This window comes from Cupressus sempervirens, chromosome 5 (genome assembly GCF_028749045.1).
Source record: "Cupressus sempervirens isolate cs-2001-9-10 chromosome 5, ASM2874904v1, whole genome shotgun sequence".
Classification (NCBI taxonomy): Eukaryota; Viridiplantae; Streptophyta; class Pinopsida; order Cupressales; family Cupressaceae; genus Cupressus; species Cupressus sempervirens.
In genome coordinates, this window is record NC_143122.1 from 939,496,366 (window position 1) to 939,568,454 (window position 72,089).

Consider the following 72,089-nt stretch of genomic DNA (forward strand, 5'->3'; position numbering starts at 1 on the left):
GGAAAGAGTCGTTTGATTGTGCATCTCACTCTCTCTACCGGGATGTTAGGCTTTTTATAGACTAGCACGATGGCTCTTTGCATGAAAGATTGGATTAACTTCGTCTGTGATTAAGTAATCGTGTTGATCTTCAACATTCAGACATTGATCTGAATGTTGAAGATTAAAAAGCATGAAGCTTTGACAGAATGCATTATTTTCAAGAATCTCGTCGAGGAGAGAAATAATGGCCTAGTCATTGGCCTTGCGCATTATAAAGGTTGATTGTTCCAGGAAACATTGATAGGACAGAAGAAATCAAAGAGGGCGTCGGTTTCTTCTATCAATAGAAAGAATCATCTATTTTTATAAGACCTTGTTCTATAAGGTAGTACTTACTATAAAAATAGTATAATAATAGATTAAAAATAAATAAAAATGTTATTAGTTCTTGTCAAAGGCAGGAAAGTATTGTATTAAATTCAATTTTTCAATTAATTGACCAATCAACTCATAAGATTTAAAAGATTAAAAGAAACTTCAAATGTTTATATCTTTTTCTACTTTTTATTATTTTATAAATCACATTTTTCATTCATTTTATTGGACCATACTATTTTTGGCAGGGAAAAAATTCAATTTTCTCCAACAAAAATACAAATATTTTCTAACAAGTGTATCATTCATTAATGAATGCATTAATTACAACTTTATCTTTTCCACATTTATGACAAATGGATTAAATTTTCAAAAAAATAATCATTTTTCACTTCCACCTTCCACCTCACAAATGAATGTCTAATCAATATTAATTATCACTGTGTATATAGGAGTTAAATGTTTTATATTTCTTATTTTAAATATATTTATTAGCTTTACATTGATGTTTAATTTTGTCATTTGTAAGAAAATACAAATATTTTCTAATAAGTCTATCATGCAGTAATGAATGCATTAATTACTACTTTATCTTTTTCACATTTGTGACAAGTGGATTAATTTATTTTTTTTTAAATCATTTTTATCTTCCACTACGAAAATAAATTTCTAATCAATATTAATTATTACTATCTATTTTTCTTACCAAGTTCAAATAAAAGTTAAATGTTTTATATTTATTATTTTTAATATATTTTTAATTTTACATTGATGTTTATTTTTGTGATTTGTGAAATGTTATTTTTTTAAGTTTACACTATATTTTACTAGCTACTATTTTACAATCTTACTCTAATTTTTTTATACCATTTTACAAATTGTAAAACTAATACTACCTCTCAAACTAATTAAATATTTTGGTAATTTGAATTATGTAATCAACAATTTATTTATTTTAATCAAATATTTCAACTTATAACTCAATTGGTAGAAATAACTAGTTCATTCATATAATATAATTTCTATTGTTATTTATATATTTTTTAAAATAATATAATTATTAATTTTTTTTAATTCCCTTCAACTCTCTCTATCATTTGACTTTTTTATGTCCTTATAATAACATATCATTCTCTTTTTTAACTCTATCTTCGTATCATTCGTTCCTACCGGTAAATCTCCGTTTCCTTTCTTTTCCAATTATCAACAAGAACTTTGATTGTGTCTCTCGTTAATTTCAGAAACTTAAAAAATTCAAGGATAAACATAAGAACAAATATAAATTTCTTATTATGTTTTTACTTTAATCAAGAATTTAATACAGATATAATAATATAATAATAATAAAACAGTTGTACTAAAGTCGCTTTCCACAAAGAGATTTGATGTGAATCCTTTAAAATTAGAAATAGAATATAGTAAAATAAAATAATAAAACCATATCTTAATTATTATTTAATATTAATTATAATATTGTAATAATTTAGCAATAATTATAATATTGTAATAATTTAGTATTAATTATAATATAATATTATTATTATTTTGTTTAAATAATGAATAAATATGATTTTTTTGGCAGAAATGTTTTCCCGCGCATGATAAATAAAAATTCACGTGTTTCAGCCTACTTTCTCTCCTTTCGTCTCTCGTGTTATTTTTTCTCTACGACGTAATATACACCTAACCAATCCATGCTCGTGTGTTACAATGTGCATTATAAACTAGAATTTTAGAATTTGGAAGACAAACACCATGTTCAAGAAATCTTGCAAATTGAACACCTAGGCTTTCGCTATCAGAGAAGAAATAGTTTGTTTCAAATTCTTGATTACATTTCTATCCAGAATTTGCTTTGAGACGCGAGTCTTTTCAGTCATTCTAGACGCTTTAGTTTGTGATGATGATTGTGATGCTTTCATTCAGACATTTTCCATTTTTATGGAAATGAAAAAAAAACGTAAATTCAAAATAAAGTTTAATAATCTTTTAATACACTCTTGCCTTTAACAGCTATGTTACCTTTTTTTTTTTTCTCAAATGTTCATTTTGTACCGACGTGAATAAATCTGAGAGTTTCGAATTCGTGCGTACAACCTTGATGACCTCTATATTTGCAAAGATCTGCATACATCTTTTTGGAATGGCATAGATATAAAGAGGATTGAACTACAGAAGGTCACAAGCACTTAGCTTGGTCAATAAAATTTAAATAAAAGTACTCGCAGAAGAGCTGGGACACCTTTTTAGATTTAAAAAAGAGTTCTTGTATTTGCTTTTCAGACCCTTTCCATAAAAATGAAGCGAACAAGGTTTACAGCACAGGGACAGCTTTATTCGTACTAGTGCCAATGCCACCTCTTATGCTCCAGTCAATACATGTAAGTTGCATTTCTTATTCAAAACCTTCGTAATAAGCAATAGTGCTTATGAGAGCAGAAAATTGACATTTATCCAGCATCCGTATGAAAATTGGGCATATTTAATTGTTAGGCATGCCAACGCCTTGAAGAAAAAATAATTTCTGTCCCCAGTGATATTTGAGCGTTTGAAAAACATACCTTCATGATTTACATGGTACTCGAATAATTCATGTTATGCATTTCTTAGACATTGTTTGAAGATCAAAAAAGAGATATGCTTCTCACCGATGACAATTGAAAAGGTAGGCATTCATGCTTCTTGCAATGGAAAGCAGCCTTTATAAGAAACTAACAATCCAATCAGAAATTTGCCACTTCTAAATCTCATTATTTTCTTTATGGTCAAATTCTTAAAGACCTTTGTCATCAATTCTGTGTGCCCACTAGAGATCTAACTCGCACAAATCAAATCTGCAAAAAACCCGTACAGCATTGTGGAGAGCTCTAACACCCCAAGATGTCTGCACTCCAAAGAATGGATCTAACTAAAACCTTGTGATACACAGGACCTGCATGGAAAAGCCCTCCTGCTGACCATTAAAATATTCCTGTTAGAGAACAAAAGTTGGGAAACCCACTGGTTGAAAAAAATATTCCAATGCTATATCACAAAAGTTTGCTAGTGCGACGCCTCGAAGAACCTCCTGGAAAAAGCTTCATTATCCATCCCAATACTCTTTCAACCACCTGTTAGCAAAATACCATAGAATTTCAATAGACCAACATTTTCCAAAAGTAGAGCAAGCATATCCATTAGACCATATGCATGCATAAAACAGAGTATATATGAACACATTAATATAAAGCTTTCACTTGGACTTCAAATGACTGCAGAAGATTGTAGAAATTTCAAAATAAAAAGCATCGGCTGTTTAACCAGATAAATTTCAATATCATTTTTTCCATATTCCTCTATGTTAAGTCAGTATTATTTTATATTGAGTGGCAGTGACAGCAAGAGTTGGGACATCAAATGGATAGAGAAAGTATGATATGGCCAATTTTAATTTTAAAGCCTAATATATGCAGTGAAGTAATGACTTTCTAGGTGCAACACCTAAACATGCCAACAATCTTTTAGACCAAACATTCCACAGGGACTTGTTCCCGGGGTCCAGATGATGTCCTGACTACCCAATAACGTGGGAACTTTGAGGTGATATCTCCCTTTTCAGAATTGGACAGGTTGCTCCATTTGAGTTCTTTAACTAAAGCAAATACTAGAGCCTCCTGAAAATGTAGAAGGGGAAGGATTGTCATAGCAAATTCCACATATAACATGTACTCCTTAAAATTGTAGAAATTTATTTTGTATAAATTATTTATTTAGCTATACCTTGCCATCCCAAGATTCAGATTAATTTTTGCAACTTTTGAAACCACATTCCAACATCCTGGTAACTTGGAGAAACCCTGCTTTCAGCCCCTTGTTTATTTACCCATCCATGATGAGTTCAATGCCCTGAAGACTGACTGTCTTGGAGGTGGTGAACCACCATGGAAGGGGTTTGGGCAAGTTTCACACTAGTTTTGGTGAAGAATGATGACTGCTAGCCAAGCCTTGCCTTATCTGACTTAGGCTCACAGAAATTAATAAAATATGTAATATATGTATTAGAAAGCAATTCAGAGGAACCCACTAGAATGGATAAACTACTCGTTCAACCCTGAAAACACCTGTGAACTACTGAATTGCCCATAACACTAAATAAAAGAGATGGCTGGGCCATGCCAAAAGGCAAATGAATGCTGCCGTAGAATAGGGCATGTTTACTCGACGCTTTTCATCATAAAGGGTTTTTGGCACTCAACATGGGTTTGATCCCTATGGTAAGTTTGTAGACTGACAAAGAATGGCTCCTAGAAGAAAATGCCTCCAATGGATGATTATCATGTTCTATTACAAAATATTCACTGTAAACTGCTAGGCACAGGACTGCATGGTTTGCATTTGCCAAAGAGATACTCTCTGGACTGCTATCATCATGGAGTATAAACAATAAACTTGAGAAACACTTAGGAATATAAGATTGCTGAGACATACCTCATCACCTTCATCCACGTACTCTAACTCATCCTGCATATTGACAATATTCCTAGGTCCCAATGCACTACTGCCATGGGCCATGTTCTGAGAAATTAGAAGCTCTAGTCTCTGAGTCTGTGACTCCAACTTCTGAGATAACTCCTGGTTTGAACCCTGGAAAATTTAAACAAGAATCATGAAAAAGTGGCAACATTTGTTTGGCATAAGAAACCTATTCCATGAACTAGCAATAAATTGCAGAAAAACATTGACCATTTTCTGTGACCATAACATAATTTATCTTCACAGTTCAACTAATAAAGAGCTCAAAATAGTAAAAACCTTTTTTGTTTTAAAACATTTACCTTAAAAATCCTTGTGTTCTAAATAGACTAAACCTTCCTACATAACACACTTATCAAAATAAATAATTTGTGCTGCCACTCACTTTTAGCTTCGCATTCACCTTTAAAAATCCTTGTGTTCTAAATAGACTAACCTTCCTACATTACACACTTATCAAAATAAATAATTTGTGCTGCCACTCACTTTTAGCTTCGTTACTTCTGATGATTCAGTTCTTAGAGCCAATGCAAGAGATTCTTTTTCCACTGCCAACTGCATCAAATTAACCATTGATTAGTATGAATTTTCAAAGGTTCAATAACTAGCTTTCAAGAGTTAATCAAATCAGTAACTTTGATATAGCTTGAATCCACATAACAATGTCCAAAAATTCAGGGGCATGACAATTGATTACTTAGTAGCTAAGCATTGAGAAAATAATTAAACTTCTGACATGTTTTTCGCTTGCTAAATATTAAATGTTACTTTTCAAACAAGGTCAGATTTTATTGAACAGTTAGTAACATAGTTGCTGCATATTTTGTTTCTTACAAAGCCAAATTATTCTATATACCTAAAATATCTGGGTTCACAGGTACACCCAATTTGCAGTCAGATCATGGGAAGCAACAAAACTATTACCTCTTCAATCAAAAAGTTGATGTTATCAACCATTCTTTGCTGATCACTTGGGATTGCAACAGGAAGGTCTAGCATATGATGTCTTTGGCTTGAATTCGAACTGCTTGCAGTGTTGGTGAAAGATGACAAACTCAAATTTGTAGAAGATACAATTCCTGCAGATTGAGGATCCAATGCTTGATGAACATCAGCAGTTGATAACAATGATTGAGACATAGGTGTAATGGCAGTGACACCATCCTGTCTACCCAAAAATAGGCCATCGCCACCTGGAAAATTAAATAATTCAATGCCTACAACCAGAATTATCAAATTCAAGTCAGCTAAGGAAAGAATTATCACGTTCTCATAACAATGCACGGTAAATACATAAAGACAAATGAAAGACAAATCATATAATACTATAAACAGGAATTCACATGAAAAAAGGGCTTATGAAGCAAAAGCCTACCAATATCCTCTGTTGAAGTAGATGCTTCTTTTACATTTCTCGAAGGTTTTGCAGACAAAGGTGAATCAAAACTACCATTGGCAGCTGCCTTGCGAAGCTTAGATTGCAATAATTTTTTCTCTGATGTAACAAGTGGGTAAGAAATAAAGTAAGTACACTGTATGAACTTGAAGGAATCATATATGTTTTTTATGGTAGCAATACAAAGCATATTCAAAACTATATTCAGGCCAGTAGTAGATTAACACTATTTTAAATTTAAATGTAGATGGCTTAAATATTGTGTGGCCTCAATCTACCTTCCTGCAATGCATCAATAGTAGACCGTAAATCTAAACGCTCCTTCTCCAAACTAGAAATATGTCTTCTGAGGAAAAAGTAGATATAACATCAATTAGATAAAAATATCTTATTACTCTCAATCAGATCTTAGTCTAAGCAATCAAAGAGAAACAATAACTACTAGGAAATATAATGTATTTCCTTCTTCATATGCTCAATGAATTCAAGCAGAATTTGATATGAGTTCCATCACTGTCCTATTAAAGGATGCCCGACATTTTTCTGCATATTACCATACAAGGTTATCTTTGGCACTTCTCTGAAATTAATGATATCAGATTTCCACAATCCCTCAGGATTATTCTAAGATTTTTTCCTGGGTAGATTGCGTAAGAAGTTTTTTCATCAACGTTTCGGATAACTCCATGATCCAAAACGTTGATGAAAAAACTTCTTACACAATCTACCCAGAAAAAAATCTTAGAATAATCCCCTCAAAGTTCTACAGCATAGTGATATCATAGGTGCAACCACAGTGGAAACCAAAAAAAGATGGCACACTTCAACAACCATTGTAGTCACAGTCAAAGATGCTGGCAGGGTAGTGATTTGTTGTAATATTTATAGCACAGAACCATGCTTGTGTCTCAAACTGTATATAATGCGTCTAGAACAAGCTGTATTGCAGTCATGCACCATTATATGTTTGGTAAAATAGTAATTATGACATATTGAGAATCCAATAAGTCATATAGAAGCTAAATGAAAGACTATCAAAAACTAATGAACACAGACAATGGATATTCTATGTACAACATATCAAAGACATGATTCTGAATTCTCAACTTCAGTGCATCATAGCAATTCAGTTCTCCACTGGAAAGAAGCTTCACAAAAGCTGATCTAGGATCAAATTTGAGCACAATACTACTCTGTAGTAAAGAAACATTTATTGAATCAAGAAACAATAAATTAAATAGAATACCTATTGGAAGCAACTTCATCATTTACTGTCTCCAGTTGTCTCTCCAACTTCAACTCATTTGATCTTAATTTGAGTGCCTGCCATTAACTCTTCCACAATAAGCCATTGCTAATGCCCAAAAAATCAGTAAATGAAAACAAAAGGTACAATAAAACTTGTGTTCCTTGCAAACTATAAAAAAACATACAGCAAAAGAAGAAGAAACCATTCCAGTAGAATATAAAGAGAAACTAATTTCCAAAAATATTGCCTACAAGCAGCAACTCACATAAGGATGTCATTTAACACCATCAGCCAGCCAATAGAGATCATGTGCAATCAACACAAAACTATAATAGTAGTGGTAGTGTGTCATCTGTACTACTTAATAAAGAGCAGTTTGAAGACCACCAATCTGTGATATCTTCCGCCAGACATCATTGTGAGCCTGTAGGTCAATCACATTGAGTTGAAAAATGCTCTTGAAACTTTCTCTGAGGCAATGTAAACCATCTGACCAAAAGCCTGTTATTGGAAAGGACATTATAATGTCCCTATAGCCAGGGAGAAAGTAGGTCACTAGGACAATAACTTTTTCACCAAAAGCGTACTTGAAACTTCAGTGTGGTAACACATGGTTGTTGAAAACTCTTGTCTGCATGTTCATACAATCTGTGAAGAAGTGATATCGAGAAAAGAACCATTTGCTGATTGTGTGCCAGTGGTGAAAATTTTGAGCATGAAAAAAAAAATTGACACGAGAAATATGGTAACCAGGAATGTGGGTCAGCCAACAAACTTTAAAAAAAAAATTGTACTGTAGTACATACATAACAAATGCTGCACTAACACACCAATCAAAGATGCTATTGTGTATCTGTACAAAACATCTTCTATTATGGTGAAAAGTCATCTAAATGACTTTTTATTAATTTGATTTTAAGACAAAAGAGCATGTGTGTGCTATGCCCCTAGCCCTATAGGTTGGTTATGACTAGTGAGTAGTCAGCTTGTGGCTACCTTAATTAAGTTATATGATCATTAATATATAGTCTTATATGTTAAGTTTCAAATTATTTGTATAATTTTTATTTTTATTTTCAATACTTAAAAGGAAGACTCATTCATCCTTCATATATTAAGTTTCAGATTATTATTATGATTTTATTGTTTTTATTCAATACTTGAGAGGAAGACTCGTTCTTCCTTCATATATGTGGGTGGTGCCCTGTCACCAAGGGGCACCACTTTATTATATTATATAATATATAATCTCATATAATATAATAATTATATTTTCAATTTAATATAATAAATAATATATAATATAATTATATGTTCAATTTAATATAACATAATGTCTTACATAATTCTTTGTATGACTTGAGACATCATTGTGAATCAGATATGTAAGGCTCATGAAGCTAACTTCAACACTCCCTCTTAGCTAAGGAGGCTTCCATTTAGGTTTAAGTCATAATGAATGCATCATTACAATTCACCTTAAACATCAAAATGAATTATAGATATCTCATTATGGCATGTCCTCAAATAGCCCCTCATGTAATATCCACCATTATGGATTTAGATATCTATCACATGGCATGTCCTCAAATATCACTTCATGCAATATCTGCCATTGTGGAATTGGCATGTCTTCAAATACCACCTCATGTGATATCTACCATATTGGATTTTAAGATATCTACCATTATGGCACATTTTCAGTTACCAACTCATGCAATATCCACCAAATTGGACTTTAGATATCTACCACATGGCATGTCCTAAGATATCAGCTCAGGCAATATCCACCATTGTGCATTTCAAAAGTTACAATTATGGCATGTCCTGAGACACCACCTCATTGAATATCCACCATTGTGGATTTAGAAAGTTACCATTATGGAATGTCCTTAGATACCACCTCATGCAATATCCACCATTATGGATTTTAAGATAATACATATGCAATGCGATCCATTACTACATGAGATACCAACCATCATTTTGAGATCATCACCTCACAAAGTAAAATGCACTAGTGTTTTATCATTGTGAGATTGTCACCTCACAAATAAATTTATCATACAACTACAAGAAAATCACCACAGATTCTCTCATGTGCTGTTGTCATGGCATCACACACATGAAATCCACCATGAAACACATATCAAAGGGTGGTAATAAGGGCTTATACCTCAAGTCACTCAAAGAGAAATGCATTAACAAGGAGTTACACCTTGGACTTCTTCCTCACGGAGAAGAACTCATTATAGCACTCTCAAGATATCATAGATACTGAGACTCTCTCTCAGGTAGGGCTTCGTTCTCCACAATATCAAATCTGTCTAGAAAATGGAAAAATTTCACTCTAACAAGTAGCTTAGTGTGAATATCATTCGTTTGGTCCTCAATGCTTATGAACTTCAAATGGATAGCATTCCTTGCACCATATCCCTATTATAATGATGCGCACATTGTTTTGCCATGAACATTGGGTTGGATTCTACATCACTCTTGGTGAATCCCAAGCTCTCCAAGTATCCACCATGAACCATATCAAAGCGTGGTAATGCAAAAACTTCGCTCTAGCAAGTAGCTTGGTATGAATATCAATCGTTTAGTCCTTAATGCTTATGTACTTCAAATGGAGAGCATTCCTTGCACCATATCCCTATTAAGATGATAAGTGCATTTTTTGTCATGAACATTGGGTTGGAATCTACATCACTCTTGGTGAATCCCAACCTCGCCAAGTATCCACCATAAACCATATCAAAGGGTGATAATAAGGGCTTATACCCCAACTCTCTCTCAAAGAAAAAATGCATTAACAAGGAGTTGCACCTTGGACTTCTCTCTCGCGTAGAAGAATTCATTATAGTACATCTCAAGGAATCATTAATACTGAGACTCCCTCTCAAATAATGCTTCGTTCTCCACAATATCAAGCCTCTTGAAAATGCACAAACTTCACTCTAGCAAGTAGCTTTGTGAGAATATCAATCATTTAGTCTTCAATGCTTATCTACTTCAAATGGATAGCATTCCTTGCACTATATATCTATTATAAGAATGCGTGCATTGCTTTGTCATGAACATAAGGTTGGATTCTACATCACTTTTGGTGAATCCCAAGCACCAAGTATCCATCTAAGAATATCATGAACTAGGAGTCTACATTAGACGAAGGCAGCCATAAGACTCCTTCCAATAAATTATAGTCCTCTGAGTGATCACTAGAGAAGCCATCGTGACATGGTACAATCCCTTTAAACCTATGTTCCCCGAGGACGCGTACTCGGCCTAAAACCTAGCATTTCGAGGATGGGGACGTCCCGGGGACAGGGGAACGGGTAGGGAACGTCCCCCAGCCGTCCCCAAAAAGTGAAAAAATGCAGGGGACATCTCGAAAACTTGGGGACACCAGAGGGAAAAAGGGGGACGGCCAACCGTACCCAATACGAAAAAAGGACTTCTGGACGTCCCTTTTCCGTACCGGGTACAGCTGGTCGTCCCCCTTTTTTGTTTGCATAAAATTAAAAAAGTTTAACATAAAAAAATATTTTAAAACCTCCAACTTGGTCGGCCAAGTTGGCCCCACCCCTCCAAATGCCCTAATAAAGCAGTAGAGGCAGAATAGGAGCAGCAGGCTGCTTCATTTTTCTATGTTTTGTTTTTTATGTTGAACATGAACATGATTATGATACATTGATACTTATTACTTTATGGCAGCCCTCTACCCTTTGGGCCTATAGCTTTGGGCATATTTTGATTTTGATTTTCAGATTTATCATGTTTATAACTTTATCATTATGACATTATGATATTGACAATTGTTAATGTTCATTGTTCAGTGTTCATTGATATTGATATGCATTTTGACAATTGGGTACTAAAATCGGATATTATTTCCTAGATGGCATTCAAATGTTGTATGTTATGGTTCTATAACTAACATGCTCATATGAATGACATGTATATTTGCAAATTTCAATGTATATTTTAAAATTTCCCTAAATATATATAGTCATCCCCGTTTGCCGTCCCGAAAACCCATCCCACCATCTCCTGCCATCCCCGTACCAGAAACTCGGGGGAACATAGCTTTAAACCTATATGAACAAGATCTTTGGATTTCAATTGAAGCGGACACTCTAGTTGCTCCCTCTAAACCTCAAGTTCTTGCATCAGCCTCTTGATCTCCTCGTCCAAGGCTTTCTAATAGATGTCAAACTCCCTATGAATCTGCTATCGCCTTTCTAACCTCCTTGGATGACAATTGAAGTAGATCCTCTGGTTGCTCCCTCTAACATGGAAGCATAGCTTTCTCATATGTGCGATATCTTGCACTAAGAGACTCTCATCATTTGCAATGATCCATATACAACTGAAAGTACTAGATCCAAGACCACCTTGGACCTATTGACATAAAATCCAGTTCTAGACTAAAAAAATATATGACTATCATGAGATTAGAATAAAAATCCCCTCACAATCTGCTTGCTCTCACTGGAAGGAACCTCTTCTCTTGTTAATGATGGATACCACCATTACCTGCATAAATGCCTCAGCAACTTTCCCAAAGCATCATTCTTCTTTTCCTTGCAAAAGAAAATCTTTTGGGACCAAGGAAAAGAATAAGAGCATCATAAAGCAAATAACTCTTATATTACATGTAGGGATATAGTTAAGAGAATGACTACAAAAGGCAAATAAAAGTAGTATTCGAGAGATAATAACCAAACATAATTATCTCAAAATGCTCATTAACATCCTTCCTAATGCAATCTTCTTCTTTCTTCCTTGTCGCTTGTAACATACTCCTAAAGCATTCCTCGTTGTCCTTTAGAAGCTAGAAAGGGATCACCCATTTCCCGACACAAGCACTAACAAGTTGATGTTATGTTCAATATAACAGGAATACCATTATATATATAGAATCACTCCAATATCACTAACACCACTTTTACTTTGTTATTTTGCCAATGTGAGTAAGCCACTCCACAACTCTGTCCGAAATAAACTACTAATAGAATACAATTGCTCTTAGCAATAGTAATCACTCTTGTCTTGATTATTAGATTATGACTGATCAGGTATTCATTATCATTAGAGATTCCCTTAAATGTGGATATCCATGCCCAGAAAAAAAAATTAGTCACCAAGAATACCTAGTTTCAATAATGACTACAAGCATAACTTGGATTGACTCTTGATTGACTTAACACTGCACGATGAAATTTGTATCTCTAAATAACCTGCAAGAATATCTCTAACTGGATACAGGGACCTTCAAATATAAGGAGTGGTTGTGATCTGTGTTTGCTAAGGTTGTACAATCGTCATCCTTGAGTGTCCTCGTTCACTTAGGAAACCAAGCGATTTGACAAACTAATAGAGAGACGAACGATTTGTGCCAATCTGTACGCTCACCGAACATGATGGCTCTACCCACAGTTTTTTTTAAATATCCAAGAAAAGCACAAGGGAAACTCTTATCAATTTCGATATTTTGTGGTCCGTATGACATTATCATTGTTGTGTCACAATCAAGCCTTCCAACTGTGCATTGTGTACTTTCTTTTATCTTCCACCATTCACTACATAAAACAATTACTATCAGTTGCCCTCAATCTCAAATGCGAGAATCAGCCCGAGATTGAATGGATTGTTTCAAAATTTTAAGTAAAACGGTGGAGCCCACACAGGGTACCCAATACACTCAACCAATCCTTTCATTCTATAACTTTAAGGAGTAGGCACCATCCACTTTTTGTTTTCACGTTGTCTATTCCCATGTAGTCCTTTGACAACCCCCTTCTATTGTCTCAAATTTATTTAACAAACGCAACTTCATTTCAAAAAACTAAAAGAGATAATTCACAAGGCTTAAACAAGTCCATCCTATTTCAAATAACATTTATGTGTAGTACCCTGACCTTCATTTATAGGTCCATCCTATGCTAGCGATCTTCTACGGCAATTCCTCCTTCATCCACTTTTGAACAATTTCATTTTCTAACATTGATCATATAGAATATATTTGTGTATTTAGGCATCTGCAATGTACTGAGAATATTATCGAAATGCAGAAGAATCACAAAATGATGTGAATGCTTACTTTGTTGATCAACAGTCAAATACTTGCTCTAGCAAATGATAACGCGAATTGGGTAAACACGTTGGAGAAGACTTGGCTCTTTCCTTCATCAGCTTACATATCAGTGGTAGCGTTCATTTCTAGCTGCTCCTTCACTGAAGTGTAATCAGATTGAATTAGAATGAGAAGGTAGACATCTCAAGGTTGGATATCTTGAGGATCACAGTGTCATCAGCAATTGTATATTCACAAAATTGCAACGAGCCCACAAATGGTGCTCAACATTATATTATTACCAAAGTTAAACGATATACCAAGTCCATCATCAATACACCTAGCATCAACATTCACATATTTAGGTTGTAATAGGCTTAACAATGTTGTAATTCGCTGTTTCCTCAACATTAGTGCAAATTAACTGAACATTTGTCCAGTCTAATATCATAACTTTGCACAAGTGAAAAACTTACACCAGAAATGCCACTCAAACCTCACAGGCAGGTATGGAACTTGCTCTAACGCCATGTTAAGTTTTAGATTATTTGTATAATTTTTATTTTTTATTCAACTCATTCTTCCTCCATATATGTGGGTGGTGCCCTATCACCAATAGACACCACTTTCCCATGGTGCAAAATGTTTTATTATAAGTGGTATTAGAGAAAACTTCTACCACTTAAAAGGGCAAGAATCAAGGCAAATAAAATTAAATTAAATTCAAGATATCAAATTGGAAACACCTCTCAAATTCATGAATTTGTTCCTGATTTTTAAAAGTTTTCAAATCCATATTTGAGGTCATTTGGACCAAGTTTGGATGAGTTACTGAGAAATTAGGGTTTCCATAATATTTCGTCCCAAAGCTGCAATATAATCATTTTATATTTTCTGATTTTGGAGGGCTGATCAAGGATATATTGAAGCTGTTACAATCCAAAATTGACGTCATAATGAGGAGATTTGATAAAGTATTTGTGAAATTCGAATTTCTGCCAAATTTGCTCTCAATGCTGCAAATCAACAAATTTCTTGGAGATTTTTTCAAAACAAATGAGATCTAGGCCCTACTACCTTATACCAGACTTTTCTGCTTAGTTACAGTGAAAACTATTTTGTCATCAAGAGGAGGCATAGGGCAAAGCTTTAGTGAGAGCAAAGGAAGAAATCTGAAAACTAATGAAAAGACCTGTACATATTGAAGAGAGGGATGCCAAATAATATTGAAAATTACAAGGGAAGAAACCAAACAAGATGAAGGACAAAATTTTGTCCAATGAAGGCAAGGCAAACACGGGGTAGCTACGATAAGTAATATTAAGGAAATGGTTGAACACGTAATGTCTTACCAAGGTTCTAAAGGTTTCCAACTCCAAGTAACTGCATGGATGGCATCCAAATCTAAGGCACAAGATGAAATTTTGAATAATAATGGTGGATCATCCAAACAAGCCACTACTGATCCAAATGCTAGTTCATGTGGGATTCTGAAACTTGTTGCAATCTATGTTCCATATGTTTCAAGGATGGGGACGTCAGGGGATGCGTTTTTGGGCCATTTCCTAAAGGGTCAATAATAGGGGACAGCAGTATACAAATATTTTAAAATATATACATATAAGAATTTATTGAAATATATTAAGATATTATATATATGTATATGATAATTATATACTTATTAATATTAAATAAATAAATTTGACAAGGGCTAATATAATAGAATTGTACAGAAACGGACTGGTGCGCGATGGAGAGCCACAGATGGCGCTGCGTGTGTTCCCACTGAGCGCTAGGATAGCTGTGTGTTGGGGCCTGCGTTTTTTGCATGCCCTAGCCCAATCTCTTGTTCCTCCCCGCAGCTTAGGCCTACATCCACTGCATGCACGGGGTCTCTTTGGCGCTGTGTAGTGTTTTAACGAATAGGCGGGTCCATTTGTATGGTGGGGGGTGCAAGCTTTCTGCATTTTGTTTTGTCTACAATATTATTGATCGGGTTTGGTCTGGGATTGGAGACTGTGGGTTTCCTATCCCAATTTTTACTAGTGGGATTGTTGAGCTTGCCCCATGGTGGATCGGGGTTTAGGGTTTTCTCAGATTGCCTCTGAAGATATGGAGATGGCTGACCCGTTGTCTTCAGCACATGCTAATGGTGGAAATCAGATGAGTAAACCTACAATGGGAGATGGGGGCTCATCCTCAAATGGGATGCCTCGAATTAAAAAAGTAAATGGATGTTTGGAAAGATGTGAGGACCGGTGTGTTCTGGTTATTCAACCTAAGCAGATTTCAGAGGATGTTGAATAATGGCAGAATCATGCCCTTATCTACAAATTTTTGGGCCTTCGTCTCTCCTTACCTGTGTTGGATTCCTGGGCTCGTCGGGTTTGGAACCCCGAAGGCGATATGGAGCTCATTTTGGCAACAAATAATTACTTTTTGGTTATCTTCTCTTGCATGGCAGATAGGAATAGGGCATTTGAAGGAGGCCCTTACTTCTTTAACCAGGTAGGGCTTTTCATCAAGCCTTGGCACATGGGCTTCAATTCAGCCGAAGAGATTCCATCACGGGTCCCTGTGTGGGTTCGTTTGCCGAGGCTTCCGCTGGAGTTTTGGAGGGATGATATTCTTCATTCAATCTCACTATTTCTTGGAAAACCTATGGGAGCGGTTACACAAACTCAAGATCGTAAGGTAATTTCTTATGCTCGTATTTGTGTTGAGGTTGATTTAACTAATCCATTACCAGATTCTATGGAAATACGCTTGGGATCCTCTTCCTGGATCCAACAATTGGATTATCAAACTCTCCCTTTTAGATGTCGAATTTGCCATGAATATGGTCACTTGCTCCGCAAATGCCCTAGATTCAAGCCTACTACTTTGGATGCTTCCAGACCTCTTAAGGGGGACACGGGGAAGGCTCCTGCATCTACTGGAATTACGGATAATGAGGGCTTTACTCAAGTTAAAACTCGGAACAAAGGCAAGGGTAAGAAAAGAACCTGGCAGGAGAGACACAATGATGGTACTTTTAACAGATTTGATGTTCTTGAAGACCTAGTACAGGAGGAAGGTATTTCGGTTGAGCGTTCTTCTGGGGATAAGGGTCTGCATGAAGTTCAGGAAGAAGAGGCAAAGGGGGAGGATCAGTTACTATCGCCAGAGGATCCTCAAAGTTTACAGATTGATATGGATCTTCCTCCTCAAGTTCAGGATACCAGGGAGCCCCAAGGATCACAGGTTCTGATGAGTCCAATTGTGGTGGTTCCAGATCCCCCTGCTCCTAAGGGGTCATTAGATTTGGCCAAGGGCAGCAAAGCCCATGCTACTTTAGGTTTACAGCAAAAATCCTTTAAAAAGGGGTCTCTAGAGAAACCGTCAAGGAGCAGCAAAAAGACTGATCAAGAGAGGGTCAAGATTATGGGGGACACTTTGGTTGAGTCTGGGTCTATGAAACCCATTGATTCCCATTTCACCCACCCCCATAAATGATTGTTTTATATGGAATGTACGGGGGTTGAACAACATCCCTAAACAAAAGGTTGTTCGTAGATTAATTGATTCTCAGTTACCTGATGTGGTTTTTATTCAGGAAACTAAGCTTACAGTGGATGGTTTGGCCAGTTGTGCTTCACATATCTAGCCCCAGGGCAATTGGCAAGGGGTGGGAGCTCGGAACAGTTCAAGAGGGGTTGCTTGCTTCTGGAACCCAAGAAAAGTTCTTCCCTTATCGTGGATTTCTAGTCGATCCTCTATCTCTTTGGTTGCATCTTGTTTGGTGACTAGGGAAAGGTGCCTTCTGTCTAATATTTATGCTCCTACTGATATTTCAGGAAAGTCAAATCTTTGGGCTCATATTAGCTACATTTGGGCCCTGGACCCATTTCTCCCATGGATCTTGGCTGGTGATTTTAACTCTGTTACCAGCTTAGATGAAAAACGAGGAGTTGCTAGGTTGGACCCCTCTGCAAATCTTTTCAGGGATATGATAGACTCCTTGAATCTCATTGATGTGAAGCCAACTAATGGTGTCTTTACATGGAATAATAGGAGGTGTGGTGCTAAGGCTATCTCAGAAAGGCTAGATAGATTTTTGGTTTCCTATTATTGGATGAACAGCAAGTTGATCACTAATTCAGAAATTCTTGATTGGAGAGGCTCTAATCATTGGCCTATCAAGCTCTCAATTATTACTTATGGAGTCACCAAGAACCCCTCTTTTAAATTTCAGTTAATGTGGTTAAGAGATCAGTCTTTGCAGGATCTTATGATGGATTGGTGGTATGAGGGGATGCCTACCCATGGGACAGCAATGTTTACTTTCTATAAGAGGCTTCAACATGTTAAGTACAGGCTTAAGAAGTGGAATAAACAATGTTTTGGGAACCTACAGGCTCAAAGGATAGCCGCTTAGGCCAAGTTAGACAACATCACTCGGTTGATTCAGGATCAAGGGAGGACCTTTATTCTAAGTGAAGCGGAGTCCTCAGCTCTTAAAGGCTTAGAAGAGTGGGAGCTTCGGGAGGAGATCTTTTGGAAGCAAAAATCTCATATTGATTGGCTTCAGGAGGGGGACAAGAACACTGCTTTTTTTCATAACTCGGTCAAGGCTCGGAGACAGGGGAATTCTTTATCCTCCTTGATCACACCTGAAGGGATTCATCTTGCTTCCAATGTTGATATTTCCAAGGCAGCAGTCAACTATTTTTCAAATCCCTTTTCTAAGGAGGATCTTGATGCTAGGGCTAAGGAAAGGGTAATCTTGGATTGCATTCCTCACCTGGTCTCTGTGGCTCACCTGGTCTCTGTGGAGATGAATGAGGCCCTTTTACATCCTATTCTACTATCTTAAGTGGAGAAAGTGGTGTTTAACATGAAAAAAGGTAAGGCTCCCTGCCCTGATGGATTTCTGATTGAGTTCTTTCAAGAATTCTGGGAAATAATTAAGTTAGATCTCCTTGAGGTGGTTCAAGAGTCTCATAGGAATAAGTAGATGCTCAAGTCCATGAATTCTACTTTTTTGGTTCTCATACCTAAGTAGGAGGGGGCTAATCAGTTGGCTCATTTTAGACCTATTGTACTTTGTAATGTTGTCTATGAAATCATCACAAAGCTGATTGTGGAGAGACTTAAGCTGCTCCTCAGCACTCTGATCTCCCCAGAGCAGGGGGGTTTTGTTGTGGGAAGACAAATTCTGGATGGTGTTGTGGTTGCAATGGAAGCTATTCATTCTATGGCTAATTCGAAGGAGAGGGCTATGTTCATGAAGCTTGACATGGCTAAAGCTTATGATCGGGTGAGCTGGGAATTCTTACAAAAAGTTCTCTTGGCGTTTGGCTTTGCTGAGGAATGGGTTAATTGGAATCTGAGTTGTGTGACCTCCTCTTCCTTTTCTGTTATTATAAATGGGGAACCATCAGATTTGTTTAGTGCTTCTCGAGGACTTTGGCAAGGGGATCCTTTATCTCCTTATTTATTCATTATCATGGCAAAGGGTCTTGGAAGATTTATTAAATCTCAAGTGGGGCAAGGCCTTATTCAAGGTTGGAGTTGGAATGACTTTCTTCCTTCTTATTCTCACTTTCAGGTTGTGGATGATACGACGTTGATGGGCATGGCTAGAGTTAGTGAAGCTATAAATTTCAGGAGAGCCTTAGACATTTATTTGAAGGCTTCAGGTCAGTGTATTAATGATGACAAATCTTCCATTTTCTTTTTCAATACCCCTCAGCCTATTCAAAACAGGGTTGCTAGGATCCTCAGATTTCAAATTGGTTCTCTTCCCCTGCTATACCTTGGAGTCCCCTTGGTTTTGGGATCTCAATATAGAGTGTATTGGCAGGGGATTTTCGATAAATTCCAGAGTAAAGTCAGTCATTGGACTCATAGGTGGCTTTCTTCTGCTAGCAGAGTGATTCTTCTTAAGACTGTGGTGCAATCTCTCCCTATTTACAGGTGTTGTGTGCAAGTTCCCCCTTCCACCTTTGTAAGGGATTTTGATGCTCTTTCTCGGCAGTTTCTTTGGTCGGGTACCCTTCTCTCATTGAAGTGGAGTTAAGTGGGAGTGTGTCTGCAGGCCAAAGTATGCAGGGGGCCTGGGGCTTAGGTCTATGGCACTTGTTGTCACGACTCTAGCTACTAAGTTGTATTGGAGGTGTTGCAACAATCAGCACTCAGATTGGGCCAAGATTATTACTCACAAGTATTTTCCTGGTGCTGATAGTTCAGATGTATCACATCTTGCTTTGTTGGGTAAAGGTTCTTATGTTTGGAATACCCTTGAGAAGGGCGCTCAGCTGATTAAGGAAGGCCTCTTTTGGATTTGCAATGGAGGCTTAGATGCTCTGTTTTGGCAGGATTCTTGGGATGGCCATCTGCCCATGCTCTCTAGCTTTCCCCAGCTTCAGCCCCTCTACCACATTTTCACTAATGCTGGCTGGTTTAAGGTGGAGCATTTTAAGACTGTCAAGGAGTGGCCTATAGGTGGCTCTGATGAGGATCGCGCTCTTCTCGCTTATGTGTTGGAGAATAGGTTTTGTAGCTCTCTTAAGGGGAGGGATGTTCTGGCTTGGGATCCTAGTCCAAAAGGCAAATTCTCTGTGGCTCAAGGCTATGCTATGTTGGACAGGAAACTACATGGTACAACTGAAGTGCATTGGTGGAAGAAGGTTTGGAATAACTTTTCCTGGCCCAAATGCAATTTCTTCTTATGGTTGCTAGCCCAGAAGAAATGTCTTACATGGGAGAATCTTCGCAAAAGAGGCTTTTAGGGACCTTCTGTATGTTTCTTATGTTCACATAATGAGGAGTGCATCTCTCACTTGTTTTTTCTCTACCCCTTTTCAAAGGAAATATGGCATAGATGGTGGGAGGCGTGGAGTCATGGTTGTATTCATGCAACTTCTCTCATTGACTTTTGGGAAAGTTTGGGCAAACCTCCAGCAAAGACTTCTTTCTCGCAGAGTGCCTGGATGGATGGGCCAATTTTTATTCTCTAGAACCTTTGGTTGGAGAGGAATCGCAAGATTTTTTGTGACTCAAAGTTAGATAGCCTGCAGTTGTGGAGGAAGATTCTTAGTAAGTTGCAAGAGACTATTTTTGCTAAGTGTGACATCTCCGAAAGTATAGATCCTGGGGAACAAACTATTGTGAGGAATTTAAACCTGGATGGCAATAATCGGGGATGCACTCTTCGAAAACGGTCGTGCCATGGCAAGCAACGTGCTTGTAGGGATGGGCGATGGACCCCTCCCCCAGCTGGGATCTTGAAGATTAATACTGATGGGTCTTCTCGGGGAAATCCTAGCTATGCTGGTATTGGAGCTATAGGTAGAGGTAGTGATGGTGGTGCGGTTTTTATGTTGTCTATTTACAAGGGTCAACATTCTAATAATTTGATGGAGGCCCTTGCTATTAAGATTGTTGTGGAGAGAGGATGCTCTTTAGGCTGGAAAAAGATCATATGTGAGTCTGACTTGCAGATTGTTGTTGATATGTTAAATAACCAGAGCTTGGTGAATGTTAATTGGAGATTAGCCTCTTTGGCCAAACAAATATTGAGCTTATGTAGCTCCTTGGACTCTGTCTCCTTTCGTCATATCCCTCGTGAATGGAACAAAGTTGCGGATTGTTTGGCGAAGTGGGCTTCGGAGAACGTGGATAGTTGGGATATTAATGGAAGGGATGAGTTACCTTGGGAATATTGTGAGATTGTTGATCAACTGCTATTGGAAGATAGGAATATATAGTGTTGTTGTGGGCCTCTGGCCTTTGCTTTGTAATCTGGATTTGATTGAATAAATTTTTACCCCTATTTCAAAAAAAAAAAATATATATATATATATATATAGAGAGAGAGAGAGAGAGAGAATGTCAATAATTGATAAAAACAAGGCAATATGAACAGCAATATAACAATAGTCTCAATCGTCAAAGCCATAGTTTATCAATATAAATATCCAAATCAAAATGTCTCAAACATCAAAACATAAGAGGCTATAGGCACAGCCTATGTAAATATAAATTTGACAATATTGACTTGAATTTTTTTATACTGTTAATTATATATTTAATATATATTAAATTAAATTTATAATTACAATATTTTTGTTTAATAAAAAAAATTAACATGTTTTTATTTAATACATAAAACTCTTAGTTACTCGAGTTCACTGGTTTGCACTCAGAACCACGTCTGGGTTTGACCCAGTTCGAAATACTGGTTCGGTTCGCTCCAAATTCGAGTAGGGTTCCATTTGGGAGGGGGTAGTTCGAACCCACGGGTTGGAAATTCGAACCCAAGGGAATTTGATGTGCCCAAATCAAATTTGCATTGAACCCAGACAAATTTCTAGTGGCAAATTGTTAGGTTTAAGGATCTTTGATAGAAAGAAAACTATTATATCAGAATTGAACAATTACAAATATCCTTACTTGGTATCTCGGACTGTAGAACGAATGATGCAGATCTTTGTCTTTGGATGGCAGTTGATATAATCTTCAAATTCAATTGATGTATACTAATCTTCAATATTGTGCACCAATGGAGTATTGATGAGATTCACTGTAATAACCTGTAGAGAAGAGGAGTAGATCACTAGAACTTATATGTCGTAGATTGATATTGATCCCAATGTATTGCTCGGCAGACATATATAAAGATGGAGTCATATCCCCGTAGAGACATGCCTCTACGTGCATGACTAATTATTAGTTTGCCACTTTAACAATTATTATCGATCATATACATAACATGTTCTCTTGCAATCGGTATTTATATAACTTGTTTCCTTGCAACTGGTGGTAGATACAAAGTCTCAATAGTCTTCTTCAAAACATAAACCCGATATGTATGATCTCAAGACATAAGCCCGATTTATCTTGTGAATAATATTAGTCATATATATATAAAATCATACTAGTGTGTGTGTGTGTATAGATATATATGTAATATATATTTCACCAGTAAAACAGAATTCATTAAATCATGATTTCAAATACACAATATTACTTCACCTAATGCTATACATCAACACTACCTCGTAGCAAGGGAGAAGTAATAGATTCCTTAAAAAATTATCAAAGTACAGAACATTTGTACATAACACATTATCCGACTTTAACACTCTGAAATAGTGACTTGTCATATAACTTAAATCACCATGCTATGAGCACTATCATAACATATATTATGATCTCTAATTGTTCGAAACAATATCTAGAGTAATTATAATGCATTCGTTATCAATGACTTCTGGCGTAACTGGAACAAAATTGTCATGATAACAAGCCTATCATTTGCAAGATCGTCACCTTACAAAAGATTACCTTTTGAATATATATCTCTAGAAAGATCGTCACCTTTCATTACATATCTGATGCAACTAAACAACCATAGAAGCATAAACACACATAAATTGAAACTTAAGTTCAATATTCAAAAATTACAATTTGATCAAGTTTATCTCTAAAATATTCCAATTCAACATTGGCAAGAGGTTTAGTAAGAATATATGTTGTTTGCTCATCAATCTTGATATACCATATCTTTGATTCAAAAATTGAATTTATAGATAACTAATATATCTCAGTACAACATTGCATATGCCACTTATGTATTCGAACTTTGGAACTGTATTACTCTCCCTCTGATTCCTCACTTTGGGATTCTTGTTCCATTTTATCTCTTTGTTCAACAATTTCAAATGCAAGATTTTCATCCTTTTCATACTTAACTTTTGCTAGGGCCGCTTACAATTTTCTCCCGTTCTGGACAGAAGTTATGAGTGTGACCAAATTTGTCACATTTGAAGCATTGTACTTTGGACCAATCTCTTTTCCTGTATGATTTGTTGAATTCCTTGTTGTTTTGATGAATTCCCTTTTTTTCCCTTATTATTGGTACTGGCTTGAAGAGCTTGAAATTCTCCCTCTTGATTTGAAATGATTCCTCTTGTAATTAATCTTGACTCTTCTTGAGTGCATTCGTTTTTGAGTAGTTCAAACTTAGGAAGATGTGGTCGAGAACTTCGTTCACGAATAAATGTCTCCCAAGACAGTGGTAGTCCTTTTAGGGCTATAATGCTAAGTTATTTGTCATCCACTTCATTTCCAATGGTCACAAGTTGATCTTTAAATTCTGAGATTCTTAGGAAATAGGACATAACAGTTTCTCCATTATTCATCTTAACATATAGTAGATCTTGCTTCAATGTTAGCAATCTGTTTGTGTTATTAATTTCAAAAGTATTCTTTATAATGGAGAACATCTCAAAAGCAATTTTAAGAATCGATATAGAAGGAAGAATATGATCCTTCACCGAGTCTATAATAATTTTCATGGCCTTGTTGTTGTGTCTTTTCCATGTTGTTTTATCTGATTCATTTTCAGGAATAGATTTGTTTAATTCTATATACTCTTCTAATTCAATTTCTCTTAGTACTATCATGACTTGAATTTTCCATGATGGAAAGCTTGATGCTCCCTCAAGTCTATCCCCTAATCTTATGTGATTAACCATTTCAAATAGAGAATAAAAAATTCTAATATTGAAATCTGAGATTTTAGTTTTAATTCTGAATAATAGAATTTCTTATCAAGATGGCTCTAATACCAAGTTAGTTTTAAGGATCTCTGATAGAGAGAAAACTATTATATCAGAATTGAACAATTACAAATATCCTTACTTGGTATCTCAGCCTGTAAAAGGAATGATGCAGATCTTTGTTTTTGGATAGCTGTTGATATAATCTTCAAATTCAATCGATGTATAGTAATCTTTAGTATTGTGCACCAATGGAGTATGATGAGATTAACTGTAATAACCTGCAGAGAAGAGGAGTAGATCACTGGGACTTGTATGTCATAGATTGATATTAATCCCAATGTCTTGCTCAGCAGATATATAAAAAGATGGAGAGTCATGTCCCCATAGAGACATGACTCTACGTGGGTCATGCCTCTATGTGGGCATGACTAAGTATTAGTTTGCCACTTTAACAATTATTATCAATCACATACATAACATGTTCTCTTGCAATCAATGTTTATATAACTTGTTTCCTTGCAATCGGTGGTAGATACAAAGCCCCAATAGTCTTCTTCAGAACATAAACCTGATATGTGTGATCTCAAGACATAAGCCCGATTTATCTTGTGAATAATTGAAGTCATATTTTATATATATATATATATATATAAAATCACATAAGTGTGTGTGTGTGTGTGTGTGTGTGTATATGTATATATATTTCACCAATAAAACAGAATTTATTAAGTCATGATTTCCAATACACAAAAATTACTTCACCTGATGCTATACATCAACACAGATGACTTCTAAGTCATTTTTTACAACATGTTTGATATTGTTTTGAGTTCCACAACCCTATAAAGTGAATGTATATAGGCTATTTTTGCTTCTAACATCATTTGTGGTGTGCACATAGGTGATTTTGAGAGCAAATAGGTGATTGAGCAAACAAGGAGGAGTTGGAAGATTGAATTTTGAACTATATTGAAGTGTTTGTGTCTCATTGCTACATCTATTACTGAGTCAACTAAAGTGGAAGCAGTAGGAGAAAAGAAGAAAGAAGAAGAAGAAGATGATGATGATGATGATGATAATGATGATGAATATGAATATGATGAATATTAAAATTTAATACATTTTGATTAGTTGAAACTTGAACTTGAAACAATGATCCTTGAACTTGTTGTTATGATTCATGGATCATAATTTAATTTTAATGTTTTGAATCTTTGATGTTGAACTTGAAAATTGAAATATATGATGGTATGATCTTGATTCATGATGCTATGATTACAACTTACATGTTTAAAATTTATGCCTATAGTCTTTTTGTTGTTTAAATGATTAAATCATGTGATTTTATGATACTCTATGCTTCTAGGCTTCATAATCATGTATATATAATTTTTTAATAATTTTTACATGTTTTTGTACGAACAAACCCAAAACCCTTTCCAAAATTTAGCCATACCAGCGAACTGGTTCTTCAATCCCGTATTTTGAATCGATCTCAAACCGGTAACTTAGATAAAACTTTAAAATGTTTGTTATGATGAATATTAAAAAATTTAACTAAACATTAGAATAATATTTTGTCTAACATATAAAATTTGATAAATTTATTTAATTTAAATTAAAATTTTAAACACATTTAGACATGAATATTTTTGTAGAACTTTTTACCATGCTCAACTTCATTCAAATTTTATTGTCCATGGACACAAAATTTGAACCTTGTGGGCCCCCCAAATTGCCGCTTAATGTCAAAGTCATCTAAATGTGTAGGGGACACTTTCAGTTTAGGGATAGATAGGGGACATTCCAAATGTCCCCTAGGCATTTCAGGAACTAGTTGTTCGCAGATGTCAAAGGGACGTTTCCTTCAGCTTTTTGAAACCAACAATGGCTGGGGGACATTTCCTTTTCATCCCATTGTCCCCCAAACATTTCAGGGACAAGGACAAGACTCTTGGAGACAGGAAACACGTCCTCGTCTAACAGACATTGCAATTGATGGACATGCAAAGAGAAGACCAATCAAGGTTTCCATACAAACATATCTACATCAATTATAGGAGTGTACGTAGCATTTGTTGAGGATGTGCCACAAATAGCACACTATTCACCATCCATCCACCTCTTCCTTGAAGATGCATCCAAAGGTCAGAGCTATAGAAAACGCATTTATCACCAACAAGAGATATCAGCAATTGCATACAAAAGAAATAAGACACTAAGGTAACAACATAAATTTTCAACACAGTCAGTGCTACCTGAGCTAGATGTATAAGGACAACCTAGCTTGAAGGCTGTGTTTAATTTTAAAACACACATGAAGAAGCTTTGGACTCAAAAAATCATAGAAAACCATAATGAATGAACTTATTTGCTTGTTGAGGCTACCACATGGGAAGATAAAGACTTATGTAGAAACATTCACAATTTGAATTGACTGGCATCAAGTGTAATACTTGCATGAGGAGGAGGGGGGATGTTACATCCTTAATCTTATAGGTGCATAGGGTTTAGTAGGAATAGTACTTCTGTGGCTACCTTTACTCTTGATTAGATTATATAGTCTTAAATAGGTGGTTCAGTCAGTCTTGGAGGCATCTGAAGTCTAAGCGTCATTTATGTGTCATGATATTTATTATTGAGTATTGTGTAATTACTGAAGACTATGGGAGGCATCCCCGTCGAAGTGTAATGAGGTTTAATTACAATGTGTTATACAACCTTGAAATTCTTGCTCATATTTTGTTGAATAATTTGAGTCATTAATCATATTGTAGTTAAGGAAACAGAACTGCTTGATCAAACCATATTTTCTTGAAGAAATGTTTTCTACCATATTAGCTTTTCATGTCAACCCTACCATTATATAAGACGATTGGGTAATTCATCTATTTGTCCTTAGGCTTATTTCCATAATTCTCAGCAATATCGCTCTAGGTATCCTTAGCATTTGACAGTAGTAGTGATTACTTGGATTAACAGCACATTACAGAGAAACTATATGAACTAAAACTAAGATCCATCATTGACAAACAATGTGGCAGATGAACTCTAATATAAAACTTACAAAAACATTAGAGAATGGATGGAACGAAGTTTCTTTGAACAGTGGATAACGCTGATGAAAGATAATGTTCAGTATGTACTTAAACGGATCTTTCAGAGCTCAAATTAAGTATAGCAGGCATTAATTTCACTAAGCTACAGTTATAATGAGAATACAATTATCATATGATTTATTTTCATCAGGCAGTCTTTTACTAACTACCAATAAGATTCATTTGAGCAAATGAGATTATTAAGCCCAAATTCTAAAATAGATGAATTTCTTCACAGTTACTATAGGAAAAACACGAGTAGAGGAAAATCCAACCATATGGTAAACAAACCAAAAAAAACTTCAGAACCTCAAACAAATACCTTTTCTTCTAAACTAATGACTTCAGAAGCAAGCATCTTTGCCCGCTCATCTGCAGCGCTGCACTCAAGCTGTGCATTGTCAAACTCCATTTTCAATGTATTTAGTACCAACTGCCTCACAAAACAGCAACATGTTAACCAGGTAAACGTTGGCCCTCAAGGCATCAACACATCATACATTTTTTAAGATTTATGGTTGCATTAGTGAGAAAAATAATGTACAACAAGAAGCTCATCAACTGTAATGTCCAGATTTATGTGTCATAAATATACTACCAAAGGCTTCATCATAAATATAAAACAAATCATCTAAATGAAAAAGAAAGCAGTACTAACTCTGGATCAGCATACTGCGTCAATGAATATAATAAGTGTGACAGATGGCACTAACATAAACTTAAAAGGGTATTAAAGTTTTTGTGTTCCTGCAGACACATCCTCAATGTCCCGAGAACTTAGGGACTTGGAGGGGAGAGTCCACTTTTCATGAACTAGACAGCCTGCTCATTTGGTGCATAAGATATCAATAATGCTAAAAACCTAAATGGGCTAGGACTGTCATTGCAGATGCAGCACACTGTATTTTCTATTTGAAATTCCATCAGGCTTAAGTTTATTGAAGTTTTTTAAAATCCATCCCCTGCCATCCCTAAAACCTTGACCCGGAATCTCCCCATTCTGGAAACTGGAAGAAATCATGTATTAATAAACATAAAGAAATCTCGTGAATTTATTTTTTGTAGAGAGTTATAGGCATAAATGTCACAAAAAACCTGACACTAAGCATAATAAGGTAACAAAATTTTCAAGTAGTGCATCCTCTTTAAGAAAGAATTTCTCAGGCAATGAATACAGAATTCTTCAAGCAATCAATACGATCCTTACAGGTGCATTAATACACTGTCTCAAACATTCAGTCCCGGGCATTTGCAAGCTGATCCTATACAGTTACTATCTAATGTCTACTTAAGATACCAAACAATCTCCAGCTTAAAAATAAATAATACTTGGTGAAGTCAAACAAACTAGCTAAATCCATGAAATGAACTTAAAGGAATCAAGTATTCAAAGTGTTAAGCTCTCTAATGCTATAGACTGGATATAAAATATTTAAATATCAATCTTTTGAGACCTGATCCAAAGAAAATGACACTTGTTATTTTCATGGTTTTATCAATACATTAATGTATAGTCTCTAGCCAACAGAAAGTGCATTAATAAAAGACTGACTGATAGACTTTTCAGAAACATCTGCAGCTATATGGCAATTGCAGAGAAACAACATCCTAAAACTTATCATAGATTAATACCTGTTTTTCATAATGAAAAAAGAGCACACTTTTTAGGCAAAATGCAAAACCTTCTTATAGACTAGACTACAATGGATACATGATAAATTAATGAAATGTGTAGAATCAACAGTCTGAATCACGCAACTGTAACTTACCACCTGAGCGTTGATCTCCTCTTGCTGTCTTTCCAAATCAGACTTTAATTGACTAATGACAGCACCCTGTCACACCCTGACAATGTATTAAAAGAGTATTATCATGTACATCTGTAGATGCTAGTCATTGTGATTAAGCATGACAGAAAGAATAACATGTATATTGAAGCAATAGATACTGTCTATAGTAACAGAGATAGCTAGATTTTACAGAAAAATAGTAATACAAAGGCCTGACTATCACTATAAAGTATAAACAACAAATTTCAGAACACGGCTCAAACTGCAATATACAAAAACTAAAAGCAACATGGAATTCATTGTGGATTTCAATTCAGCATCAACAATGGAACAAGAAGCAAACTAATAAACTCACTTCATCTGAAGTTTTCAATATACCAAATATCATTCATAGTAGATACATTTTTTGAGTTAGGAAAGCATACACAATGGTCTCTTTAGAATGCAAGGGAACAGAAAATCACTATTCATCCACAATACCATATGATTATTGACTATTGTTGCAAGGATTCACTTGTCAAAGGTACCATATTTCTGTATAGCCCTTAAAGTTTCTTCCGTTTTCTCCACTTTATGCATCAGATGTAAATATTTGAAGATGTTATAAAGCATAAACTGCAAACATGAAAACCAAGTTGAGAAACAAACAAATAAATGCTCAGTACATGGATCATACCCTTTAAAGGACAATGGCATTAGACATAGAGGAGATGCTAATATTGGTCCGCCAAAGATGACCAGCACCAATTAGCTTTGAAAATCCCCCAGCTTATCAAAACTTTCCATGTACAATTAATTAGCTTTCATTTATTATTTGCTAAAAATTGTTTTAAATGCATGTGAAGAAAGAGCACAACTTTACAAAGTTTTTCACTAACATGTCTCAAATTGTGCATTAAAATTTAAGTTGGCAGTAGATAGAAATTTTTAGGCGTAACGAGAATTGTCACTCAGAAAAGCAAACTCTAGGAAATAATAGAATGAATGTATGAACAAAAAATGGCAACTTATGAGGAGCTTTCCCAAGGTAATTTTTACTGCAGTTTCACTACAAGGCCAATTTCTCTGTACTTGTTCTCGAAAAACATTTCTTCCAATTATTACTCCACAAATTTATCAAACCACTTACAGACTACTCATATTACCTACTGATCAGCATAATACCAATTTAATAATATAATTTATTTCATTTTCTCAAGTTGCAAACATTCAAGTTCGTATAAAGAGGAAAGAGAAAACTGCCCGACACAGAATAACGAAAAAATCATACTCTAAGAACAACTGCTTCGCATAAATAAACTGTAGCATCAGAAATTGCATCACTATGAAACTTTTCTCCTACCTACGCCCTATTTTAGCATGTATTGCCTCCGGCATCTGGTTTTGTCCACCCGAGCTCAATTCCACATGTAATATTGGCATCCTCTCTCCAATTTGGGCTTGTGGTCCTGTTGTGACCTTTTCACACTGTCACTCCATTGCAAGTGGGGACCCCCTCTTATAAATAACCATATATTGCTTTTGCAGAATGAGACAAAACTGATACTCTTCAGAAAGAGTAATAACTTCACACGGCACTTGTAGACTCAGAAAAATGCCAAAAAAGAGAGAGAACTCATTTGCAAATGTATCCGACAGAGAAGATAATTTGTTCTTCTCGTTTGCATGGCAGAAGCTTCAAAGAAAACTCTCTTCAACAAATAACCATGCTACCAAGATGAATCAATGCCTGTAGCACTTAGACGGCAGTTACAAAATTGTTTTATTGCCACAAATTAAGTGTGAATAAAGAGACATGAAACTGACAGTGGAGAGGAATGAACCATCACTGCCAGTTACAACGGACATTTGAAAATAACAAATGGAAGTTTGTGTTGCCGGTAAAGTTGAGATGATGATGATAATGCCAAATCATCAAAAGACATGAACATTTCTGCTAAGTCAACAAAACTATAGGGCACATGATAAACTCCAGTTGTGAAACAAACATCAAGATCAACACAATGTACTCCCAGAGAGATGAAAAACACAACACAAACAGTATGGAGAATAAATACTGAATAAAAAAACTTGGTGAGATCAACCTCACAGCTACAAAACTCAACACAGATCATGAGGCTTAGTTTGATCGGGTCTAGATGGAAGTCATGAGAGTGAAGCCAATAGAGGCATGAAATTTTTAACAAGGCTTCAATCCTAAGAAGTCTAGGCTCTGATATGACATTGGCAACCTTAATTTGAGGTCTAAGTCCTCATCCTTGAGAAAAAATGAAATATCTAGTTGTAAAAGGATTGAAGCATGGCAAAACAAAGCGAAGACAATATGAGGCAAAGACAAGGTGCAATGATAAGACAGCTTTGAACATGAAAACATGAAATTATGTGCGCACTCAAGTTTTTTATATCAGCCAGCAAGGTAAACATTTAAGATGACATTTTAAATGGGAATTCAAGTAGGATTGGGATTTGTTCAATGTTAATGCATGGATTAATCCAAATACAAATGCAATGCTAAGATTAGATGGAATGCTTTATATTGTTTATACTATTACGGAATTAATTGGTAAATACTTGTTTGTTATTAATAGAGACCAAAAGGTCAATATATACAAAAGAATAAAACAATGTTTCCTTAGGAAACGATCATAAAGAATAGAAACATTCTATTCTAACAGAGGAAGCTAAAAAAGCGAAAGTAAACTAAAGCTAACTAGATATTTACAATAAATAACTATTAATTAATAATAGACAACTATCTATTATTGTAATATCCTCTCTTAATGGTTAATCTATCTAGAACACCAAGCTATCCTCCGAATTTTAGAAACTTATCAGGACCAAGAGGCTTGGTGAGAATGTTTGTGGTTTGATCTATGGTAGGAACATACTGCAAATCTATAGTCCCGTCTTCAACCAGCTATCGTATGTAATGACAATGAACATCCACATGCTTCGTTCGTTCATGGAAGACTAGATTTTGTGCTAACTTGATAACGTCTTCATTATCAACAAACAGAATAGTCGGTCCTACTGGTGACATCTGCATATCCCCAACCATCCGACGAAGCCAAACAACTTCACATCCTGCCTTAACAATCCCTTTGTATTCGGCCTCTATAAAGGAGAGAGAAACTGCCTGTTGCTTCTTACTGGTCCATGTGACTGCACCCAATCCCAAATTGAACACATATCCAGAAGTTGACTTTTTATCATCAACAGAGCCTGCCCAATCTAAATCTATGAACCCACTGAGTTTAGGATTAGAACTTCGAGAATACAAAAGTCTATAATCTGAAGTCCCCTTCACATAACGAAGCACATGCTTTGCTGCCATCCAATGATCAGCCTTAGGAGCTGTAATAAAGCGTGAAATATAGCTGACTGTGAAAATGATATCAGGCCTAGTAGCAGAGAGGTAGACGAGGCTGCCTACTAGTTGCATGTATGTGATATCATCAACAGAAGGAGAATTAGACTTTGTGGATAACTTGAGACTTTTCTCCATAGGTGTTGATGCAAGCTTGCAATCCTGCATACAAAATTTGTCTAACAGGGCCCTCGCATATTTGGACTAAGAGATGAATATACCAGAAGATTGTTACAAACTTCAACAACTAGGCAATAATGCATAAGCCCAAGGTCAGTCATATCAAAAGACTGGCATAAATTCTATTTGATTCCCTAAATCAGAGATGCCAAACAACTAGTGATGATCAAATCATCCACATAAATAACCAAAAGGATGATGTCACTATCAGTGGTCTTGATGTACAGATTTGAGTCTAAAGAACTCCTCTTGAAACCTTGATCACTGAGATACTTATCAATTTTTATGTTCCATGCCCAAGGGGCTTGCTTCAAGCCATAGAGGACTTTTACCAATATGAGAACCTGATGGTCTTTTCTAGCAACCTTGAAACCAGGAGACTACCTCATGTAGACTTCTTCGTGGAGATCACCATTCAGGAAAGCACTCTTGACGTCCATCCGATGGACCTTCCAGCCAAATTGTGCTGCCATGGCTAGCACTAATCTGATGGTGCTCATCTTTGCAGTAGGAGCAAAGGTCTCGTCATAATCAATGCCCTGACGCTGAGAAAAAGGCCTTTGCCACTAAACGAGCTTTGTACTTGTCCAAAGTACCATCTGATTTGTATTTGATTTTGTAGACCCATTTGAAACCAATGGGTTTCTTCCCTAGTGCAAGATCAAAAAAGGTTCAAATTGCATGGCCTGTTCCCACTCTGGAATTTCTTTAGCCTCGGAGAATGTTTGACGTTCAAACACACTGTGAATGTTGACCATGAGAGCAAAGTTAACAGAATCTATAGTTTTTCTCTTTTTCCCAGCAGTTCACCCATCAATGAGTTCATAATCACAAAGATCAACAAGTGTCTTAGCCCACCACTTAGGCCAAATAGGAGAATGACCAACATTAGTATCAAGAGATGCATGATGATCAAGTTTCTCCTCAAAAGAATATGGATCAAACTCAGGTGAAGCATCTTCAAAGCGAGGTGATCCTGCAAGAGAAGCCAAAGGTGTCTATACAGGTATCACTGGTTAACTAGAGCTAACTACTGGAGCCCTCCCATTAGGTGTACCTAATAGAAGCTAAACTCCCAAGTCATGATCCTGCATAGGTTGGTCTACTAGATCAAGAACGGGAGAAACAACCATGAAAGGTCCTCTCTACTCATCAAAGACTACATTACGATTGTAGATGAGACAAGATGTCTCAAAATCGATCAGGCAGTAAGCTTTGTGAAGACTACTATATCAAGCAAGCATGAGTTTCTGACTCTTGGCATCCAACTTGGTGCGTGACGCATCAGGGATCCAAACAAAAGCAAGGGAGCCAAAAACCTTCAAGTGATTGATTCTGGGCTTGTGACCTGACCAAGCCTCTTCCGGAGTTTTACCTTTGACTGCCACTGTGGGTGACCAGTTCAACAAATAAATTGCAATGTTGACTTCTTTTGCCCAAAACTTCTTCGGAACATGTATGTGTTCAAGCATGGATCAAGCCATCTCGGTAATTGTCCTATTCCGACGTTCAACAACACTATTCCGTTGTGGCATGTGGGGTGTGGTTAACTAGCATTTGATGCCATGTGTATCCAAGAAGCTAGAGAAAACATTAAAACAAAATTTCTCCCCATTCTCTGATCTAAGAGTAATAATAGATTTCCTAGACTCTATTTCAACTAAAGGTTTAAACTTCTAAAATACAGGAAATGCATCTGATTTCTTTTTAAGGAAATACACCCACATTTTTCTACTGAAATCATCAACAAACAACAGAAAATACCTGGACCCAAAAACAGGAGTGGCCATAGGGCCGTAGATATCAGCATGTACAAGCTGAAGTACCTGAGAAGCTTGCCATGAGTCGCCACTGGTGGAAGGTATGTGATATTGCTTCCTAGCCTGGCATGCATCACAAACTCCAAACTGTTGAGTCTGAATCTCTGGTAATCCAAGAACAAGCTCATCCCGAGCAAGCTGTGAGAGATAATGCACATTTAAGTGCCCATATCGTTGATGCCAAAGTGTGCTGACAGAAGACCACAAGCAACCATAGCTAAGTCCTAAGAATCACCAGAATCAATAAGTATGAAAAGACCATGATTCTCAAGACCCACTGCAACAGTCACAACAGTCGACTTAGTCACCCAATCAGTGATGGTGCCCTGATGTGAACTGAAAGTGACTGCCAAGTGTGGAGAATGTCGTAGCAACTGACTGACTGAGAGTAGATTTAGTTCCATCCCTGAAACGTAGTACACATCAAGGAATATGAGATTCCTCTTGGCACACTAAATCTGAAAGTTCCTTTTGCTGACAATCGTGTACTCTTCTCCGCCACCAAAAATAACAGAGTTTGAATAAGGCTAGTAATCAGTAAACCAGTCTCTACGGTGAGTGAAATGACGAGAGGAACCTAAATCAATGTACCAAGCAAACAACTTTACATGATCTGCAAGTCTTTTAGCCATGAAGGCATAAAAGGCATTGTGCTATGCACTGTTTGCTTTGGGTTGTGAACCTAATTGCTTAGATTGTGCAGCTAAGTGTTTCCGACATTCAACCTTCATGTGGCCAAACTTGTGGCAGTAGTTGCATTGAATGTTCTTCTTTTGGGAACCCATCTGATGCTGGAGCAGAAGACTTCTACTAAGATGGTTGTTGAAACTTGCCTTTATCCTTCAGAAAGTATTTCGCAACAAAGGCTTGCTCTGTGGAGGTGGAATTGGAGCTGCTACCGAACTATTGTTTCCACCGATCTTGCTAAAGCGGCAAGGTGCAAAGATCAATGAACTTCAAATCAACTCCAGAAGATGTGATGTTGATTGTCTCCATAAAACGCTCATAAGATTTCGGTAAACTTCGAAGAGTGATAACCACAATATCCTCTTCCTTCATCTTGCAACCGATGGCAAGTAACTGATGACAGATTTCTTGAATCCGATTCAGGTGTGCCTAGAGTGAGTTGCGCTCATCCAATGACAATAGAAAACAAAGTGTTTTTCAAAAAGAAGGCGTTGCTTTTGTCAGAAGTCTCATGAAGACCTTCGAGATGTTTCCAGATCTCGGCAACTGTCTTGCCGGATGGAATTTGAGAAAGCTGATTATCAGCCACAGATAATTTGAGAAGCATCACTACCTCCCGATTATTCACATCCCATGTATCCTAATAAGACAAGGAGGAGTCGGACGCTTCATAACACCCAAAAAAGTTGATCAATGTTCCAATATTCAAAAATTGTGATGATCCGCTGCTTCCAAGTGCCATAATTTCAACCGTTGAATTTGGAGTTGTGCTCAAGCAAAATGTTTGTCAGAGATGCCATGGCACGTTTTTCAATGAAAATCTATGAAGGCACTTTTTTCAAGGCAAAAAAATGGAAGACCCAGAAAAATTGAAGTGACCTAGAAGAGAGCTCAAAAAACCTAGAAGGGAATATGGTGTCGTTTTCTAGATCTCTTGGCTCGAAAATCGAGGCACCCAAAAAGATTGATGACAACCTAGTTGAGCTCTCCAAAAACCCACCAAGAATCTGAAAAGAAAATATTTTTTCAAGCTCAAAAAACTAGGGTTTCAAGCAAAAAACCAGGTCCGCAACCATGGAGGTCAAAAATAGCGGAAAAATGGTGGTTGCAAGCAAAAGAACTGTCCAATTTTTTTTCAAAATAGGGACGTTTTGACTGAGACTGTAGTGGGGATGAAGATTTGATACTAAAACATGCAGATTTTCACCCTAAAATCGCCAAACGCACGTCCTCAGAAAAGCGACACTATATGTCGCGATTTTTCACCAAAAAATGATCCCCAACAACTAGAACACAAGCAGAATATCTAACAAGGATAGACAGGCCTTATATGTGCATGATATTCCTCAAGCAAATCGCAATTTACAAATGGCTGTGATTTTCAGGTAGGAAACAAAATCGCATTTTTCAGACTTGTAAGCTTGAGCAAAGATCAAGGCAAACCAAAACCCTAGACGTGACTAGATATGAGGAAGAAGGTATGTGCGGAATAATTTCGAAAATAATGATCCTAAAATTTCAATTAAGAAATTCTTACTTTCAAAAAAAGTTTAACCACACTCTGATACCATATTACGGAAGTAATTGGTAAATACTTGCTTGTTATCAATAGAGACAAAAAGGTCAATATATTCAAAAGAATAAAACGATGTTTCCTTGGGAAATGATTGTAAAGAATAGAAACATTCTAATCTAACAGAGAAAGCTAAAAAAGTGAAAGCTAACTAGATATTTACAATGCATAACCATTAACTAATAATAGACGACTATCTAATATTGTAATATATACATCACCATTTTATGAACTTAATAAAAACATTTTCTTGTCTTGCAAGGTAAACTAAAGGTGAATTTTGAAAGGAAGATGACAAGAATAGACGAAGTACGAAGTCCAAATTCAAGTTCAAGTCCTCCACATGGAATTCAAAGAGCAAAGAACAAGGGAAATGAACACGCCTACAAAGCAAATGAAGAAGATTATCACAAACTTGAATTTCCTTCATAAATCCAAGTTCAATTTGACGGATTCAACTACATAGGGCACCTATATCACTTCTACAAGATCAAGGTAATGAAATCAAGATTTCAAGTACAAACGAGTTCAAACCATTTCAATGAGAGTATTTCCAAAAGACAAAGAAAACTCATGAAGATGAAGCAATCTGGGAATACGAGCCATCACAACCAACCAAAGACTGAGAAATGTTGAATATCAAGAGATAGCCAAAGATGCAGACTTCTTTATGATGATGAAGAAGTGGAATTGATGAAGTGTACAAGATAAGCATGTTGAGGTGGTGGCCACTCATCTTCAACCAATCAAAAAGTTCCAATCTCGCGTGTCCAAGTTCATTCATTCAAATCATTCCAAGTGTACATGTAAAGTCCACCTAATGTCTTCACCCAACCTATTTTCTCATTGGTCCATAAAAGCAATGTCATGTTTTTTATTAGCCTACAAGGTGGTGCTTTTATGTAATTGGATAAGCAGTTAATGCTTGTAGTTGTTAGTTATGTTATGACTTTGTTGGCTTAATTGTGCCCATTGGTTCCAAATCAATCTGAGTCGTTCATTGTAATTGAGCTCCCAATATAAGGCAAGGCCTCCTCATTTATAAAGGGGGGGATTTGCAAAGATTGTTGTTAATATACTGCCAAAACTATTTATTCTTCATTGTTGTTATAATAGTGAATGTTTGTGAAATTTTGGAATGTTGCATGGTTTCTACATTTCCTCACTTAGATGAATGTTAAATAGATTTAGAAGTAGTTGAGTAGATGAATGGAAGATATAGTTGATTGGTAAATTATGTTAATGATTGTAGCTTTGATCGGATGATTCCAGCTGATAAAATCAAATGTTTGAATGGCCTATAGGCCTTAAACATTTGATATCTATCCTTCACTATTATTATCATGGATCATTATTATTGATAATAAATTATTAAAAAGATATAATATTTATATATATATATATATATGAGAGAGATATTATCTATCCATCTATATATATATATATATACACAAATTATTATCATATATTATAATCAAGATAATAAATTTGTGATATATATTAAAACAATAACTAATGTGAGTTAATATATTAACACGGGAGACATGCCTCTTCATATCATATACATATCCATTGAAAGAGTAACTTGAAAGACACAGAAATTAATAAGTGCTATTACAAGATACAGCAGCAACATATCAAATAGGATCAGCACATAAATCTGGAGAACGGTGGTTAAAATTTAAAATTCCTATTTCCTATAAAGCGATTAAAACTAACAGTGTCAGAATCAAGTAACATTACTGGAGAAATTATTTTGAGGCATATCCACATTGATAGGGTTAATCTACATTTATCATGGAGCACTGCATTGCAAAGCGAAACTATAATTGGTCAACTTTAATACCCTATCCTGGTCACTGTGGTTAGCTTAAATTCATCATCTCTGAACCTTGAATACTTTTAGAAATTCAAAGTTAAATTGACAGAATTTCAAATTAATAGGGGGTAATTCACTTTGGGAGATCAGGGTCTCACACAGGTCTAGAATCCAGTGGAAGCCTTAGTCACGAGTAAATTTATTCTCAGTATAGTATATGGTTACCAAAAGCAAATAACATGGCTATTCTCCAGCCACTGCAGAAAATTGGCAACGTACTTCAGGACAATATTTCAAAGGCATAAACATTATTATCTATCACTGACGATGATGGTAACACTCCACGACATTCAGAACCTTCAATCTATCTAAATATTTCCTTTTGTACAAGAATTTAACAACAGAGTTGATGAGATTAATGAATTACCGGATACGCTTATTTCTCCAAGTCCATTAACACAGTTTATAACCTTCGAACATTAGTATTAAAAAAGTGTTTCCTTGTGTTTTCTCCATATGCCATTACATGTTTAATGTCGATTCCTCATCTAGTAAGAAATATGCAATTGTGGTGTTCAGCATTTAACATTTGTCAACTTAAAATACAGAGATGGCAGAAGTAAATACAGTCACATTCATAACCAAATTAGTAGCAAAATTATACATATGAAAAACACGTCTACTCCCCCATTATAAATACAAAATCTTACAAGGTGTGCTCGAGAGTTGACAATGTGTCACCATCCTTACATTATTGACGTATATCAAACATATAGACGATTGTCTTGTTATAAATTATATTCAATATCCTATTGAAGGTACTTGCAATGTGGAGAACAAAATCACGGCTGATCAATAAATCCATAAATTTCACTGTCACGTATAATTAGCTACATGAGGATGTTATCAAGCTACAGATAATAGTAGTTTTCATTGTTACTGGTCAAAGAAAGTTTGTAGTAGTGATATATCTAACATCGACATACAAGATAAAAGGTTTAATTCATCTATAAACCCTTCAGATAAATTCACACAGAACCAGTTGTCTTTATACACAGTATCCAGCAAATAATAAAACATGGAGATCCAAATTCAATGTTGTGCCGCATAAATGATTCATGTTCAAATAATATGCTTGCAGAAAAGTCACAACCTTGGTGGCTATGAAATTATGTTCTCAGCGAAATGATTCACATGATAACACAAAAATAATCTGTACTAATGAAGACTGGCACCACAGTCAAATATGTTTCAACACAAATTATGTTCATCATCTGTCAAATGCTTAATACCATGTCTATTGTTGCAGTGACTAATTCAGTACTGCACACGTTATTTCCTTCTAGTGTTTCTTGTCAGACAAAAATGGTAGTGGAAGTCAAATAATTATCAATCTTATTTACTAGAAGTCCATTGGTTGTAGCTCTATTCATCAGGCTTTGTGTTCATGTTCAAATGATACACTTATTGGAATGATAGGACTTCAGCGAAGATGGGAATGATTCAAACAATGTTAAACTATGTCGGGTTAACTAGTACACAGTGAGGTCACACAGACCTTTAGAAATATAGTGTCTAAACAAAGAACACAAGGGAGTGTGCTTGAGGATGTTGTGAAGAGCTATTACAGTTGTACACAAAAAAGGAAGGAAGCACAAGTGTAAAAGGGCAAGATTAGTATATTGATTTATGATCTTCAAACCATGGCTTTGGGCATTCAAAGAAATGTGTGTAGGGGGTGTGTAGTACACCAGATCAGTCCTTGATGGAGGTGATTACTTTAATAGTTGTTCTTGGTCATTTTCTCGAGGAGAATCGATGGATGAAAGGCTATTATGTCTGTAATTCCTAGCATTTGTACCAAGAACGATTGGCATATTTGTCTCATAGAATATTGGTGGTGAAGATGCTACTATGCAAGGTTTTCATAATGATCTGAAGGATCAAAGAACTTACTCTTAAGAAATATCATGATATTGGGGAATGTTAATACAGTAAATTGATACTAAAGCTATTCTGAAGTTGCTATTGATTAGAAACTACAAGTTGTGAAGACTCGTGCCAATTTATATATTTGATTAAACTTGTTGTAAACAATGTATCTGGTTTGTGCTACATGAGGGTGTTGGAGCTATGTATCAGGCACTGGCAGCTGTTCTGGGAGCATCTATCAACTCCCAATAGTAGAGTGAGAGAATAAAGGAATTGGCTAAACCATCCTAATTCTGTTGCATTACACGTTATATATATGTATATAAAATAAATATAATTCTACTTGATATATATACACACACATATATATTTATATATATTTATCATTCATACATACATACATATATATATATGCGGTGTGTGTATATTTCCTCATTATATGACCATGCATAAGTTATTCCATAACACATATATCGTATATCTTAATTCTTCAATATAGGTTTCTACTAACTTGTTTGATACCTAGTTTCCATATACCAAAAATTGCAATATCATATCTAACAACATATTATGGGGTTGTGATTTGATATGTCACATTCAACTATATTCTAGAATTCAGAATTCCCAATATGCACAAGGTTCCTTGCAGTGTAACCGAGAGTCGTGGGTCTTACCTCCCATGTAGCACCCTTTTTTCTCAATTCACGGTGCCTTTGCCAACTTTGTACTCAAGCGTGCAGGTGACAATTTTATCACAGATCAAGGTAAGTAATTATTTTTTTATTTTGTCACTTTTTCCTGTGCCTTTCAAATGTTCGACTTCCCCACCTTTATAATGTGGGAATCGGACGCGTCCCCTGCCCAAGTGTGTCACTTATTTTTATTGATACATTTGCTTCTATTTAATATCGATTTTTTGTGTGTGTGTATAATCGTTATATAATATTAATCATTTTTCAATCAATACTTTTGATTGTTAATTAAATTATCATTATTATTTCTCAATATATTTTATATATAATAAAGATATTGATTTAATTGTGATATCAATTAATTAATTTAAAAATTGATATATATATATATATATATATATATATATATATATATAAGTTAATTACCAATTGAATAATTTATTATTAAAATAATATAATGTTTCGATTGATCAAACATGAATATGTAGTATTAAGATTTAATAGCTTATTTGGGGTCCCTGACAGATTCTTTAACAATTATACATGCAATAATGAACGGGAAAGCTAAGGCATGGCATTTGTGAAAAAAAAAATGCACTGCCATAATAAATGAGTTGACAACCTTTAAAGAATTTAGAATAAGCCATGTGAGGGAGATGAGTAATACAGAGTTGGAAAGCCCATCAAAATGGGCTTTATCATTCCAAGCATGCAATGAAGTTCGGATTGAAGATTTTTGAAATCATCCAATTGAAGCGTGACGTCAATTGCAAAGGTCGTAAGAGTTAGCCATTAATACACCTGCCAAAGGAACTCATGTGATGGGATGAGATTTTTTAAGAATGTAAAACTACCATTTTTATGGCATTGTGAAGAGGTTTATCGCTCCAATCTAGATGGCAAAATGGTGGCAGGGCTTTTCTCGGATTGGCTTTGAGGAAGCACTTCAACAAACTGGTGGCAATGGATGCAAATTTTGTTGATGTTTTGAACCAGAATAGCATAACATGCATAACAAATATGTGAGATCGAAATTAATAGATTGACATAATTATTTATCCTATGACATAATTATTTATCCTAGGAAAACCCACCACTTGAGGGTGAAAAAACTAGCCATACCAAACGAGAATCCATTATTATATAATCACCAGGTCTGAATACAAAGCTCACAAGCTTAACTAGAGAATTGAGCCCTACTCTGAGATTTTTCCCACTTAACAATCACACATAGAACTCCTTATAACAATCCGAATACAAAATATAGCAGTAATGCCCAATGACAAATACAAAGAATAATCTCCACTTAGAATGTATGAAAAACCAACTTGAACAATAGTTGCACTTCTCAAAACAAAACAAAAATAACTACACTGACCACATTCTCAAACTAGCTCATACTAAACACACCCCTTTGCTACAGGAACACGGGAATATGAAAAAGACTATGACACTAAAATCAATTTGTCTTCCATTATGCCAATGGTAGTAATCACAAATGCCATTGCATATTCTTCTGAAGTCACAATGAATTTTAATTATCATCATCAATGACAAGATCCCAATGTCAATGAATAATCAATACAAATGAAGGTAAACAGACAAGAGAAAAGAAACTGCAAGAGAGAGTAGAAAAGGATTGAACCATATTAACTTTGTAATCCAATGACACGAAAAATGATCTCTTGTAATGATGAAGTAAATAATTTCATAATGATGTAGGAGCATCTTGAGTTTGCTTGATATTCTGCATGTTTGGAGGGATTTTGGTTAAGTTTTGTGAAGCTTGGCAGATACTAGTGTTTGGCATACACTGGAAGCTCAACATGGTCTATGGTGTTCGGCATACACTGGGAGCTCGGCATGGTCTATGGTGTTCGGCATACACTGGGAGCTTGGCATGGTCTATGGTTGCTCAGCATGGTCTGGGAACTCGACATGGTCTTTGGTTGCTCGGCATGGTCTTGGGACTCGGCATGGTCTTTGGTTACTCGGCATGATCTTTGGTTGGTCGGCATGGTTTGGGAGGAGCTCGACCTTGCTTAGGATTTGATGCTTGTTGCAAGTCGTATAACTAATTTTCCACAATGAGTTAGAGGATGCAAATTTCAAGGATTGAAGAGGGCCTAGAGCACTAACTATAGTTTGAAGCACAAGTTCTAATTCATTCGGAGCTAGGAGATATCGCAATTTTACTCAGACATCGATTTTGGGCATTTAATTGTTGTTGTTGGCCGACTTGTGACTTAGATTGGTATAAGTAGGGGTTGTAGGGAAGTCTTTAGTCATTTTTTTAATTCATCCATCGTGGAGAAGAGGAGCTTGAAGAGCGAATTTGGAGAAGAGCTAGTAGCTACGGCTTGGAAAACAAGGAGATTGCTTGGTGGGCTTGCGAGCACAAGTTGAGATCTTCCTTAGGGGTTTCTACCAGAGTGTGGATCTGGACTAGCTAGGGTTTGGATTAGATCTTGAGGGATCTTGCAAAACTGCTATTACTTGCTTTGTATTTGGCCGTAACCCGGAAGGCCTTATAGCTCGACACATTGCATGTAAACAGTTACATTTTATGAATATATTATTGTGATTTGGTATCAGATCTTGCATTATTGCTTCTTCTTCTTGTGCTTCCGTTGCATGGTTATTTAGCTGGGGGCTAGGACATCTCCTTTGGGGATACTTCTGCCTTGCACTGCGTCACATAATCATATATAGAAGACCATCATCAATGATACTAGCAAATATGATGATAATAAATAGTTAAAGCTTGACAATATCAATTGAAAGAGTTCCTTCATGTAACTCATAAAGAATATTGTCAACAATTGAGGACTTTCTGCAATCTAAGTATGCTTTGTTGAGAATATGCGTCGCATGCATACTACTTTCTAACAAATAAAGTCATCGAGGGTATGAAAAATGTCTCTTGCAACTACAAACATGAACATTCCCTCTTAGTAAAGGAGATAAGTTTCCAAATTCTCATGTGAGTCACTCAACATGACAATCACAATGGCAACACCCATTGTAAAAGAATCCAAAACTTTATCAAGGAGTCTCTCAACGTGATAGCATCATGGAATCACCAACATGATGTTCACCATGGCTACTCCCATGTGTGAAATAAACACAAACTCTCATTACGAAGTCGCTCAACATAATGTTGTCATGGAGTCTCTCTCAACATGACATCCGCTATGGCTACTACCATGTGTGGAAGGCAACAAGGGTTTACAGCTCAATTTTTCTATCTTAGAGAAACATGCATTACAAGGGCTTTCATTTCAAATTCCTCGATCTCAGAGAGAAATGCATTACAAAGGCTTTCACCCCAAATTCCTCCCCCTCAAAAAAATATGCACTACAAGGGCTTTCACTTCAGATTTCTCCCTCTTAGAAAAAAAATGCATTACAAGGGCTTTCACCTCAAATTTCTCCTCAGTGAAAATGCATTACAAGGTCTTTCACCTCAAATTTCTCCCTCTCATAGAAAAATGCATTAAGCTTATAATAAGAACAAATGAATGCTAAGACTCCTCAGCAAGGGCAGCATTCTCATAGCTTTGATTATCAAAATAAGTTACACTTGGCTCCAATGTTTGACCAAACAATGAGCATTTGAGACCACACTGCTCTTCAAGCTTGTTGATCTTTGCAAAGGACTTGGCACTCTCCCTTTGCCACAAAAGCTCCCTCTGGATCTAATTGAGACTAAAGAAGTCCTCCCTCTTCATCTCATCAAGCTTTCACTTTATAATAACTATTCTCTAGTCTTAACTTCATCTCCAGCGCATTAACTCTTTGATAGGTTGCCTTGAATTCTTGAAATTCAACTCACCCTAAAAGTCATTTCTTCCTCTTCAAGAAACCGAATGCAAGGACAATCCGAACATGTTCTTCCTCTCCAACGAAGTTATGTGCCATCAACTCAGTCCTGTGGCTACAAACAAAGTCCCCCATATTTGTTCATTTCTATAGCCTGCATGACTTTCTCACAAGATGCATAAAGCTCTTACTTCCTTGAATTCCTTATGTAATCTCTCATCATCCTATTGTTTCTTGATCCATTCTAGAAAAATTTTAGAGAGATTAATAAAAAACTCAACCTAAGACCCAATGAGAAATATACAGACTAATGCTAGAAGCATACATGATTCACTAAATTCATGATCAGTATTCAAAGGTATGCCCTTTCAGATTTCAATTTTCAAATCACTTACAGTTCAGTGGGACTGACTGCTACAGCAGTGGGCGTCCATATCTTATCCTAGGAATCACAGAAGATACACCATATAAATCCCTTACAGTTCAGTGGGCCCGACAGCTACAGCAATGGGCGTCCATATCTTATCCTGGGAATCTAGAAGATACATTGTATAAAATGCAGAGTATAAATCATCACGAGAATCATAGACCAAGCTCCATTGTTACACACCCACAGATCACATGCAACAAACAACTATCGCTCAGACAGCCTACTCAAGCATTCCCAGAAACTTTATGACAATCTCTCTCATAGAATCTTCCAAGCATCAACGCATGACATAGACTCCTTCTCAAAAGGTACGAAAGATAGGTGAATTCCCTCATTCCAATTCCCACCATGCACAACATTTGTGACTCATTTTACCAGGTCATTGGGATGACCCAAAACAGGACAGACTCTCTGACATAGGACAGACTTAGCCATACATTCTGTTTCTTATGCTTAAATAAATATGGTTGTGGAATTTTCTTTTAAACCTGGCTCTGACACCATGTTGAAGTTTTGAACCAGAATAGAATAACACGTATAACAGATATCTAAGACCACAAATAATAGATTGACACAATTACTTATCCTAGGAAAACCCTCCACTTGAGGGTGAAAACCCCAGCCACGCCAAAAGGGATACCTTTATTAAATAATCACCAAGTATGAATACAAAGCTCACAAGCTTAACTAGAGAATTGGAGCCTACTCTGAGATTGTTCCCACTTAACAATTATACATAGAATGCCTTATAACAATCACAATAACATTTACAGCAATAATGCCTAATGACGAATCCAGAGAATAATCTGCCTGAAAAAACAACTTCAACTATAGCTGCACTCCTCAAACAGAAAAATCACCACACTAACCACACTCCCAAACTAGCACATACTAAGCACACCCCTCCGCTAAAGGAACACGGGAATATGAAAAAGACTCTGAAACTGAAGTCGATTTGTCTTCCATCATGAACTGACAGCAGTAATTACAAATACCGTTTCATATTCTTCTGAAGTCACAATGAACTTTAACTACCATCATTAATGGTGGGAACCAATGCCTATGAATAATCAATAGTAATACAAATGAAGAAGAACAGAAGAGAGAAAGAAACTGCCACTGACAATAGAAAATGATTGAACCACATTAACTTTGCGGTCCTGCAACACAAGAATGATCTCTGGTAATGATGAATAAGTCATTTCATCATCATATAGAGGAGACAATCATCATAGATGATGCCTCCAACAGACAAGATGATAATAAATAGCTGAAGCTTGACAATATCAATCGATGGAGTATCTTCATATAAACTCTTCACAAAGAATACCACCCACAATTGAGGACTTTCAGCAATCTCAGTATGCCTCACTGAGTATATGCATTGCACACATACAACTGTCTGACAGATGGAGTCATTGCAGGTATGGAAAATATCTCCTGCTCCTACAAACATTAACAAATTTTACACTACTACCAACCAAGCAGCAAGCATCATTTTTTGAACCAGTAACAGCAAAGAGATTAAAGCGTTTATCTGTCTACAAAAACATGAAGCTTATCCAAAGTATTCAAGAAATTTTGGGCGATGTCTTCAATCAGGCAAAGCGCCATTACAGCAATAACATGGATGTGATATCCTGATGTTAACTTGGTGATTGGAATCGGGAGAGGATTTTGGGACTATCAGGAGAGTGATGGAAGCTATACTTGACAAGAAAACCTTGTACGGGCTGGAGTCGGTCCTTGAATGGGTGATAAACAGGTGTTGGAATTCATGTGCATGAAGGTTTTGAGAACCTGACAATGGAGGATTTGAAAGAGCTAATACTTTCCCCGAGATGGCTGGTTTGTTTTGACAGGGAGCAAAGACGGAATGAGGCATACTTAGGCTGTAAGGTTTCAAAGTCTTCGTGATGATGAAGCCAAGGCTCAGATGGCTCTGGTTCCAGCAGGGTAGGTGTGCTGGCTACAGAAGAAGAAACAATCAGGAGGAAGGAGGACGGGTTCGTCGAAGTACAAACGTGGAGGATCCTAGGTTACAGGCCTGTGTCTTTTTTGCTTTTGTCTAAAGTCTCATTTAATGAATTTTTGTGTATTGGATTTTGGCCCCAATATATACATGATGGGCTTTATCTTTTGTCGTAGGTTTAAGGGCTGTGATTTTGTTTTCCTCTGTGGATTCAAAATGTAAGGAAATGTGAAAAGTATGAGGCCTTTTTGACACTATGGCTTAGTCTGCTATATACTGCAACTGTGTATACGAATGAATCATGGATATAAGTAAGGTCCAAGTGGTACGATTTTTTGTATTGTTAAAATATATATGTAAAGCAAAGGTGGATTTGATCAATGGAGATTGTGAGTAGACAGGTACGGTCTGTGAGTTCCAAGGCTGTTTTTTGCAAAAGTTTTATGGGTGCAGAAATGTCTCGTGGTAGGTGCTCCCAGGAGTTTCCTTAGTCTCAAATTCTCTGATGTTATGATGTAATACTTTTTACTGTGATCAATAAAAACAAATAATTACTGACCAAAAATTATCAAAACAACTGAGTAAAACTGTGTCAAGGAAAAGTGAAAACTATTAATCCTCACAAATGAATATATAAGGCACCATATTTTCAGACATCAATTGAAATACATATACCAAAAGCAGTTCAAGTGCTTATAAGTTCTATCAATCACACTCTCTCCATGCCTGAAGTTCAACAAGTGTAATACAAACGACATATAAATAGTTTGTTGTTTTCAGGTAGACTTGCCCATCATCAATAAATTTTGTATATATTATTATTCACACTAACTAACTATTATTTATCCTCAGTACCTGTTGATTGAAGGCCTCTGTAAGGGATGAATTTTCCTGAGCTAAAGATTCTGTAAGTGTCCTTGAGGCATCAAGAGCTCGTTGCAGAGCAAATTTCTCTTGTGTTAAATCTTCAATATGCTGCAGCATAAAAGAAAACAGCAATCATCATAACATTGGCAATCTGGTTTCTAAGAACTATTTCTACAAATATAGACTACCACCTGAATTATTAATTTTCAACAGCTTGATGTTGCCATTCATCAACTAACATCCAAATCACAATTGAAACAAACATTTTAAAATATATAAAAAACAAAACAACCCAGCATTCAAGTTTGTTTCTTCCTGCATACTTTCTTTGTAACTTTAGTGGTCCCTGCAGTAAAAGATAACTAATATGATAATACAATAATACAATTTTATATTGAATCCATCATAGTTTTTTTTTTTACTTCCTTTACTACTAAATATACACTATTTTTTAAGGTGCACTTGTTTGGAATCTCCTATATCTGTCATTTTCTATCATCATAATTCTAAATGAATTTAACATAGGTTCTCTGGGTAACTGAGTTGTGCCCTGAACCAAATTACATGATAGTTTTTCAAAGTTGCATGGACATGGATATAGATACAGATATGGATATGGTACTGGATATGGATATGGCCATTATTTAAAAATTAAGACCCCTAATATGGATACGTTGGATACAACATTCATGAAAAACAGATACATATATTTAAAACAATTTTCTAAGTTATTGGAGAATGTTTTCATTACTTTAAAAGCAACAGACATATAATTACTACAGAAATAAGTTGATTTAACAATCCACAATATACAAACCATGACCTTATATTTAAAATTGTAAATAATGACATTTAAATCTAAAATAAATTAATATAAACTATAATTTAAATATAAATTATTAAAAAAATCTATATATCAAAAATAAAAAGTTATATTATTAGGGATATGTGCTATTTATGCCTCCATTGACTACAAGGATATATCTTTGGTAATGGATGCTGAGATCTCTACCAAACATCCATTAGATTATTGCTAGGGATTTCAATATGACTGAGAACAGGGGAGATAAAGTAAGAGATATTCTTTGTGGGTGGAAAGGAAATGAACAATTCTTTTAGATGAGAATGATAAAACTGTTTCAGTTGTTTGGTCCATTGGAAGGGGAAAAAAATTAAAGCAAGAAGGAGCTGTTAAAGGGGTTTACTAAGGGGGGAAAATAAAGCAAGAGTATTTAGTTTACATAGTACACCAACCAAGGAGCTCTTAAAGGGGTTTACTGCAGATTGGACAGATTTTATGCTAATAAGGATACCATCTGCTTTCATAAAGAAAACAACCTGAACAGTGCACAAGTGAAGCCAAAAGCCCTGTTAGATCATTACCCTATAATGACTAATATCTTCTCGAAAAATAGTGGCCCTTCCCCAATCATCAAGTCTGGAGGCCTCTATAAGCTGAATATTGAGCTACTCAAACAGCAGGATTGCAATTATGGTCTTCACGCCCTTAGGAACTTAATATTACAGATCCTCTTGCAATAAAGGAGGCATTGGCATCTTTATCACATTAAGTGTCAACTTTAAATGCACAAAATGACTACCAAATCTTCACATTTTTATTGCTTTCCCTTTAGACACTAAAGCTTGTGAACTTGAACAAATCCATCAAATTTCTTCTCCAAAAGAACTTTAAATGTCAAGCTCTAATTTCTAAAGAGTTGAGAGAACTTGATTAATGGCTGCCATTAGAAATTATGATAATGTGGAAAATTAAATTTCCAAAGAGAAAATATGAAATGGTTAAAAGCAGCTTGTAGCTTTTACTTTGGATATTATATATCATATCTTTCAATCCTTTACATTTAGGGGCTCCATTGACGACTTCCCTTCAAAAGGGAACTTGGAAGGCATTCAAATTTTATCGCTATTCATAACAGGTTTAAGTAGCATATATTTAAAATTGAAATATCCTTCACGGCTATGGATACAAACCAAAACAATGGTTACATATGTCGGTGTCTGTGAATATAAAATTAGGAAAGTGTACAAATATAACACCAAATTAGTGAATGCTAAAGAAGAAATCCGTGTCTAAGCTTGATAAAATTGAAAGTAGGTACCATGGCACAACAGTAAAAGCATGGTGAAATTACCTGTTCAAGAGCTCCAAAATCATCTTTTTTTTGGGATGAAGAAAATTCAAGCTGGTTGAACACCCTATCATGTAATCCTAACTTTTTAGAGTCTTCTTTTTCATTGTTCAAAGACTGCCAAGGCCTCATAGCACTAGGTTCAGCAATATTCTTTACTTCTGTAGGGCGCAGTTCTCCTGTAGACTTAAGCATTTCTGAAGCATCCAATTCAGTTTGTGTTGTGACAGATGATGCAGATGAGGCAATAGAATCCAGGAAAGACGGACGTGAGCGGCGGCTGTTAACTGTTGAGAACAAACCCGTGTGGTTTTTAGTGTCAGAATATAATTGTGCACCAAGTGAGTCTTTATTCTGCGACTGCCAATTGTTGCTCCTATCAGAGGATGAGAATTTGCTCCCTTCTCCTGAGATTATAGTCTCTTCTTTCCTATATTTGCCATTGCCAAAAGCCCTCTGCTCATCTGGTTTTAAAAAATTACTGTTTATGTGATTAGAACCTGCATTTAAAAAAAAATGATAAGCCTTCAGTAACCTATATTTATTAGTTATATGATCATCAACTTGAGGGTCACCTCTGAGAAGAATAGCTTATCTCAGGACACATCATATAAGTATCTAAAAATCGATGCATACATAAATTTTTACCAGTGTGTCTATCCAACTGATTCGTGCCAGGATCATCAGCCAAATACAATAAACTTGGGTGTGCCATGGGTTGCATTTTCTCCCTATTCTGGACATTCTCCTCTGCATCCGTGGACAAAATACTAGAAGAAACTTGTTCAACTGGAATTCTTTCTTTGAACTCATGTTCCCTTCCATTCCTTTCACCCAGTTGAATATCTTTAAAGTTTTTCTCTTGGGATAAAAAAAAATCATCCTTCATAGATGCCTGTTCCGCTCTATTTGAATAGCTATTAGCTGACTGAAGAAAAACATTAGGCAACACATCACTTACAGTTTTAGCTTCTTGGTGTCCTGGCAATTCTGAAAAACTCTCCAAAGATGATCTTCTCCAGATGTTCCTATAGCCTGAATCAAACTCATTTGAAGAAAGACTATTCCACCTATCAGCTTCATCATTATCTTTAAGGGATGGTCTCCACAAGTTGCCACTGGAAGTTGGATCTGGCGCAGTGCTCAAAGTTGTAATTCCAGTGTGAATGTCTTCTACTGCTGAAGACTTTGCATTGACATGGTTGCCTACGAATACTTCAGGTGCCTGTCCTTCATTAGAGGGGACTACTGAATAAGGCACAGAAGAAGCTGTAGTGTGTGAGGATTGGAAAACATAATTTTCTGGATCTTTATTGGAATTCTTCTCAAAAGAAGGTCCATTTAATTCTTCTGTGTTTGTAGGCACGTTTCCTGCAGACTGCTGCACTGCGTGACTGTTCTTAATTCTAGATGACTGAGAATCTTCAGTGGAAGCAGCAGAAGCCTTTTTGGCTCTCTCTTCAGCTTTCTGCTTACGAAATTCTAGTAGCTGTAGAGAACAAAAAATAAATAAAAAATCTGAAGTGTTAGTAGTTGAATGCATGGAACCAAATCAACATTAATTATTTATTATCATTATACTAGTAAACAGAAAAACACAAGTGAACAGAATACAGAAACTGTTTGCAATCTGGCTTTAATAGCCTACACCTAAACACTGATGTACCATTGCTGCTGAGTTTATCTTTGTAATGTACAGAGATAAATATCATGATTATATAGAAAGCTTTCCGTTGCAGTTTTTAACTAATTCACATATATCTTAAATTGAGAATTAATCATAAAATTGTAATTTATAATTTGATCCTTCAGTCCTAACTCCTAAGGTTGATTAATAATAAGCTATTAGCTTCCCATAGAAGTTAGTTAGGTGGTGTCCATGTCTTAAATGCTAAGTTGCCGGATTCGTCCCCTGCTGCCTGGATTCGGGTCCGGGTCCGCACAGGTCTGGATTCGCCCCCGGGTTCGCTGCGGGTTTGGGCAGGGTCCTTAGTTTTGACTGTGGATTCGTCTAAGTCCTTGCTGGAGCGAACCCAGACGAACCCACAGCGAACCCAGGGCTAAAAACAACTTTAAAGAGTGTGTTTTTTAAATTGTTTTCTTCTGTAACTCTCAAAGGAACTTAATAGAAATTTAAAAAACATTTCACTTATCTAATCCCTTATGTCAAGGAGGAGGAGGATGATATATCAGCATATGGGACTAGTGGAACCAGTTTGGGTTTCAATGATGAAGCTCTAGATATAGTTGCAGTTGGGGATGAAGTCATTGATCTCTCATTTTATGATAATCCAATTGACCCTTGAAGGGCATTTGATACTATGATTATTGATAAACTACTAAACACTTGTCATCTATCATCATGTTTCAAACTTTATTATTTGATGAACTAGTCTTTGTTTTGCAATTTAATAACTCAATGTATTATTTCATGAACTAGTCTATGTTTTGCAATTTAGTAATTTAATGTATAATTTTCTTTACAATCATGAAGATAGATTAATGAGCGAGTATTTAATGTTTTTAGATTCAAGTAAAATCATGTTTTGAAGGGACCTAAAACCCTTTGGCATTTGGCATTGATCAATGATCAAGCAACAATTGTTCATATTGTGAAATGATTTTGTTTTGCAACTATGCATGTTTCTCTTCTGTGTGTGTCTATATATATATATATATATATATATATATATATATATATATATATATATATATATATATATATATATATATATATATACTCACGAACCCACCCACGAACCCAAATGGGGCAAAACAAAATTGCCCGAACCCACGAACCGAACTCCGAACCCGAACCCGTCCCCGAACCCGAATCGGCAACTTTGCTTAAATGTAATCACATTCTGTCATTGTATATCATGTCTCCATTCAATAGAATAATTCCAGCATTTAAACCTAACAGTGGTGTCAGAAAACCAGCTCGAACAGGAGGAGGGTCACAGAAAGGAAACATGGTAATTGGAGGAGGTTTGATGCCTCGTCAAGCTCACATATGCATCAGCAGTAGTTAGCAAGATTTTTTTGCACGCATCAATCATAAAGTTTTCTAATTTTCCATAACTGCCATGTGTTTTTTGAAAGATAAAACAGTCTATTCTTATTTTCTTATTGGTTGGTCGATTAAAACCATAGATGGTAAAAACATTTGGAAGAAGATGAACGGATTTGGGTAAATAAATTAAATTAGTAGTTTTAAATGTTGAACTTTTTGTAGGTTAAGTCTAGGTGAGTTAATTCTAATTGGTGAGCATAACAATAAAAGGCACATATAAGACAACTCATTTGGTTTAAAAATATATGGATTAAGTTAGGGCAGTTTGTGTTAGTTCTAACTTTGGGTAAAATATTTTGGTAAATATAATTTTGTTGTGCTTTGAAATTCTCTATTCAAGGACTAAGATTGGCATATATTTCAAAAGCTAATCTACTATCAACATTTGCTAAGAGACAAAAGAATGAGATAAATGAAGAATACACAAGAAATGATAAATTGGGGTGTACATGGAAGATAAGATTGATTATAGTTTTCGCATTTAAAAAAATTTGTTTGTCAATTTATTTGCTTAGTTACTTGTTTTGAAACCCTTCATATGGGGATTTTGAGAAAGGTTAAGTAGTTCAGATCCTAGCCCTACAACCCAACAGTGAGGGATTAACATGGTTAGTGAAGTTGGGACCTTCCTGAGCTTAGGCAAACAAGAGTTTAAATGTATATTCCTTACAGGTCAGCCTAACCAGGTATGTGGCAGGGGCAATGAAGCTGAAAATGGAGGTTTTGAGTTCAAAGGGGGTAAAATAAACTCAAAAAAGAATGAGGCTGAAATTTTCAAATTTTGGGGTAATACTTTCCTATGCCTGATCAAGGTGTTCTCTTCTTGAATAATGGTTGTATTTGCTTCTGGTTGATGATTATCAGTGTATGATTACTTCCTTAGGAAGGTCGATGTGCCTTGGAAATGATTGCCATTCAATTAGTGTTGAATGACTGATTAATTGGATGAATTCCTTCACTTTGATGATTCGAGGCATTGCGGAGTTATGATTAAGTGATTGTTAATTAGATGATTGAAAGTGAATATAATTGATGATATTTTACTTGATTTCTTGCGGGATTAATGACTAACGGATGAAGAATTTGTATGGGCAAATTCATGAGTGACGATTGATAGGTCACTCTTCAATGCTTGGTATCAAAAATCCTTTATACTTTTGATGAAAGGGTCACCACCGTTCATAAGAATTGAATCACCACTTTTCATTTGTTGTCTTTGAGAACACTATATAATTCCCTAAATTGATCTCGCTTCCATGTCCTCCTCAACTGAAACCTTTTCCCATTTATATCTGCCAGTGCATGGAGAGAGTCACACCTCTTCATCATCTCTGCTCTTTGCAATGGTCACAACTTTTCACAATTACCACCCTTTGGAAGAGTCACAACCTTCCATAATTACCACCCTTCGGAAGAATCACAATCCTTTATAACTTTTTCCTTTTGAAGGAGTCGCTTAATTATTTTCTTCTCCATTATTTCTTTCTTGATTCACACCTTCAAACTATGTCATCCTTTTACACTTCTCCTTTAAGTCTGCATATACTTTCCTTCTTGATTTGCATCACCATATTTCTCTATATTCCCATATGCCTCTCTTTCATTTCTGCATGTTTTTCACTTTTTTATCTGCATATACATCTCTTATATCTTCATATACTATTCTTACAATCCTGCTATAAATTCTTCTGACAGCCTCCAACCTTTCTTTGACGATCTTCTTTTATTTACCCGTTTGCAGATGCGCAAATATAAGTCTCACAGAACTCCTGTTCCCCATACCCTCTCAAATGCACTTCACAACTTCTCAATATATCTTCCCAAGAATGGTGTCTCATTCACTTTCTTAATCGCCCCTTAACTGATTCTGAATTCTTCTCCAATTCCAATCTGATTATCCCATATTTTATTTTCCTTCTTGCCTAACTCCAAATAAGATATCTTTCCTCTAATACCTCTATAGCCAAAAAAGAGATACATCCCTTTGAACAGAGATTGCTTTCAAAGAGATGTGATTTTCTATTTAGACTCTAAGCACTGCTTTATACTTCTTATTAAAAGTATAATTATTACTTATGTTGTTATTGTTTCTTTTACTAATTGTGCTATTTAAACGATCACCACCCGTGACTTGGTTAAGATGATGAATGCTGTTGCTGCCTTTATTAGGAAAGGAACCCCTGCCCACCAGCAATAATGAATATTAATTATTATTGTTTCCTAAAGATATTTGCTGCTTTTGTTTGCTGATTGCCTAAGGCTTCGGCTGTGATATGCTGTCAGGCTTGTCAGTAATGCTGATAATGACACACAGCCTTATTATCCAAATCAGGTCTCTATTTCTTGATTGATGCCCCTTCAAAAGATGCTTGTCCTCCTTAAATACCCTCCCTCCTCAAGACACAAACAATCACACCCTTTTCAAACAGTTGCTGCCTTTGGTAAAATAAAATCAATTCACAACCTCACGGTTGCTGCCCCAAAACTCTTTATTTAATTTAATTTAATTCTTCTATTTTAGGAATCGCTGCCATATTTGTTAATCCCGAACTGGTATCAAAATAGCATTTTTTTTATTGCTTCATCTCTACAGCTTACATTCACTTCATAGTGTAACGTCCAAACTGGTCCAACCTGAATTCCCTTAAGTTTCTAAATAAAATAAATAATTGTTAATTTTCTTCCTGCTGCAGCCTGGACATGCTACATAATGATAGAAAAATTAGCTATTTATCAATGATTTTCTTCCTGGCTGTTCCACTTTATTTCAAAGCATTTCCTGTCAAAATTACTTCTTAAACAACGATTAGATGCAATAACCTTATAATTTTCACACAGTATTACAGTGACAAATGTCATTCATGGAGAAAGGGATGTCATTTTTCACCCACAAACAAATGGTAAATGATCAGATTTGATAATCTTATACTTCTGAAACAGTATTAGAGTGACAAATGTCAATCATGAAGAATGGAATGTCATTTACCACCCACAAAGAACTGGTAAAAACAGGATATTTGTTATGTCTGACAAATACTGTTCGCAGTTAATATTAGTTTCTATTGACTACAGATAATTGTGTAAATACTCTGTGAGCGAATAGCTGGAACATATATGTTCAGGCACATCACCTTATTTATCTTCAGTAGTTTCTCTTGTTTTTCTGTCAGAGTTAGGCTAGCTAGAATAGATTAAAAGCCAGTGACGAAAATGCCTTTAAAATTCAAAACAAGTAGCTTTTGTCACTTTTTCTACATATTTTTATGTTTTTTAAATCCCATTTTCCTCCATTTTAAAAAAAACTTACATATTTGATTTTCCATTCTTTTCCCAAAAGCTTTTGCTGCTATGGTACTTATCACTAGAGAGTGTTTTGATACCCTTAATAATGGATTAGAGGCATATCCTAGTTCATTAAGTAAACTAACAATTAAGTGGTGTCCATGTAGTTAGAGGTAAAAACATTTTCTCATTGTAATCTATCCAATAATGTACTTGCAGCATCTGGACATGTCATGTCCCATTTTTCAATAAATCTGATATAGTTGCCTTCTTGATTAAGCAGGATTAGTCGCATTTGTGGCTGCCTGCACCAAGTCAAACTCATGATATTGAAACGTTATTGTGGGTTCTAGTATAAAGCCAAACTCATATAAAACAGGCTGCTTTCAAAGAGCCAGTTATCTGTAGCAGCTGTTTGTATAGAGCCGTGGGAATTTGGCAAATAATATTGTTTGACTGTGCAAGTAATTCTGATCCGGTCTAGCAGTAATTGTTCTATGGTTATGTTCATGTGGGCTGATTGCACATTCCAATCTCGTATTCTCGCCACTCCTTTATGGGCCTGATCCACCAGGAATTGAAGATGTATTTCAGCATTAATACATATTATGGGGTATTGAGGGCCACTCCTGCAGGTTGAGTACTGGTATTATTACTGCATGTTTTAGATCTTATAGATGTTGTATATATAATTCATAGTAGAGAAGAAATACTTGCATAAACAAGTAGCAAAATTTGAGCACGTTGCACCATTGCAGCCAATATTTGTAGTTAAATAACAAATTTAAATCTGAATCCAGGTGTTGCTCTTATTTGAAAATTTGTTTGCTGAAATTTTTTAAAATATGGACCTGAATTGAAATTATAAAACATTCCAGTGCAGGAAATTACAGGACCTGAAAAAAATTAAGGAGAAAATATTTTAGTTTTGTTGTCTTCTAAAGCTAAAATCTCAACAAACTGTGTGAGACTATTTAACTTCAAAAAAATGTATCCTGTCGTTAAAATTTTATCTTCAAAACAAAGCAAACATATGTGAAACTTTGGTTCTTATCCATTTCACCACATCCAGATGGATCTAGATTTTCTGGATCATTCCGGTCAGAGTTTTCAATTCCTAATAGAAAATTTACTGGTCTTGTTTTCTAAATTCCAATATCTGAGCTTGTTTTCAACTCCCGAAACAAATAAGTTTTATTTTACCTGGTAACTAAGCTCTTATGGCTGTCTCGAATGGATACTTATGAAGCAGCTTTTGCAAATCAAACCTTTATTAAGAGACTGCCATGAAGTAGCTTTATGCACAACCAGTGTTCACAATCATAGTTCAGAACAGATTTAATACTACAAAATTATCCAAACAATAAGCAATCAAGAGTAAAGCGTGGCCTGGCCATTTACTCAAACTCTATTCATGTCATATTTGCAGATGACTAGGTTCAAGAATATAGTGATCTATTTATAATTCAAGAATCAAAATCAACCATGCAAAACCTGAGAGGAATAGAAGAAAACTATTTTTCACTGAGGCTGCAATGTTGGATAATATAAGTACAATGTGGAAGAGTCATTTTGATGTGAATTAAAATTTATCAGCAAAACAACACAACTTCACCTTCTTCGGTCTAAAATGTTTGGAACTTATACATCAGTTCATAATCCTCTACTTCAGAGATGCTAAACCATGAAATGAACTTAAGTTCATAACCAAAGACCCTGGTCAGAGACTGGTTTGGTAAGTGTGGATATAAATTTAGTATTTAGAAACAAATTAACATTCGATGTATGAATAGAAAAGTTTATTTTTATGTCCCGGCATAGCCCGAACACCTTCAGGGTATATGAGACGAATCTTGTGGAGAAAGAAGACTTTTTCACCTCACCTTATTTATATTGATTAAATTTACTAACCCTTGTATTTCCAACCAAGTTCCATAGCAACCCAAGCCTTCTCATCATTTAAGTTCCTCCTCTATCTAGAATGAATACAAGGAAGGCTGCTAAATAGTTTATCATACGCTTAAATATTTCTAGGTCTATATCAATTTATTTCTTGATCTATCATTTCTATGATAACTTTTAAGTTCCCTGAATGTTGATTTAAAATGGACTCTTTCAACAAAACAGACAGACTCCTATCTTATTATCAACCTGAATTGGAGCTAAAAATGACAGTGCACTGATTACGAAGGTGTCATTAACTTTGAGTATGACATTTTGTGCCCAACTATTGGAGCTAGTTGAACTACAAGTCGAGCATACTAACATTCTCCCCTTCAGCTTACCTTCTGAATATAAGATAAAGAGGTTCCGCATACACAGAAATCAGATACAGCATTCGTCCATAACACGAAAAATTGCTCGCTCCATTGAAATAATATCATTTTATTTGCATGCACGACATTAAATGGTCCATGGGACCAATCACAAATGTTATAATTGTTGGATGTGAGTTGAAAGTTGATAGTCTATCTTCATGTTGAATTAAAAACGTAAATTTCTCAACATATGGTGAAATGAACCTACCTTACGCTTGCCAGCTTCAAGCATCTCTTTCCTAGAGGGCGCTGGAGAAGCCCCAACTTGTGAGGAAGCCATCGAAGAGCTTTTGTTGGCTCTTCAGGGACGATGACAATGATCCTGCAACCACCTCAATTCTCTGCATACAGAGGATAATACAACACTTTCTGCCCCGCAAAACCTTCGGCAACGCTGTTAGCACCGTCACCTTTCTAAACTTTATCATCCACAACGCTCAGCACACAATTCCACGTTTCTCGAACACCCAGGGCATAATTCAAGCCTTAATCAATTCCAAATCCTACCAGATCACGCCATTTCAAAATAATTATGCTTCAAAAACCCTAAATTCCCTTCATATTGCCCAATAACCAGAAAATTCCCTTCAAATTTCCAGATCGCGCTAATTATACAAAAGGCAGAGCTGCAAATACTGTGAATCTCTTATAAAGCAAGCCCCGGTTAATCTCCAACTTTCTACACAGAAAAAAGGATATCACGGCTCAGGGTATTCCCTAAACAATGCCTCTGCAACGCTGCTGACAAAGTGTGCCTTTAGCATCGAAATCTTAACCGCATTTATAAACGAGAGCGAACTCCCCACAAAATTAATGAAACAAAAGAAGCTCCCGTAAAATTGCTCAAATCTAATATATTCAAATCGCAAAAGCTACAAATTTCTGGTGTAAGCCAAAATATGATGGTCCGTATCAATTTTACCAAAACTTTTTCCTATTTTAACAATTATTTGCATGCCTGTTCAGAAACAATGCATTCGTACAAAATGAATTCGAATGAGATGATTCGATCCCGCCAACATAACTACGAATCTGAAAAAAAAAATACAGAAACCTGGTTCGATTTCGCAATGACTCGTACATAAGCCTCAAATTTTTGAGAGGAAAATTTATTTTGATGATACATACGAAGGCATGATGGCCGATTCAAAGGACAAATCAGCCAAATCTAGACAACGAAGAAGAAAACACAATCAATTTAAGAGATTTTGTTGCAGCGTATGACGTGAATTTTTATGGGAATTTTCATTAGGAGGCCTTTGCTTTGTTTGCCCCCTTTCTCTGGTGACCGACACGTGTGCCGCTCGATTGGTAACCCTAGGCTCAGTGGTTTTATGACTAATATTCTATCGGTTATGTGTTCAATGTTTTCTGACTAATGTTCAACGAGCTTACTTTATTTGAATTTTTTTAATGTTTGGACTGATTTTTAATTAAAAAAATATCACTGATTTTATTTATATTGTATAAAATAGATGCATTCCTGTTGTAGGAGTAACGGCAAAGATAGTGTCAGCGTTGGATAAATGTGAAGTTTGGTTTTTAAGTTGGTGCCTTTCACTTTGTAACCCCTCCCATCTTGATTGATTATTTAGAAGTGAATTGCATTTTAGTGGGTCCGTTGATTAGGAAATTGGTGAAATAACTATTTATTAGTTTCTTAAGGCAAGAATACTTATGCATTCATGTCAATCCAAATATGACATTAACACTAACCAATCAAATTTAAGAATCAAATGTTTCTATCTTTTTCTAATTTTTCATTATTTTATAAATCACATTTTTCATCCATTTTATTGGTCCATACTATTTTTGGTGGGAGAGAAAATTAATTTTCTTTAACAAAAAATACAAATTTTTTCTTGCATTAATGAATGTATTAATTATAATTTTATATTTTATACATTTGTAACAAGTTGATAAGATTTTATTTTTTCAATCATTTTACCTTCTACCTCACACAACATGTCTAATCAATTTCTTATTTTAAATACATTTATTATTAGTTTTACATTGATGTTTATTTTTCAATATTTGATATAACTTTTTCCTAAAACTTCATATAATACATAAATTCAAATTATACTTCTACATATATATATATATAACTAATAAATATGTCTTTTTAATATAATTTCAATATGTTATATTTTTGTATTTATATTTCTAATTTTTTTAAAATTTTGCTTTTTTAATAAAAGTAGTTAAATTATTACTATTATTTTACTTTTATAAAAATAAATTAAACAATATTATATTTTTATTATATTTTATAATAGTGTTTGTAATGTGTATAATTGATAAGTGTTACAATTTTTAAATTATATTATTTATTATTATTAATATTTTTTATTTAAACAATTTATCATTTAGTTTAAATACATTGAAAATTTAAATATGTATTTTAATATTAAATTAATAATTATATTTTATATCAAAAAACATATTAAAGAAATAACCACAAAATAAAAATAATTCAATTCTAAAATATATATAAATTATTATTAGGTTTTTATAAACTATGTATTAAAATTAAATAGTTATACTTTATTTCTTATTTATTACATCATATTTATTCATCAACATCAAATTTATATGTATTACATCTATTTATTATTTACAAATATACATATTAAATTATATAGATATTATTTCATAATTAAAAATTAGTTAATTTTATGGAAAATTTAGAAATACAAAACATTAAATAGTAAACCTTCTCCAATTGTGTAAAATTAAACAATTAGTTTTACTTATAAAATATTTTTATATTTCAATACATTTCATTTTTTCTTATAGAAATGTGAGTTTTAATATAAAAATTAAATTCTTAGTTTCATTAATTAAAATATAATATATTTTAATTTTTTACTATAACCGTGATTTTATTTTGACTACTTGTTTTATTAAGAAAAATAATTATATTTAATTCTCTCTCTGTCACACACAAAACTTATGTTGGTATCACTCTATCTTACTATTTTATCTTTCTTCCTCTTCCTCCTCTATATTATCTATCTTTTTTTCCTCTGCATATATGCTTATGTTGTTATTGTTGTATACTACTATTTATCTCTATCAATATCTCTATCCTACAAGTGCATTTCTAGGCAAAAATTAATGCATTCATAATCTTAATTTAGATTCTCACTCATCTACACCTTTACAACCATTATGCATTAGGCAAGAACTATGACGCATTGCGTCTCTTGTTTAAATATAAATTTAAAGCTTGAATTTTAAATAAAAGTTTGAATTTTAGAATAAATTCATATCGATTTGTACAAACTTAAAAATGCAGTATGAGAAAAATTTAAGTATTTTTCTTTTCTAATAATATTCCCACTTTTTGAGAATATGGATAGATGATAAATTTGGCCATCTTTAAACATTACATATTAAGAAAGAACTTAAGTTTTGAGAATAATTTAATTTTAACTTTTTAGTATTTTTAATTGGACGTGTTATTATGTCATTTTAGTTTGTAAAAGGAGTGATGTCATATTTGTTTGTAGATTACAACATCGAAATCATAAACATCTAAAATCTTTACTTGTTTTAGTGGTAAAATATATTTAAAAAACTTGTAGATGATATATTTGGCATAAGACACTCATTTTTGGTTTGTTTGTGGATCAATTTATGAATTTCTAGTGTCTTTAGGGTAAATTTGTAGAATATGGAAGCTCCATTAGACTACATTGAAAGCACCATCAAATACACCACTATGATATTATTGCATATACTATATTTAACCACTACAATTTATTGAACTATTTTCTATCCAATTTTCTATATGATTCTAGTAGGATGGAATAATCGATATTACATAAGAGAAAAAAATGTTAGTTTAATGAGGAGTTAGAAAATTCATTAGACTCCACTTCTAAGCAATGGTCTCTCTTTATTTTGCATATATAGCATGCAATGGCTATAATGAGCCATGCTTTCTTATGAAATATTGAAGTAAGATGGGAGATGAATAACTAACCTACATAAAAACACATTAAGGAAATTATAGAGAGTAAATTGAAACTCATACAAACAACCATTCTATTTAGATGTCACTTTCAACTAAATTAAAATAAGTCAAGCTGATCAAAGTAATTAACACAATTGTATTAAATTTTGTTGCATTTTTTTGTTTGGGTGGATATTCTGATGCTAGTCATCAAGTTGAGTTGGATTTAGTAGTGAATCCATGTATGGTCATTAAGTTAGAATATTCTCCTCAAAATATTAGTGTGAAATTATGTTCATCTATGTTACTTCCATTCATTGTCTATACGCATCCTTTACAAACTTTATGTATTCTACATGATCTATTCCTAAATATTAATTACACATTTGATGTAGTTTACATGGTGCTATCATTAATTAACACTTATTAAATATTTGGCATGATATCATTTTTACCATTCATATGTGTCAAATTGGAGGGCCACACAATAACACCTATCATTCTAGATGATTTTGATAGTAGTGTCTTTTTTTTATTTTAGCATTGAACTATTATCTTCTATACGATGAAATAAGAAGCCTTCTAGATTTGTCCATGTGCACACATTTATTTTATGTCTCTCTGTTCTCTAAGTTGTGCTACTTTCTCTAATAGGTGGAACCTACATGGATGCCACCTCCTTAAGGTCTCCCTCGAGCCTATAGATAAAGCCCTTGTCTCAAGCATTTTTCATCTCCTCCATTGTATTGTTATCATGCTAGTATGGTGTTAGAACTTTTTAGAGATTTCCATGCATTGTGCTAACCTTTGGTAGTTGATTTAGATTCATTTCATTTGCATTGGTAACTTAGTTTGTTTTCTTACATCCATCTCCATTATCCTTGAATGTTTTCAAGAATGGTTGCTTCCATAGCCATTTATTGAAGTGTTCTCCATTCATTTAGCATAGGTTCATACTCATTTTCATACTTTCATCATCTTGGGATTCATTGTAGTTGTGTTTGAGGAGAGCACATCCACATCCCTCAATCTTGAGCACACCAACAAAGTCTGATTTGGGTGCCCTTGTTGAGTTGCTCTGAGGTTGCATGGGGATTCTTTCTTTTGGTTACATTAGTGTAGTAAAACACAATGATAGTTAGTAGTTCTTTATTTGATTCAAATCTTGATATATGCACATGCTACTAACATTATTTTATTTACACATCCTCCCAACAGATTAGTTTTTGATATATACACCTCTCTTGGAAGTAAAATCTTATCACTCTTGGCTAAGCCCCAAAGAATTGTATACATTTAGGAAGTGAAGGTGGAGATTTGGGTTACCGTCTCCTCTCGACTATGTGGCATTATTTTCTTTCATCTACAAATTTGGGCCTCGCGTACCTTGTGTATATCAAGGACACCCTCTAGTTGATCTTTGTACATCCTAGTTGAAGCTTTAATATGATTGTTGATATGTTCGGCGCACTTGAGTGTTTAAAATCCAAAACCAATGCAAATATCAAACAGATCTAAACAAGTGAAATGGTGAGCTAAACATTCAGTGACAAAAGTGGGTGTAAGTAGGTCCTCTTGACCTACAATTATTTGCATAAGTCCCTATACTTGGTCTAGCATTTGAGATTCATTGGGTCTTTTCTTCACAACATTTTTGTAAAATTCTTATGCTTGATCTTACAATTGGGGTTATTTTGTTCCTACCATGTCTGACAAAGTCAAACTTAAGAAGGTGAAGTTATCCAAACCATTTGCCTATAAAGAAAGAAAAATCCTAGCACACAATGATAAACAATTCTGATACACCATCAAAGACATAAAAAAGGAAGAGGATAAACAAGATCATTATGACAAAATTTTGTACAATGCCAAACTTTGAGAATGATCCACTTTCCCAGGAGTAAACCCAATATTTCTATTTCCAGAGAGAGAAGATTAGCTACCCACATAGTGACCAAATCACACTCATTCTCCACATCAATCTATCCCCATCCCATCTTTTTTCAAAGCTTCTAGTCTTCCATTCGCAAACTTTCCTCTAGAGAGCATTATCATTTGAACCTTAATCCTTACGTTCACAAACATCTTAGTCACAGCCCTCTATTCAAAATCAAACATCAAGAGCCGACAATTTTTCAAATTCAATCCTAGGTAGCAAGACTTCTGAGGTTACAACACTAGACCCTTATCCACAAGTAAATGTTTACCATAGTTGCACTTGCTCATTTGAGATCACAAGTCCATCTCCAAATATTGAGTCCTCTATTTGAAGTCCTATCTTTACTAAAGATCATTTGTCCATCTTTGGTAAGAAAAATATACTTTTATCCTATATCACACTTGGTTTGCAGAATCAACAAGGTCTCTTGTTCACACTTAGTTTGTCTTATGCTCTAGTCATCATCAACACCAAAACAGATCACACAACCCTTGAGGTATTTACCCTTTTGTTATATAAGGTTCACTTGCTCTCTCACATTTTCTTTTTCCACAAGCTTTCACCCATCATTTTGGTTACAATTATATGGTACACACACAATCCAACAAATTCATGTCTAATCGCATGTCTCATTTATTGGAATCACTAAGACAACAAGAGATGGAGAATCATTTCCCTCCTCAATCAACCTCATTGGCTAACACATTTCCCCCTAGTACAAACTTTTTTATACCTAGCTCAACATCCATGTAGGAACCTAAGAATCCCTTTAAAAAAACCACTATAGGCAGTAACACACGCAATTAGGAAGAAGCCTTCCAAGATGAAGACCTCGTTCAGAGTGATAACATTACTAATGATGTTCAAATGTTTCTTGTAGACCCATATAACTTTGAAATGTTTGAGAAATCTATTAGAGTAAACAAAATTGAGATATTCATGAACCTTATCAAGGATGGTGTTAATGTCCCTCCAAATTTTGATGAGAGCACTTTGTTTAGACAAATCACCAAAGATGGTGCTCCAATGTTGCCAAATCCCACCATAGCACAAACGTCTAGTAAAGGAAAAGAACCTATAGTGGGAACCAATTCTACACCTATCTCAGCTCTAGAGCAACCCATGTTCCAATTAAGTGCATAACATCCAACAAATCATTAGTGCTATGCCCAACACAACTACACATACTAGTATCCCATAGTCAACATTGACAGGTCTAGTTGTAGGATGCTTAAACATCGGGCAAGTACCTATGCAACAAATAGTAGTCATGACACAACCAATGTATTTCTTTTATCTACACATGCCAACAAATATGTTGAAAACACCTATGCCAATTTCAACATCCGCATACCAATACATTGGTCAAAGTGGTGCATCACTACCTCCACCACCTCATAATCCACCACCACCCTATAATCCATTTGGAAACTCATAAAACTTTGGAGGTGGGTTCAACATCAATTCACAACCATCATAAATACAACCAAACCAAGATCTAGCCCAACAATTACATGAACTCCAAAGTTTTGTCCACAATATGTGCAACAAGGGGGTGAAAGATTTCTCTTTTGAGGAAATTTTCCCTTTTCCATTTGACAAATCTATCAACATGATATTGTTTCTGCCAAACTCTGAGATTCCCAAATTTGACAAATACACAAGATAAATGTGTCCCATCACACATCTCTCAGAGTTTTATGTCCTATGTTAATAAGTTGCCTATAATGATGATTACCTTAAGAGGCTTTTCACACAAAATCTTGGATGCCCTACACTTGAATGGCTAATGAACTTACCTAGAGGATCCATCACCTCCTTCAATGACTTAATAGGAAAAAATTTAGTGCAATATTCATACAATATTGAACATCATGCTTCCTTGAGTGATTTGTGCAACACAAAACAAAGAAATGGTGAAGCATTTGCTCATTTTCTACAAAGATGGCAACACCTTGCAAATCACATGCCTTGCAAAATTGAAGACTTACACCTTGTAGACATATTCAACAAAAATTTGATTCTAAAGATGTCTTTCCAAATGAAGATGGCTAGTCCTAAAGACTTTGCAACATTTGTCAAGAAAGGAAAGAACATCGAAAATGGACTCTTAGAGAAGGGTTCCATTAAACATTATAGCTCTTTGTCATGAACTAATGAAACGAACCACAATGGAAAACCAAAATTTTGGTCCAAAAACAAAGGCATTACCCATGATGGTGTCACTAATGTCAAGAGTGTGCAAGATCTTCAAGGTGGAAATAATAAAAACAACAACTGTCATCATCAAAACAACAACAATTCAAATCGTGACACTTAGAATCAGAATCAAAACAATGATCATAACAACCAACCACATTGCAATCAAGCACAGTTCTTCCCTTGCAACAACAACAATACTAATAATAACTACAATCGTGACTATGATCGAAATAAAAAGTTGACTAGCTTTTGTGAACCCTTAGATGTCATATTCTAGAAGCCAGTGGAACACAATTTGATGGTCTTTCCCAACACAAGACCTTTTGAAAAAAATCAACCCAAACCCAAGTGGTATAGAGATAATGAATATTGCAATTATCATCGCATTAAAGGACATGACACTAAGAAGTGTATCAAGGTCAAAATCTTCATCCAAAACCTTGATGATGACAAGGAAATTGAAGTTGAGGGAGGACCACCCTCTAAAAATGCTAAACTGAAGATCTTTCAAAAGCCATTCCCTGACCACAATAATGTCAACAACATGGAAACAACAACACAAACAATGTCAACCAAGCTTCCACATCTGATGCACTCCATTATGACTATTCTACTAACCACATATCCAGACTCCTTCTTTGGCAAAATAGAAACAAATGATACATGTGGTTGTATTGTCTTAAAATGGAAGCACTTCCATCTTGGTAGGTTTAGCACCCTCTTTTAATATATTTATCGTGATATATTTGCATTGAGGATGCATTTTGCAATTGATTCCTTCATTTTAAGTGAAATTAGGGTTAGGATCTCAGATATTCTCCTTAATTTCCCTCCTTTATGGCTCTATTTTTTGGGTAGGACTTAGGAATAAGTCCTCCTAGCCTTTATCATATTCATTATAGGATTTGGTGTCTATTATGGGCATTCAATCTTGTTCTGACATCATTTCTAAGTTTCTAGGCATCCTTAGAATCCCTCTTTTTCTTCTCTGCCTAATAACAAGGCAAGGTTGAGGTCAGGGCTGAGGTTGTCCTTGACATCTTTAGGAGTTTGATCCTCTTTGTCATTTTTGGTCCCAGAGGGCTCCAAAATTGATGTTGAGCTTTTAGATTCGAATATGGAATAGGTTAATTTGAGATTCATTTAATTATTTTCCCTCCTTAGTTAGTTATGTTGATTGGACTATGATTCAAGGTGAAATTTGAATTATGGGTCCTATTGGAAATATTCAAGATATGATAGGTTACTGAGAGGGGAGGGGTGAATCAGTAACTTCAAAACTTTGGAACAATTCAACACTTTAACCATATATATAATTCACCATTCAATTATCTAATCTATTGCAAAAATGAAAGATCAAAAATTCATAACACATGTGCACAGAGATTTGGTGACCCAAAAACCTTCCAAATAGAAAGTAAAATTGGGGTGGGGATGATACCCACAAAACTTCGTTATTGTAGTATGAAGTTGGCCTGTTAAGGCTTACATTGACCACTTCTGGTGATCTGCCCTATTAGGAGCACAAATGACTGCTAGGTCCACCTTGTTAGAGGATTTACAAACATACACTGAAGTATGCATTCTATTAGGAGATTTATGCAAAGACTGTTAAGTCTACCCTGTTAAAGGATTTACAAAATTGATTCACCTATTAGGATGAAACAGTGGATCTACTTACAAACTTGATTTGTTGATTAGATCCTTGAAGTATATATCACCTCTTATGACTGATGAATCATTACTGCTCCTTGTAGACCTTGCTGAATACTCTATTCTTGTGTTGATTCGCAAAACATTACATGTCTGTCTTGATACATACATCCATATCTCTCTATATCTTTCAAATGATATAATACATTACATATATACCATTCCAATAATTACAATTGCAAGGTCGGCCAAAACACAAGTGAACAAAACATTACTGAGTTAGCCCAATAGTAAATAACTCGAGTTCACTGAACTGACTCGGTGACCTTTTGATACTCGGCATCCACTACATTACTCGACATCGTCATGCACTCGATAGAAATGAAGGCTCGGTCCATACTAATCACTTGATGTAGTTCTGAACTTAGTAACCACAGGTGACTCGGTAGATGTAGTGTCACTCGGTAAAAACTGAATCCTATGTTTACCTGCTTTCACTTGATAAACAATGTACTTCCATCACTCGATAATCACTACACTTCCATCACTCGATAATCACTGCACTTCCATCACTCGGTAATCACTGTGAAGCTAGATGAACACTGGAATGCTCGGTGTGAACTACGAAGCTCGGTTAACACTAGAATGCTCGGTGTGAACTGCGGAGCTCGGTTAACACTAGAATGCTCGGTGTGAACTGCAAAGCTCGGTTAACACTAGAATGCTTGGTGTGAACTGCAAAGCTCGGTGTAAACTGTTTAAGTGATGAATGAACAAGGTAACCATTAAATGCTCGGTTTACATTGTAGACTGAGTGATGAGCTCGGTAGCTATACTGATACAGATAAGTGTCGTCACTAATGGCAATAATAACTTAATGCCAACAATCTCCCCCTTTGGCATTAGTGACAAAAACACTTATAAGCCAAAATATATGTACATAACCTGACTGAATGAATTTAGATTTTTCAAAATTGATCTTTGTAGAACTATTGTATATACAAATATACTTATGTACACATGCAAACTTTATTGTGTGCTAACTCCCCCTATCACTTATAGTGATGATTCTTTTCCTCTGAATCTAATCTCCCCCTTTTTGACAGTAATGCCAAAGGACTGTATATATACAATTTAGATGGCTACACCAAAGTGAGATAGAAATTCTTTATGTACCTTGAGGATGGAGGCAAAAGTATTGTCCCAAGTCTATTGTAAAACTTGACAGGTGGAAAGGGCAATTTGAACTTTTGCTAATAATTGAATCAAGTGATCAGCCACTAAGAAGTTCTGATCTTGGACCAATGTTTTGGAATATACAAGATGTTTTTGCATTATGTCCATGATAGGAAGGATCATGTTCTGGATGTCTATCAGTTGTGACCTGATCCTAGCTTCCTCTCTCAATAATTCTGCCTGTACACCTGCCAAATATTTGATCTTGGTGTGATGGGAGGTTATGGAGGAGTCCACCTGTAGCTTGGAGGCACTTGATTTCATATCAATGTCAATCTTATTTAACTTGTCCTTTATTTCTTTTGTAAATCTAGAAACATCGCAAAGTTTAGCAAAAAGTGATGCTGCATTATTAAAAGAATTTTCAAAATTTCCCAAAAATGTTGACAATTCAACTTGCTTTATTGCTATCTTTTGACCAATGTGCTCTAGCACCTTATTATTAAATTTCTTTTCAGCTTTCTCTATAAGTTTCTCTTGGCCAGAGGAATCCTCATTAAATTTCTGTACAACCTCTTCTAACTTAATCAAAATGTGTTGAGTAGAATCTACTTCAACATCTATAGCATCTGTAATTATATTTTTGGCATTTTCAATTATTCTATATTCCTTATCCCTTTCAAACCTTAACTGCTTCTACGTAGCTTTCATCTCTACGAGTTGACTAGCTGACCTCATCTCTTCAATGGTAGCATTTTCATAGTCAATCTTAGGAATTACTATCTCCATGTCTAAGTCAATATCTTCTGTAATTTCCTTTCCAATTATCAGAAGTCTTAATGGATGCTTTTGTTTGACTTTTGTGATGACTAGTTTGACCTTAGGAATAGACACAATAATGGAGATGGAAGGACTAGCAGTAAAAACTGGGATAGAACTTGAGGATTGAATGCCAATAGAGGTATTAACTGGATCAAAAATTGGAATACTTCCCAAAAATGATGGTACACTCAGTATAGCAGTATCTGAACTAATTGGATTTGAAGTAGATGCAGATAATGCTGACAAAACTGTAGAACTTTCTGAGATCAAAATTGTGGAACTTACCGTTACACTCACTGATGATGAGGAAACTGAGGAGGCTGGCTCGGTAGCTGAAGAAGTGATAGAAAACTCAGTAGATGAAGTGCTTGGCACCTCTGTTTCATATGCCTAGAGTTGGGAGGAGGTTGGTGAAGATTGAGCAATTGATGTGACTGTTGTGCTCATAATCTCACTTGCAGAAGTTGTCTCCTTAGTGGATGTAACAATTTTTGGTGGAGAGTGAGGAAGGGATGTAATTACTTCTGTTGCGATTTTAACAGGATCCTCTTCATCTTTTCCTTCAAGTGCTTCTTCCTTCTTGTCTTCTTCCTCCTTGTCTTCCATTAATGCATGCAACTCTCCTAGTGAGACTGTGATGGATGGAGTGCCATCAATATCATCACTGTCACTGCTGTCATCATCCTTGATTTCTACTGGGTCTTCATTGGGCTTATGCAGATGATAGATGTTTTTCCACATGTTTGTTGCATCATTTACAACATGCTTAATGTCTTTGATTAAAATCAAACATGTGTGAAATCTAATCATCATTTTACCTTCTTGATTCTTCATTGCAGCCTTTACTTCTGCTCCAGTGAGACTCGGTAGAAGATTTTTTAGAGATTGCTCATATATGTCTTTTACCGTTTGGGTGGTTGACTCTCATCTCGGTTGCAATCTCTTCAACAGTTCTTTGGAGATTTGAGAAGCAAGCTGGTCCGGTGAGTATTTCCATTTACCCATCTTATTGAGTTCCAGTTCCTCAATCTGCATTTTCTCAGCATTGTTCTAGTTTCAAATTTCAATGCCTTGAAATTTGTGATGCCAACTCCTTCTCCTAATTGTTTAAACCTTTCCTCGAATGTGGGTGGAGGCTGACCAGTATAGGTTCCTGCTTGCCTTTCTGGTCCTTCTGGTGAATACTGGAGTGGTCTTTTTCTTAGGTTTGGTAATAGTTACCTTACCTTTCTTCTTTGGTTGTTCTTCTTCAGATTCTTGTTCTTCCTTTTCTTCTTCTCCTTCTTCTTCTTCATCACCTTCTTCATCCTCACCTTTTCCCTCG

General features: G+C 35.3%; 1 protein-coding gene across 4 annotated transcripts; it reads right to left on the bottom strand.

Moving 5' to 3' along the window:
• Nucleotides 1-2,600: 2,600 nt before the first annotated feature.
• Nucleotides 2,601-60,249, bottom strand: BLI (protein BLISTER). Of its 4 annotated transcripts, none has more exons than XM_089833019.1 (13): nucleotides 59,221-60,249; nucleotides 50,988-51,828; nucleotides 50,343-50,839; nucleotides 48,178-48,297; nucleotides 29,008-29,073; nucleotides 27,561-27,671; nucleotides 7,512-7,588; nucleotides 6,544-6,611; nucleotides 6,245-6,364; nucleotides 5,794-6,062; nucleotides 5,356-5,424; nucleotides 4,825-4,980; nucleotides 2,601-3,467 (listed from the first exon to the last, which is right to left on the bottom strand). In XM_089833019.1, the coding sequence occupies exons 1-13, from the start codon at nucleotides 59,290-59,292 to the stop codon at nucleotides 3,387-3,389; spliced, it is 2,547 nt and encodes an 848-aa protein (XP_089689145.1). In that variant the 5' UTR covers nucleotides 59,293-60,249; the 3' UTR covers nucleotides 2,601-3,386. The 4 variants fall into 4 exon arrangements, with proteins under 4 accessions (XP_089689145.1, XP_089689143.1, XP_089689144.1 ...); XM_089833017.1 differs by having other exon boundaries at nucleotides 5,794-6,086; XM_089833018.1 differs by having other exon boundaries at nucleotides 5,794-6,086; nucleotides 6,544-6,608; nucleotides 59,221-60,065.
• Between the last annotated feature and the right edge of the window lie 11,840 nt (nucleotides 60,250-72,089).

Excerpts from the sequence above, each read along its gene's own strand:
- BLI (XM_089833017.1), bottom strand. The coding sequence starts at position 59,292 with ATGGCTTCCTCACAAGTTGGGGCTTCTCCAGCGCCCTCTAGGAAAGAG. Across the intron at positions 48,298-50,342 it reads ATTTTGGAGCTCTTGAACAG|CATATTGAAGATTTAACACA; the intron begins GTAATTTCACCA and ends TTTATGCTGCAG. Across the intron at positions 3,468-4,824 it reads ACGTGGATGAAGGTGATGAG|GTGGTTGAAAGAGTATTGGG; the intron begins GTATGTCTCAGC and ends TTTTGCTAACAG.